The sequence below is a fragment of the Telmatherina bonti genome (genome assembly GCF_933228915.1).
Source record: "Telmatherina bonti genome assembly, chromosome: 3".
NCBI classification, from domain to species: domain Eukaryota; kingdom Metazoa; phylum Chordata; class Actinopteri; order Atheriniformes; family Telmatherinidae; genus Telmatherina; species Telmatherina bonti.
The window spans coordinates 19,632,190-19,704,278 of NC_136621.1; the positions used below are offsets into that span (position 1 = coordinate 19,632,190).

Below are 72,089 nucleotides of genomic sequence, written 5' to 3' on the forward strand. Positions count from 1 at the left end.
TGCATTGTCCAGCAGTACTAAATACCTAATAAGGATCACGATACTATATCTTTTATTAACCTCATGTTGATTCAACACGTTGAAGTGGCTTCAAAATCCCCCCAAAAAATCAATATCAGTACTTTCAACATTCATCCTCTGTGTCTTCTCTCTAGACTTCTTGTCAAATGTATGTTGATCTAAAATTGTGCATATACTGAAAAATGTACATTTGTAAGCTCCATTTAAAAATGGTTCCATTTGGACTTTCATTTTCTCTAAATCCTTCCTGAGTGAGTGTGAATGGCTGTTTGTCTCTCTGTGTTGGTCCTGCAATGGACCGGTGAGCTGTCCAGGGTGTACTCTTCCTCTCAGCCCATCACCATCAGCTGTTAATCTTCTTGTTGAGGTTTTTGCAGAAAGACCAAACGATGCATTAAAAGTAATACACTGTTTAGAGAATCAAAAGCAAGTCCATTTCTTCTTAAAAATCTTTGTCCCAAACAACAAACAGAGAATTAAACTCCTACCAGTGTGTCTTCTCTCTCCTGTGGAATATCTTTGCATCTCTTGGCCTGCTTGAAGAATTATAGCTCTAATAACTTTCATTTGAGGCCCCTGAAGCATCAGTAAAATGTTTACTACAAGAAAGCAGAGCGGTTCTTAGGAGAAGCCGTGCGTTCGTTACACAGCCTTTGACTCAATTCAGTGTGTATAAATATATCCATTTCATTATAGGAGGCCAGTCAAATATTTGTTTCAGCGGTTTTCCCCCCATATAATGTAAATTGTTGCAAGCTGTTGTATTTGGAAAATGTTTTCTCATAATGCTTTTCTGCCTTCACATAAATCACAACTAAATGTTGCATTCAAATGACTACAGACAGGCAATTTATTCTTGGCTTCCCTCATCCTCCTCCAGAGAGGCTTGCGGCAAGTGGTTCGCTTCACTTTTTAATAGCGACTGTCATTATTTGTTGACAGTTGTTCATCATCCTCCCCAAATTTATTGTGCTTCCCTGAAAGTATTTCTTTGTTTTCTCAACAGTTATGACCATTGTCACATGAAGTGAGGGGTGGAAACTGGCAAGAATTAGGCCACTGAGTGGCAAAGAGCACATGACGTGACATCTTGTGTTTTAAAGTGAGGTTAGAGGGGATTCTTATAATAGCATTGTACTGCTGGGACTCATGCTCCATAGATAAGCTCATAAATATCAATAAGCTTTAAAAGAATTTACTGTCTCAATCTTGGTTTCCATATTGAAAGTCAGAAAAGACAGTGATAGATTAATTATCTTTATAAAGGGCAGTACCCAATCATCATCTACAGACAGCTTAAGATGATCCTCTGATGAAACTGTAGATGGTATTAATAGAAAGCAGTGCTGTGTTTTCTGCTGTGGGTAGGCTCCACAAGCTCTCTTCTTTGACAATATTAGTGGTCATGAATCACCCCCCTGAGGGATTCCAGGTGATCAGCAGTGCTAATCAAAGTTATTCCTGCAATTATCTTTGTATGTAGCAGAAATGCAGCCAGTAGTGTCCTTGTGTGCCTCCTTAACTGGGTTTATCAAAGCTGTTGTCACACTGTTGCAGTGGGCTTTCTAGCTGGAAGTAACAAAAGAGCACAATAAAGTCCCCACAGAAATGTTAATAAGCATTAACAAATTTAGCATGCATATGTGGGTTCTCTCCAGATACTTCGGCTTCCTCCCACCGTCCAAAAATGTGTGTGTTAGGTTAATTGATAATGTGATGGACTGGTGACCTGTCCGTGGCTAACCTTCCTCTCGCCTCATTATTGCTGGGATTGGCTCCACCTCCCCTGTAACCCTTTATTGGATTAAGTATACGAAATGAATGAATGAGTATTAATCTATCCATAACTTTTTGAGTTATGTTGCAAACATAACCTCCTTGGTAGAGTTAATGAGCATATCAGGAATACCAGGTATCATCACATACACATTTTTCCCTCAGACTCTTTAAATACTTAACATTTCTGTGTTTTATTGCAGATTGAGGATGTTACATTGCTTTTTTTTCTGAGTTACCAGTGAAATATGTTAAATGAATTAATTTGGTTTTTGGGGCTTTGGCTGTGACACCATTTATGGGAAGCTAAATGCTGGACTATATCCCTAAAAACTTGTCAACTATCAGAAACTCATTGGGGGACTGAGATATTGTCTGTGGTCACAGGATTTGTAGCCACATCCCTGTCTTTTTCTTTCTTTAAAAAAAAAAAAAAAAAAATATATATATATATATATATATATATATATATATACATATATATATATATGAGAATTGATGGTGAGCTCTGATGTGAAATGAGTAATTCAATATGAACAATGTGTTCCTTTAATTAAATGATGGCATCCCAAATATGCTTTGTGTGTCAACACTGACACCAGCAGACACAGATGAAGATGCCCAGAGGGAGAGAAAGGCAGGTCAGTGCAAATTTTCTTCAAGGACTCTCAGAGACACACAAATAGATGAATATACCACAACAATAGGCGGGCTACACACACACACACACACACACACACACACACACACACACACACACACACACACACACACACACTTTCACACACAGACATAAGTGTTTTCATGTTGAATCAGTAACTGGAAGAAAAATAAATTAACTAATTTTGGTTGCTGGGATTTTTTTTTATTAATGCGCGGATTAGCATCAAGCACAAGGAATGACATAATAAATAATGTAATCTCCAGTTTGTTTATTTACAAAATACTATGAAATTATTAAGGACTTGTGAGATTTTGTGTTTAAGAAAAGAAAACATATATATATATATATATATATATATATATATATATATATATATATATATATATATATATATATATATACATATATATATATGTATATATATATATATATATATATATATATATATATGTATATATATATATATATATATATATATATATATATATATATATATATTTGTATATATATATATATATATATATATATATATAAATATATATATATATATATATATATATATATATATATATATATATATATATATATATATATATATATATATATATATATATATATACACTCTATAAGCAGCACTCAAACTGTATTTCTGCTACATCATGCTCTGCATTTGTCCTGCACATGTTTATTTGCTGATAAGTCATCCTGTCCTGCTTCTTAGCCAACTGAGTCAAAGATTCAACAGATCATCATTAATCACACTGTGACCTTCCTCTCAACCAGGCACATATAAAGCTCATTCATCCCTATTTGCCATGCAGCTCTGTGGGTCGATAATTGGCAAAGCAAAACACAGATTAAACCCAATTTGGAGGGTTTCAGTTTGAAGCTGAGCAGAGACAGTCAGGACCAGGCTGAACTGGAGTTCACTGCTCTCTGATCCTCTCTGCCTGTCTGGCAGCAGTAGGAGGGGACCGCAAACCCTAAATCAAACCAGTCTGTTCTTCGTTTGTGTTTGCATGTGAGAGTGGGTTTTCGCGTGTTTGTGCGTGTGTGTAAAGCATGCAGCGTTGCACTTCTCCCTGCAATGGCATCACTAATAGAAACCAACTCTCAGCATTCAAACTTCATTTGTCTCATTAACCTATTCCCTTAGAGTTTAATTGCAGGATGTCATAAAATGATTTGGTCTATGAGTAATGACAATATTTCGACTCAGTAATAGCCAGAACAAAGCAAACTTATGCTAAACTAAGCTAAGCTGGTTGTTTCTCTCCTCACCACGTCTGGGCTGCAGCTTTGGGCTATGCCGGTCGGATAATTGTTTACTGGTGAGGTTTTTGTTGAATGTGGGAAACATCCCGGCAGGATAACAAAGTAATAACTAATTTCATGGCTATTGAGTCATTTTTAAAAGAACTTCAACACAGTTCCTTCAAGTTGAAGGAACTGTGGCTAATCTGACAGCAAGTATTCAAGGTATGACCAACAAGGTAGAATCATCCCTGTCAAGTGGCTCTTAAAGTTCAACAACAAGGTGCAAAGAAACAAAAAAAAAGGTCACCTTTATGAATGCCTCTAAGAACATGTGGTTCAAAATAGAAAGAGGTATTTGTTCTGCAGAAACAGGACATACCCCCTAGGTGGCAGTATCTCTCATGAAAGTTCCTCACAGTAAGTCCATAATTCCAATTACAAAAGCCCTTTCAATTTTGCTTGCTTTTATTTGCTCTATGGGGCAAAGAAACTAGATGACAACATGGCCAGACTCTCTATAAGTTATGATCAGCTGCCCCATCTCTACCTCATGGCCTTTAAACAGCAGCTTGATAGGATCTGTGAGGCTTGCTGAGCATGTATAGTGTTACTCTCATCAAAAGGGACTGAATGGTGGTGAATGGAGGATGATGTGTGTACTCCCTCTGCTTAGTGGAGGCATTTCCAGCTGGCGCCAGGGCAGAGGAAACCCACTGAGACACACAACAACACACACAGACACAGGGGTCAGCTTGGATCCACCCTCCGCCTGCTCCACCTCCTCTGTGCCTCTTGGCCTCCGCTGCCTCCTCTTCTTCTGCTCAAACCCTCACCCCCCCACCTTCACTTCCCAGGCCTGGCCGCCTCTCATCTGCTCTTCTTCAATTCTGGCTACTTCTCTCTCAATATTCCTTCCTTTTACATCCCCCCATTCCTTTTAATTAAACTTATGAGAACTGAGGTTATAAAAGCACTGGGATGCAACGCTGCCATACCGAGTGTGAACAACAGAACATTGTGCAAGAGGAACTTTTAAGAGGCATGCTGTTGCGATTAATTGTGTGTTTTGAGCAGATATAGGCAGTCAGGGCAGGATTTGCTCACATTGAGTTTTTTGCTAATGCTAATTCTTTTACTTAATGAAAATATTGACCTTTTTCATACAGTAAAGTTGACATGTTTCTGTACCCCCACCACCTTTAATCGGACTAAATGAATGAATGTTTTTGTACTGTCACAACTGACTCAAAACCATAACATAGAATGGGAGGCAAATTCTGTAGAGATATGTAAACACATGCATGCATACATGCATGTATGTATTTATGTATGTTTGCGAATAACCCGGCTGATTCTTTCAGAAGACAGTAAGTGGAGTGAAATACGCCAGGTGCACAGTGACAGAGGAGCTTGATTTCAATAGAAATACATTTGAAAAAGTGAAGAAATTAGTTAATCAAAAAGTGAAAAATTAAAAAACGATATATATTAAAACAAAAACGTTCAACTTTGGCCTTTTTGTATTGAAATATTTTTGCTGTTCAGTGTTCAGTTGTTCACTTCAAGATTTGATTAAGATTTTAGATATCAATTGTATGTTTGTTTAAAAAAATAATTATAAGTTCTGAGTGGTTGTAAATTATCAGGAAGTGTAAGAGCCGTCTTTTCTAATGGAGTCAAACTAAAGAGCTAAATCTTTGAAATTGTTGGACTTTCTGTTGCTGTCATCAGTCGTGCTTGTATGTTTGCACGTATTTAAGCACAGTGGTTGAAAGGTTTGGGCAAAGAAACAACTAAAATTAGATTAAAATGTATGGAGTCAACTGGAACAGAGTTTCCTTCCATGAACCCCCGAGGAAGTGACTGGGGACAAACTTCAGGACCAGGTTTCCTTGACATACAACCTGGCCATGCTTACTGGGCATTTGCAACTCAAAAAGCCTGAGACACAAGGCTAAAGAGGAACCTAACATCCAGTAAGGCAGGATTTCCTCAGTACATCTTGCACTGCAGGTCATCTATGGGCTATTATCCATGTTTTAGGTATCTTTAATGGCCCTTTAGAGTTAGTAATTTCCTGCAGAGTAGCAAAACTCCTTAAGCTTGCTTTCAATAAAGCACATTTTCTTTAGTTGATGAGCCAAAATTATTCTAAGCAGGTTTTGTCTACACTATGTGGTTCTTCATACATGCAGCTACAAATTTATGTTAGGTATAATGACATGGAGGTTAGTGTAAATGATGTATCATCAATCAGCCTGCATCTGTACTTCGGTGTAATCCAAAGTATTGGAATCTATTCTTGGTATAAAAAAAACAAAACAAAAACAAACTAACGTAAAAAAAACAAGTTTGTGCATGTCTTCAGACTAATTTTGATGAAAGTTTGATTCATCAACAGGCTTGTCTCACTTGATCTGACCAGTTTACAGTTACTGACGACACATGGCTATGAACAGATGGTTTACCAGACAAGCATTTTTTTGTGTACTCTTTTCCAAATTCTGCCTCTGCATCACTGAGTGGTTTAAACTACAAGCATCTTTAAGGTTACCTGCAGCTGCTTTGTTGCTTAGTAATGTATTTTCTTGATAAACATAAGAGTGACCTCAACATTTTCATTTTGCTGTGATATTTCCAGATGTAACAGTATTTAATTTTTGCAATGGTAAATCTTATCTTTGAACTTGATCTAAAATTTTCACTTGTGGCTGTTTGATCAGTTCTGGCACTGTAATTCCCCTACTACTGTCCCTCTTTCACTGTATTTTTCATTTCAGACAGCAGACTGAGATACTGTACAAAGAAAAGACAAAAACACTGTTTACATCACCATAAAAGCCTCCTGCTCTCCAGAATTTGAGTGAGATCAGGTCTCAGAGGAATGTGATTCTGGTGGCATTCTAACAGCTAAATGGCTCTTGGCATAATGCGCTCCACTGAGGGGAGAGGAGGGGACTCTGGGGAAGAAGTGGGGCTTTTGGGGGAAGGACTCTGAACGTCAAACGGTCAGGACAAATAAAAAGCCAACCTGCCATTTTACTGCTTGGATCTGTTGATGCTATAAAGCAGGAAAATGGGCTTGCTGGCCTTTACGTGACTACTTGGCTGATTTTATATGATTTTCCTCCGGCCTTGAATGTAAGACTTTTTGGCACAACTTTCGATGTCCTGACCAAGCATGAGCTCTGTAAATCCCTTAATAAATATTTTTTAGCACTTTATTTAATTCCATGCCGTGGGCCAACAACATCTAAAGCATGTCACTCAGTAACACTGGGGAGGGAAAAAAAGCTTTATGGCAAAACTGGGTGTAATGTAGATTTAATTAACAGGCTAAGCATGGGCTCACACACATACACACATGCGCAAAAAACAAAACACACTCACACATTAAGACATGCATTAACTTTAGCTCACATTGCTTTAAGTTAATGATTTCATTGTGATGCACACACTCAAACTTCAAGCCACACATCCCTGGATTTGAAGGGATGGTGTGAAAATATGTGAGTGCAAATGAGATGCAGACAGGCTCGCAGCAGTGAACCCAGAAAACGGAGAGAAGCAGAGGATGTGGCTTAGCTTTGAATTGCTAAACTACAGTTTGGGAGATGGAAGGAGTCATACTTTAAATTCTATGCATACTGAGCATCTTCGAGCAACAGACCGTAAAAGGAGAGGCACATTTTTCTTCAATTTTTACTCTTTTTTTTTATGTAAAAAAAAAAAAGTTCTATTATAACACATTCATTGAGTTATTTTTCCTGTTTAGGTAAAAGAGTTGGAATTTGGTGTGAAAACAGTCCTTAATTTAGAGAAAAATAGTACAGCACAGTAAGGAGAGTTCATGACAGACAGTTCATATGTCAACATTTATCTTTAGTATGTTAAATTAAAGACATTTTTCTGTGTTTTGGGACATTTTTTGATGGAGAATTCACAGTATGAGGCTAAACTAAAAATGGAATTTGTAATAATCTTATTTCTAAACAGAAGGTAAACAAAGGTAAATGCTAAGTCCATCTGATCTAGAAAGTTTTAGGGAAAGAGCAAGGAAAATTTCCACTTATAAAGGATATGCAGAATTTCATTGCAAGACATATGACAGTATTTATATGGTTAAGTTTGAAAGACTTTGGGAGTTACCTTAATCAAAAATATCACTAGTATCCATGATTATGTAGAAAAGTTAAAGTGTCTAAATGTTACTCAATGTTGACTTTCAGCATTTTGACTTCTGTCTATTCTCAGTATCATAACAGAGACTGTTTTTAGATGCCTACTAGTCATTTTGGTTTACACATCCTGTTATACTACCAACTAAAATCATAATAAATTGAAAGAAAACGTACAACTACAGCTATCATAAAATGATTATGCAGCTGAATGCACCTGAAGAGGCTAAAACAAGTTTGCCTTGTAAAAAGAAAGAAAAAAAGTAGGACAAGCTCAGTTGTATTTAAATGATCCCCTACATTTTTGCACTTGTAAATGTTTGTTAGATGCACAAAAACTTAACTTTCCAAGTTAGTAAACCCTCATCAGCAAACCTGAGCTTGTCCTTTTGTTGAAGTTTTTTTTTTCATGAAAAAGTCTAAAGGTAAAATAGTAACAATCAAAAGGGGTCATATTTAGCAGGGAATCTGATCTAGGCTCACCAGCTTTTTGTACTTAAAGGATCTCACACAAAATCAATGCAACTCAATTCAGAAACTTTCTTGGGCTGGAAAAGTGCAGCCACTTGTACTTTGCAGGAATCTGTGTCATGGAGAGATGGTGGTGATGTGGACCCAGATGTAGGTTAGCGAGACAGGAGGCAGAGGAAATGCTTCAATAGTCTTTAACAAACCAAGGAACACAGGGAAAGACTACAGACAACAAACTGGCAAATAGCAACTGAAACTAAAGGGTCTGAATACAGGGAAAAAAAACTAGACACAGGTGAAATGAATCAGTAAATCAGGCCAGGTACGCTAATGAACAGGAAACAAAATGGGCTACAACATACACATTATGCTTCACACACTTAAAAAAAAGCAGTAAAGAATAAAAGACACACAAAAAATCCAAACCATGACTATCTGAACAAATCTTAATGTAATGTATCAGGTTCAATAGTCCAGTCAAACACATTGATTTGTCGTATACATATTCCTTTCCAGTATGATTCTATTTCTTTAAAGGTGCTTTTTTTATGGTGTTTTTCTGGCTCCATGTCCCTACTTCTTTTCTGCATTTTGACTATTTTTGAACATCTTTTCCAAACTAAACCAAAGCTAACCAACTAATAATGGTGCTAGATAACAGAAGCGCATTTCACAAGTGTGAATTATTTTAAATAATAAAGGTTTAAAACAACTGATGAAGATTTTTTGTGAAATCCAACAATTAAAGTTTCAGTTATTGATTAATTCGGGCCATTAGAGTGGTGACTATAAAGGGCTGGGCTGCTTGGGAAAAAACAAATCAAGTCTTCAGTCCTTTGTCTGTGAAGGTTCAAATTAAACCAAATCATGGTAGCCACACAGGCTGAGTCAAGTCATTTAGACAAGGTTTAGTTTCTTGACAACATTTTGCTCTTATCCAGAAAAACCTCTTCACTTTTATATCAAAAGATTTCTGTGAAACTGCAGATTTTTTTTTAGAGTTTACAACCATAAGAACTACAGAAAATGAGCACAAACCATACCTCCAGTGAGTCACAACTCGACGGCTATTGTTTCTAAAACGTCTGTGGCTTAATGAACTACTTGTGCAAAGTCTTCCACTATTTCTGTTAGAACTGAAAAAGCTCTTCTTAAAAAGCAAAATATCTTCAAGAAACTACACCGAGTCCACTTTACAGTCCTTTATTTTTGATAAGTGACTGACATTAGGGTATGAGTTTTCCACTTTTTACAGGACTATAAACTGTTTAGCGATCCAGCTCACCCAAACCGATTTTGCACCAAAATAAGTCTGAGATAACTAAGATAAAGTCTCCAGAGCTTTTAAAAATAGGACAATAAGGGCATATTGCAAAAAAAAAAGAATATTTGCAATGTGATTTTGTCTGCTGTGCCTCTCCTCTACAAAATATTTAGGTTTGCAAAAGCAACTTTTCCATGGAGAGGTTGCTAAATAATGCACAGATAAACAAAGAAAACTGTGAACACTTTTAGGTCATACATTATAAGTACCATCTACTGCGAGATAAAAGCTGCGACTTTTTACATTCAAATACATCCATTAAAGGACCCTTTTTTTATATTCCTCTGTAATTATTATACTGTACATTTAGAAGGGCACTGTGAAAGGCAGACTGAGAAAAACAGAAACAAAGATGGAGCACGATTGATTATTGTTTACAATTAGCTTAAATACATTACACTAAGATATAGTAATACATGAAAATTCACATCAATAGTTATTGTAAATAACGCATGTTTTAATATAGCAGAGTGGGCAATAAGGAAATATACAGCAGATTCATATCAATGCCCCTGTACAAAGTGTTCATTATGTTGTGTTATAGATTTAATTAACACTGATTAAATTATCTTTCATGGTAATCAACTGTAAATGCAACATGTCAAGAAACTGAAAAAACAGACAAGCCTTTAGAAATGCACTTGTCTCTGTTTCCAACAATGTAAAACTGGAACTTGCAGGCTGCAGGTAAAATTACTTTAACTCAATAAAATGAATAGTTTAACTGTGAGCACATTTGTGATTTCAAACATTCAGCTCCAAAACTAACATCAAAGCTGACTGATGAAGATAAACTTGTTCCATTTCGTTAAAAGCTTGTTACTTTACCTTTTCGCTTTGATTTCTTGCCTTCTTTCTCTTTCACCTCCAATTTACAGAGAAAGATGTGTTTTTATAATGTGTATGCATGCACACACGGCACATGAATGCAAATGTGCATACACCCCATACATGTAAAGTGTGTACAAATTTACATGACTGAAAGTACACAGTGGATGCAGATGGCAGTCTTTAGTCATGACTGAGTAACGCTGTAAAAGTTGAGTACATTCCTGCTTCCAACCACAACACCTCTCACACACACATAAACACACATTCCTTCACTGTTGATTTGCGCTGATTTGAGTCAAAGTTTTTGAGTCAAAGTTTTGGAGTTCTGGCACAAGCAATAACTAATTGGTGGGAAAAGGAAATTCTTAAACACACACACACACACACACACACACACACACAGTGACAAAGCCATATCTAACATTCCTTTTCTTTCTTTTTTTTTTTTTGTTGCTCTTTCACCTAAATTTTCGCTACAGCCTTCACTCTTCTCCCAGCACTCCTTTCAGTGGTTTGCTGGAGTCCCCAGTCTCCTTGAGTCTGCTGATGACCGGTAACCATGGCGATGGCAGCTCTGGCCCAGTCCTCTTGACCTGGTTGAGGTGGTTGAGAGCAGCATACAGACCGGTGTTGGTGCTGCTTTGGATGCTCGGTTCCTGCTGCTCTGTGTAATACATCTCCAAAGCTGCAGGGGTGCAGTGCTTCTGCTGTTGAAGCAAAACAAAAACACCTATTTATTTTAGTTTTAGTGATTCATGAGTTGAACATTAACAACACTTCACCATTCTATGTAAACACATACACCTCAGATATATTTCTAATATTAGTTTAAAATATATTCTTCTATTTTCTGTGAGTTTTTGGATTTTTAAATCAAATCGAGTATTTCACCCATGTGCCAGCCTTTATGTGCTCTGCTTGAAAATTGCATACTAATAAGGAGATAATTCTATCTCTGCATCCACAAGGTCTGTTTGAGCACATTTTATACAGCTATGATAAAGAAAAAACTATGATCTTGGTTTAGATGTGTTGATAACAATATATCAGTCACTGACTCAGATTGTGCATCTGTAACAACAATTAAAACACAATGACACAGTGCAAATTAGAAAAAGTTTCAGGCATGCTTGGAAAAAAAAAAGCAGGGGGGAGGGGGGCACAGTGTGGTACCATGTAAGACTCCCAATTGGGGGACCTCAGGTTTTAAAATGCTAATCTAAAAAGATATTAACATAAAGAATATAAATTTCCTCTTCAGGATATATTCCTGTCAGAGGAGTATTAGTCCATTTTGTTTCAAGTGAATCTAAATCTCAAATCTGATAAGAATGTACCGTAAACAGCAGACTAGGCGAGAGGAAATGTTCTGACTTCCGAGGTCCAGCAGATGATTTGAAAGTGAAGTTAGGTAGAGGTGATGAGACTGGATATTTCTATGCTGAGCTGTGACACAGATGACTTCTGAACGTATAAACCATTCACTAAACTAATTTTCTTCCTGTTGTGTGTTTGTTGCATCAGAAACTATCTAAACTCCTTTGTTAAAGTAGTTTATGCCTCTGTTTTTTCCCCAACAGTTTCTATTCAACACATTTCTCACAATTCACTAAATGTCAATTCCAGGCAGCAGAATTTGAGTAATGATTTTGCTGTTCAGTTGTTAATAAACCAAAAATAAATGCGGTTCCAGTAGGTAATCTAGGATCTAAACACCGACACTGAGAAAAAAAACATAGATCAAGGTATACCTCGAGGTTTTACCTCAAGACTCCAAAAGTATGAAAAAATCTTGAGGACAGTGAAGTTTTTTTATGTTTTAAACTTGATTACTGGAAAAACTTGAGATATACTAATGACATAATGACATGTGGTAACGCACTCCATAGAAGATATTTTTGAACAAGATGTAGGGTACCGAATCACATTTTATCTCTGTATCCCAGAATCAGTCCCGCCAACTCCATTTAGACCACACATGAGAAAAAAACATCTTTACATTTGCTTGCTATTGAATGGACTGGAGGATCATATGAGATAGTATTAGTTAATGCTCTTAAAGCACAGTAGCCGCTCTTTATCCTCTTCCTATGTCTGCGACAACACATTTACACAAAAAAAATCTACAAAAAACTTCAAAAGCATTGCTAAAAGGTCCTCTCCTCCCCCCTTCCCAGTCCTTGCTTTCCCCCCCTCACTGTTAAGCCTTTAATCACAGTTTAGTCATGCTGAGCCCTAATTAAAGACCCCTCCAATTCACAGGCAGGCATCCCAAACTCTGCCAGGCCGAAAAGCAGGATCCGTCAAACACCCCCACCCCCCCACAACCCCCTTTCCTCATGTCTATCGCGCACCTTAAGTTTTCTTCTGAAAGAGAGGCCTTTTAACTAATATGCGTGGCAGTGCTGGCTCGGTACACGATGCCTCCAAGGTGTCGCTGGGAGATAATGAGTTTGGGTTTCCAGTCCCACTTTTAAAGGAATCCCCCTGAAGTGGCTGTTGTGAGGGTGTGACGAGAAACAGATGGGTTACATCGTAGACTGTGCAAGTGCTCTTTGAGCAGGGGCTACATTTCAGTGAGGATAAGTTTTTAATTTACTATACTGAACCGTTGAACTTCTTCTATTAACCCTTTTTTTGTTCTTTATTAAGTTCAAGTACTACATCTTCCTCCGAGATATTTAAAACTCCTCCATTTTCCTTATTTACTCTGATCCATATCTATGTATTTATGTAAGTAATTGTTGGGTCACAACTCTTATTCATGTGTTGTTGACTCTTGTTTCCCCTTGTTACTGTATGGCTGAAAGCCAGCATGTGATGTAAATTTTTGACTATTATGTTAAAGGCTTGGATCAAAGCTAGGCTAACATTACACAATGAGATAGAATTGATCTGTTCAGGATTAATGAGATTTTTGTTGCGCTGGGATACGTTTTAAGAAAAACTAAACTGATAGGACCCCAGCTGTACGTGAACTGGGACATGCATTGACATGAGGGCATAATGGGGTGAGGGGAGAGGGTTGTGTAAACTGAAACGTTCCACTTCATGATTGTCTTGTGTCAAGTGTTAGTCTTTAGTATATTGTCTTTGTAATATGTATTATATACAGTGTTGTATTTTATGTTTGTAAAATTATGTGTGAAATACTGTTATGTTTGCGTTTTATGTTATGTTGGTCCCCCTTGCAAACAAGATGTTACATTTCAAGGGGTTTTCTAGAAATAAATTTCCTTATTGCTTTATGCTTGTGATAAGTTGTGTAAACCACATATTCATTGCTGTGTATGCTTTAACTTATCCATGTTTGTGTGTCTGCATTTATGTTTCCTACCTTCAGGACGAAACCTGCTGGGCAGATAAGCTGGTCGTACCACATGGCTTTGTACATGAGCAAAAGAAGCAGGCTGGTCAAGAACGCCAAAGTGATGAGGATAAGACTTGTAATCTGGACAACAAAGGCAACATGCACACACACCCACCCACCCACACACACACAACACACACATATAAATACAAGCTTCAGTAACAAGTCACTGAAAGGATAATGGAGCCATTATGTTTATTATATAAACATATCCTATAAATATAAGGAAATCAGCTTTTGGTTGGTTAGACTCTCAGGCATCCGGGCATATTCGAGTTTCTGGTTTCAAAATGTACCTTAATTTTAAAAAGTCATTGTTTCAAAAATCGCTCATTTTTCACTGTTACATGCAACATTTTTTTTAATGATGTGTTGAAGGCAAAAAGTGCAGGAATATGTTTAATTTAATGGAATATCCTGATCTTTCAGAATATTTAGGTAGTCAGCTGACCTCATTCTTTGGGCACATATTGGGTACGGTTACATGTTTTTATTTTAATTTGGAATTAAATAATTAGGAATTAACGTTTTCTCTTACGAGTTTACATGAAGATAATAATTCGGAATGAAAGTTTACATGACACTCGTCCTCAGATAATTTCTCTTTAGAGCGGCGGGTTGGGAAGGGTTCTGATTGGACAGAGGGTGCACGTGATGTATGACATATACCGGGAACAAACAAAGTTAGCTCCCTGCTTCTCGTCTTTTCAGTCATAACTTGTAAAAACTACATAATAAGTACTAGTTTCACCACTATTTTTATAATAATTTTAAAGTACCAGCTCAATACTTCACAATACTACTTCACTTTTTGCAGCAACTGAGAAGGAGAAGAAAGACAGACGACCAAACACGGGAGGCAAAACAAGGCGTGTCATCAGGATAGGACAAGGTAACGAGCATGCGCAGAATGACCGGAATTAACTTTGAGCGGAATTAAGGTTTGCATGACAGTTTAATTATTTAGACTGGAATTAAAATGCTAATAAACCAGCCACTAACATCGGAATTAAGTTTGATCCGAATAGAAATTAGAATTAGGAATTAAGTGTTTACATGGTCATTTTTCATCAGTTTAAAGCGGTATTAACTTTTATTCTGAATTAAACAGGAATTAAAACTCTCATGCAAACGCACAAAATGCTGCTGAACCTAGACCTGACCAGCTGCAGCCACCTCACATCAAAGCACTGCTCTCACAAGATTGCACAGCAGGTACTAAGCATGATAGGAGAATCACTTCATCTGCTTCTCTTCTTATCCTGATGCTCCCATCATTGTGGAACAGAGTAAATCTGGACACATCAGACCACAAGACCTTCTTTCCTTGCCCCAGAGTTCATCTTTATCCTCCCTAGCAAATTGAAGCCCCTTTGTCCGGTTAGCCTCACTGATTATTGGTTTTCTTATGGCCACACAGCTGTTCTGTCCCAATCCCTTGAGTTCCATTCACATTGTGCATGTGGAAGAGCTCTTACTTTCACTCTTTTCATCCATGAAAAGTGTCATAATTTTGTGGATTATTACAAGACTTTAAAACATGGATACTTTTTTCTAAAATCTTCTGCTGTAGTAAGCGGTACTAGCGTTTTTTGTTTAGGTTTTTTTTTTTTTGCATTTTTTTTGGTTTTGTTTTATTTGTGCTAAAGGCATGTCTCAGTGAAGTAGCCAGGATGTAGCCTGATCTTTGATGACTGGTGTGTGGACAGCTGTAATTTCGTGGAAAAGCATGCAGAGGCATTTTGTATGTGCGATGAAGTGTACAAATATGGTCTTTCATCCAATAAAGGATTAAATATAGTCCTGAATTATGTAGTTGTTTTTCTTTTATTTGATTTTACCAAAAGTTTAAGCAATCACTGACTACCATCGAGTGGGATTTTTTTGTGAACACACTTCCTTTTCAAAGAAGATGATTCCCCACTATCCTTCTAGTTTTTAATAATGTGTTTGACAGTTCCTGACCAAACTGTAGTAGTTTCTGCAGTCTCCATGGATGTTTTTCTCTGCTTGAAGCATACCAATGATTTAACTCTTCCTATACTGACTAACATATTTTCTAAAACCAACCGGTCTTTGTTTTTTCTATAGAGTTAGTACACCATCAGCATCACCATTGTGTCTCATACCTACTCTTAATGCATCCTAATCTTCTAACCCTGGTGCCCAGACCATGTTCAGAGGAGATCAGAGTTATCATTGTTACCAGTAAGAATTTGTGCACATTTCTCCTGATATATGTTGTTATACCTTGGCTCTATCTGTGACATCCCTGTAGAAGTTGATATTCAGCTTGTTTATGTTGGGAACATACAGCTTGTTCTTCTTCTGCTGTTGAAGTTGATACTGAGTTGATGTCTTCACGATGACCTGCAAAAAGGGGAGTGTACTGTCAAAGTTACCTTTGTAAAAAAAAATAACTCAAATATATCTATTACTGCTTGGTGCTTTAGAATTTAGTGGGCATGAAAAATACTCATTTGCATCTTTAAAAGTATTTTAATCAACTCGATTTCATTCCCTTAACGGTATGTTGGGATACTATAATGTGGTTTTATGTTAATGCTTCACCACCCAATCAATGAATTGTATTGTAGATGTATTAAATAAAACATCTGGGATTTTATATATATATACATATACATATATATATATATATATATATATATATATATATATATATATATATATATATATATATGTATATACATATATATATATATATATATATATGTATATATATATTTATATATATATATATATATATATATATATATATATATATATATATATATATATATATATATATATATATATATATATATATATATATATATTCTGAAGGCTTTATTCATGCATTTTGGATTCACGCAGATGTTTTTTTTGTGTTGGTTGATTCCAAAGTTTTAACCTATGATGATGAGAAAAGAAAGATAACTATAGCAGGCTCAGTGCTGAAGCTCATGAGAAGACAATAAGTGCACCCACATGAATTTTATCAGTGTTTGTCACACATGTTTTCCAGTGAGTCATAATCTGTTGGAAATGTCTTTAGTAATGTAATGAATGTTTTTGTGGTGGCCAACTTGGAAGCACAATGCTTTCGAGAAAAAAAGAAAGCACCCAATGTGTGGCAGCACATACTTACCTGGTCTGCGAATGGCTGCTTGAGCTGGTTGACCTCCAGGGGTGTAATGAGGGGGATGTTATCAAAGCCATCATCTGCAGATGGTTGCTTCCCCAGTTTATCAGACAGATTATTGCCCAGCTTCACCATAGCTGCTCAGTTGCTTGAAAATACCTAAAATGATGTCAAGATTAGGTACAGACAGTTCAGGTCACACTGACTCAGATTGTGCGTTCTGTGACAAAATGAGATAATGCAGCTCAAATATCCTGTCAGGCCATATACTGTAAGAGGGTAAAAAAAAAAGATAATACTGTGATAAATAAGACACATGTTAGTCATGCTGTCAGTGATGTTACAGATAACATAGACTGGGTCATTGGATTGTTATTGAATTTATCAGACATTTTAGTTCCACCACAAGATTCCTAAAATCCAAATGAGAGAAAAAAAACCATCTTGTCATTGTGAGTACACTGCCATGATGACATAGGCAATGCAGCAGCTGCTGCTTGTAAACTTAAACAGAGGGAAAAAAGAAAAATGATTGTAATAAAACTAATTTCTTGGTTGGAAGTTATAGGCATTACACAATTATAATAGCATGCATGCATTTACGGCAAAAATGTTATTGTGATAAAGGAAAACTTAGAAAATAACAATAACTATCAGCCTAACACATCTTTCTGTTTTCTTTTTCTCTTTTTTTGGTCTAATTATGTTTCTACTTTTTGCAAATTATCTACACTAAACATAATATGAGATTTTAATTTTCAAACTCAAAGAACTGTACTCGTGTATTATCAACACAATACGGTTATTTGATTCTTTTAATATCACTCTCATTAAAAATGTCACACTGCCCCCATTGGGAGATCATTTCTTGATATGCAGCATAATGTGAAACTATAACATCTAATGTCTGTAAATGTTTGCTGTTCACTCTGTAACCATTCAGGAGAGCAGCTTGACTGTTTACATCTGATTCTTGCTTTTATATTAAGTCTAGCTAAGCTGCTATGGGAGCATTTCTATTGCTGTTTTTCGACTGCAGAAGCTCTGGACAGGTCATTAAGGTGGAACAAAGGTTTACAGAAGAGGTGGCACCTGTTTAGGTAATTCTGATTATTTTGTTTCTATAAAAGTGTAAGATTAACAGGACTGGAGAGCAATGTTACAGAGCAATAATTGAAAAATCGTTTTAACTATATCAGTTCTACACATTGAAAAACTTAAACTTATTAATCTGCAAGTTAAACATCCATCAAACAATGAAGTTTTGTTATTTCAGCCTACATGGCAAAATGTATGGATAAAGAAAATGCAGTAAGTTCTGCCTCTTCTTCGCTTTAACAGCTTGTTTTTTTTTTAAATGTTTTTTTAATTAAAAACAAGCAGACTTGCACCTATATTTGTTTCAGTGTACCTGGAAATATGCAAAGAGGAATAAATAAATTATTATCTTTTCAAAAGGCCTCTCAAAGATGCACTAAAGCAGGGATCAGCAACTCTGGTCTCAGTGTCCTGATATTGGATGTTTCTCTGCTCCAACACATCTGATTAAAAAAAAAAAAAAATAAAATAAAAAAAAAAAAAAATAAAAAAAAAAAAAATAATAATAATATATATATATATATATATATATATATATATATATATATATATATATATATATATATATATATATATATATATATATATATATATATATATAATTGGTTCTCCAACACCTTGTTAAGTTCTGTATAAGTCTGCTTATGACTTATTCGTTGTGTTGTGTTGCAGCAGTAAAACATCCAATATCTGTATGACACCAGTTGTTGATCCCTGCACTAGTGGGAGTCTATGTGGTCAGAAAAACATACCTGACCATCAAGATGTTACCGACTAATATGGAGACTTACTTGAGCTCAGCATTTACAGTTTTTTGTAGATGTATTTAGCTAGCAAATGCTGAATTTGACTGAAAACTGTGGAAAGAAGTCCACATGTTTCAACATGTTAGGCAAAATACAACATCGGCATAGTTTTCTAAACAGAAAAATAATTACTAACCTGCATTAAGCTGTCACTACTAACCAGTTTCCTGGCCCTATATCACTTCTATTTTCCTAAACTAAACTCTTTTCCTTTTAGCTTTTAGGATTGGCTTTTAGGATTTGCTTTCACAATCGTGTGGTTGGTGTATCAGACACCAAAGCAAACAAACCTCGTGAAATTCCTGGAGTTGCCTGCATATAAAAAATGATGCCAAGTTGGCACCCATAGTAAGAACTGACAGTAAAATCTCCAGACTAAGTGTCGGTATAAGACAAGATGGAAGTAAAAATGTGTTGCTGGGGGGATTTACAATCAAGTCATGAAATACAGGGTTTTTCAAACGACGCAATGATACACTGCTGGTTCAGTTATATTTTGATAGTTTACACAAATCAAACCATTAAGAAGTCAATGATTCATATGATAAGCTTTAATAACATGTTCCTGAATAATTCAGTGAGCTTATGATAATCATAGTCATGTAGCATGAAGACATATTTAGATAACACAACCATCTCTCTCCCTGTTTTTAAGCCAACAATCTAGAATAAACATGTTTCATAACTGTGTGTGAATCATGTTATTTATCTCAGCCCCATCTCTTCCTCCAATCCCTCTATCTTCAGTATTAAGCACTAATATCTAAATATAATTCACTGAATACATCCATGCTCTAATGGAGACTTGGTTTCCTCTCCTCCATCCAATGATCATCTAAATTATTGAGGGAAAAGGTAAGGAGCCACTTATCTCATTCACACAGTGGAACACAACACCTTCTCCCAGCCAAGGGCCCCACTGGCCCACCAATGCCAGTGACTCACAGTGATGATACAAACACCAGGAGGCAATTTTATATTGCTCGAGAAATGTACACCAGAAATGTGTATATGATGAGAGAGGTTGCAGGAACATTTGCTTAAGCCTTGGACACAAATGGAGAATAAATAATGAGATAGAAAAGGAAATTATGTTGTCAGCATCTGGAAAACACAGAAGGTGTTTTGGTAAATCTGTTGGCAAAAATTGTAGATAGTTTCTGATGAGTGGGTGGTGAAAGTGGTCATCTGTGCTGACCACCATTTTTGATCCCCACAGTTGGAGTGAAGTGTGGGCATGATGAATCATCCCAAATGTGTGATTAACAAATGAGCTGGGTGCTGCTGTCAAACACTCAGTGTTCCCACACTCTGGCAGAAAACAAGTCCAGCAAATTACATCGATTGATCACAGCTTCTATTATTATATTATATATTATATATTATATATATAATACATTATATATTACCAGTTATTACTGGTAATCATTTTGGGTTTTGAATTCTCGCTTAAATCCAACCTAGAAAAAATGAGATAGAGAAATTTCTGTAGGAGATTGGATGCTGTGCTGTGAATAGGTAAGAGCAGTGTTTGCCACCTCCTGTTAAGTTCTTCAAGGTTCACCAGTCATGTATATCTGAACTTGCAGCACTTAAGGCTGCTGCGACAGGATGTAGAGGCTGTGTAACCAGAGCAGACACAGGAAAAAAAAATGGCTGGAAAATGTACATTTGATAGCCCTTTAATGACGTAAGCTTAAATTGTTTCACTTGATAAACTTACGTGACCTTTGCACTCACTTTTCAATATGATTAAAGTAATAGACTTAACTCGTATAAAGCATAAGGTCATTCAAAAGGTATATATATTTTTTTATTATTGTTGTGTCCTCATATAAATTAAATAACCACATAACTGAAGCTGTTACAGAGACAAGACTGTGAATTGCTCGATTGAAGGTTTGCATGTCCATTCATTCGCTGAAGCGGACTAGAAGCTGCACTAAATCACTAATAAACCGCCTTGAATAATGCTGCGCCTCATTCCGCAGTGGAAGCGGCTTCCATCGATTTTTCACGTGTGTCGCTCGCATAACCTGCTCCTCTCCTCACTAACAATGCTGCATAAAGGGGGTAATAAAAACTTACTGTGTTTTTGCGGGATCTCCGGTCGATTGCGGACGGGAGCTGATGTGTCGGATGCTGTGACGGGACTCGATGTGAGCTCCGGTTGCCGTGGTGATGTGGGGTTCAGAGCAGGACTGCGCATGTAATGCAGCCTGAAGCGGCTCTGACAGAAACTGGCAGCTCGGCTTGATTGTGTGTTTCTGCGTGGCTCACAGAAACCGAAGCTGCTTGGGAAACCTCGTCTGTGTGACATAATGATCATATCGTCATTTGTCATCATCAAAGCGAAAGAGCGCGGCCTACGCGGTCTGCTGTATCTGTCAGCAGGAACACAAAGTCTCCACGGAGGTTTGTACTGTTTATGCTGAACTGGCGGTCATATTTTATCGTGGATCTACACCAGAATGGAAAAGTTATGAGCACATTTTTATTCTTCTAGCAAACTCATTGCTTTGAGTTGGGCTATTCATATAGGAATAAAAGCATTTCATAGCCATGGCGGATTACACAGATATAAATCGTAAAAGCCTAATAATGTGCAGTATTTTGTGATAAACTATGATAAAGACACGGTTTTTATGGTAAAACCATGTCCATATGAACATTTTCTACAGCCTAATAAAAAAGGAGAAACATGTAGCTAAAGAGAAAACATGCATACAAACGTTTTAATTTGTAATTCAAATTTACAAGTTTAAATAAAATTATTTGCAGTGTCTTCACTGACCAGTTTCATTGTATTCTAATGATTACGATAAATGAATAAAAAAATACGTGCAAGACACTTTAAGTGTTGAGATTTGCCACGCTTTCCTGTTCTGCTTTAAGATCTGGGGACACTAATTGCTTGAGATTTTCAAAAAGAAGGTTGTTATTCTTTTTTAGTTCCAGATTTGAGATACTCAACAAACATTTAATGTTATTTCACTCTTCTCTTCATTATGCAGCACATTTTTCATTGGAAAGAAACCTGAATTGCAGGATGGTCAGTCAGCCACATAAACTGCTTTTTCTAAAGCATGCTGTTGAAAAATCATGCAAAACAAGGTTTAGCAGTTACCTACTAATTGCAGCCCCACATTGATATTACACTGCCTAAATGGTAGCATATGTTTCTACAAAGTTCTGGCGATTCACCTCAATATCAGTCACTGATGTTCAAGTCACTCACTGGGACATTCATTGCATGACTACTTGTGGGTTTGGAAGTGACAAACATCCATTCTGTCTTTAGTCTTAATATATAGACTTTTCTGCAGCGTTCCTGAATCTTGTAACTGTATCCCGCACTGTGACAGATAAAAGACAAACTTTTTTGCAATCTTGAACTGTGCAATACTTTTTGTACTTAACAAATAGACCCAAGTGACAGAGCTTGCTTCCTTGCTTTAAAGGACTAAGCCTCTTGTGGATGATCCTTCAACTTCTAACATCCTCACTTATCACCAAATTATTTGCTGACTGCAAAATCTCCCATATTCATTCTATAAACTTTTCAGATTTTCTTTGCCCCTTTTCAAACTTTTTGGAAAGTGTTGTTGGCATAAAATATTTTACCTTCTTTATTTTCTTGGATATACTGAAGTTTGTCTGTGAAGTGACTGAAATGATCTCTTTAGACTTATGTCTGGTTTATATAAACCAATTGAATCAATAGATGAAAGAACAATGTTTTTGTAGAATTTTGTCACTGATGTTTACTTTCTCATATCTTTTTGCACACATTCAGTGCTATTAATTCATCCAAGTTTTTCATAACTTCAAAAAAATGTTTTAGGACATGATGACTGGTGCATGTGCTACATTTCAGCTTCCTTTGACGTACTAAAACATATTTCCTGACCTGGATGACCTGATGAGACTTCAAAAACATATTTAAACATTTCTACATTTTGTGGTTATGACAGCTTGTTAGTTTAGTTTTTAGAGTTGTTGTTGTCGTTTTATGCTTGATGTAAAACTGTCTCGCTGTCAGGAAGGAAAATTTAAGTTTATGAAATGATCATTTTCTTTACATTTTTTTTATTTTGATCTTTTGGGGGGCCGGGATTTCATTTTTCTATCAGAACACAGATGTGTCATTCTCAGTGTGTGAGAGGGAGACTACCAACCTTTGCTGGTTTTGTTGTCAGAGAAGAGACAGAGTCTAAGCGAATCTAATATAATTAATTTAAGAATCAACTGGCCCTCAGAATGTGAAAGGGTGAAAGGAATTATGTGCAAAAATAAATGTGTTCATGTTCATACATACATATATATATATATATACATAAATACATACATATATATATATATATATATATATATATATATATATATATATATGTATATATATATAAACTGTAAGAAACAAAATAACTAATTACTTTGTTGATATTTGAAATTATAGACACATTTATAATGATGGTGAAGTGTTTTATATGGCACTAATCAGTGGAAACGGTTAGAGGAAAAAGAACAGATGTCAGTGTTTACTATAAATAATACAAGCAAAGGACTTTCTTGTGTTACCACAACTCATTATTTCTGTGACATGAGGACTTGATTTGTTGCTCCATCTCAATTTAGGTTGGTGTGAAAACAAATGACTTTGAGTCTCAGACAGTTATTAGAATGAAAACATAGCATTTCCTTGTAAATACAAAATGTTTGCAGCTTCTAATGCATCTAATGTATTTATTTATTTTTATGAAACTGTATACTGCTCACAGCTACATCAGCTGGAAAACAGGAAAATAGACAATAAACTAAGTGAAACATTCTTGTTTTTAACTAGTGTGAGCTGATTTTTAAAAGGTTGCACCAGAATAAAGCCCAGTTCTTCACGGTAGCTCTGTCTGACAGTTTATGTCTGCCTTTCACTGACTAAAACCTCACCTACGCAAGCATCAGCATCTCCCCACAGTCATTTAACTTGTCCTTTGTCTCTATAAAAAGAGCATCTTTCTATTCATGATATATTTTGTCTCCACTGCAAAGACCAACATCGAACATTCATCGAACATTAAAACAGCCGACACCCAAATGAAAAGAAAACCAGCCTTGTCTTTTCTTTATTTAGACTGTCATTCATACATGCGTCTTTGTTTCTATGGGAACCCAAATTATGAAAAGAAAAAATCATTCATAAACAATTAGCACCTGAACGTGAATAGCTTTTATACTCTTATGTGTGTTCAATCTTCTACCAGAAACAATATTATTTGATATGATGAGTAACTCAAAAGTCAATTAGAGAATTCTTTTGTTGGTTATTTTTCTAGATGTAAAACATGTTTAAATATCTTCATATTGAAAACCTTCTATATTTAATTAAAACATGTTAAAGGCTGTCATGCTTCTCGGACTGATCATTAAAGACAATAAACTGCTAAAAGAAAAACATGAAATTATAAATTCAAGAGAAGCTAAAACACACAGAGAGCATAAACCAACTAAGCACACACATAAAGAACTTAAGTGTAAAATTCAGAAACACACGTGTCAACTAACTGAGGAACATTGAAATCTCAAGACGTGTTTTTTTATGATGATGAGTCGAGCGCGAGGAGACGCTTTACCAACAGCACCCTCTACTGGTTCATTACTCACATGACCACCTGAGCAGAAGGAAGGATACATTACACACGTATGTCATGGGATATGTCATTTTTGAAGTAAGCAGGTATGTGCTGTTATACATAATTACATATCAGTGATCTGTATAGATTTTTATCAACGCCTCTAAGTTCTGCATAATTTAACTGTGTAATGATTAACATACATTGTCATGATTTCTTTTGTGTAAATCATTGGGTCTTTGAATTTATTCAATATGGCTGAGAAATAACACTAAAAATGACTGATTGGTTGATTTTAAATTTACCGGTAACTATATCATAGGAACAAACCCTAAAGTTAATTTTAAAAAAATAATGGGAAAAATAATTAATAATTAACATGGTGGAGATTCTAGGTTGTCACATAATAGGTAACTATTATTTTATTCATTTGTTCTTTAGTTTTTAATCCATCAATCCATTTTCTTAACCACATAGACCAATAAAGGGTCACTGGGAAGCTGGAGCCTATCCCAGCAATCATTGGGTGAGAGGCAGGGTTCATCTTGGACAGGTTGCCAGTCTATCACAGGGCCAACACAGACAGACAAACAACCATTCACAAACACACTTACTTCTAGGGACAATTTAGAGTAGCCAATTAACCTAACATGCATGTCTTTGGACAGTGGGAAGACGTCGGAGTAACTGGAGAGAACCCCCACACACACAGGAACATGTGAACTTCACACAGAAAGGGCACTGTTCTAACTTCCCCCTTGCTCAGGTCTAAACCAGCAGAATTCTTGCTGTGAGGCCAGAGTACTCATACTATGCCACCGTGCAGATCTTATTTATTTATTTATTGTCCTAATGATAACTGTGAAGTAGAAATAAATAAAAAGATAAACATGTAACTACTTACCAGTGTGCAAAACTGTTTGAGCAATACTGACTAAAAAGGAAATGGATACATTATTTGTAAATTAAAGGGCTATAAACTACCATAAGATGCAAACAAGTCACTTTCCACTCAATAAGACTGATGGGGAGAAGGTGAGAATATTGGTGCTAGCAACTAAATGGTTTGGAATCAGATTAACATGTTAAAGTTAAAGTCAAAATAGATTTTTATGAACAGACAAGAACAGTTAATGAAACATTTAGAAGTTTATGTATCACAGCTATCATGTTGTCATTAAACTCAAAGCTCTTTGTGGTGATTATTTAAATTCAAAATTAGTATTTAATCGTAGAAAAAAGAAAGTAATATATACAGCACAAAAAGATTTTTAATAAAAACTGATTGATGACAAATATAATTCTGTTGTTTCTCAGGTGATGAAACACTGACCATGTTATTTGTGCTGCAATCAAAGGCACTTGTTTACATCATGTTATTGTGTCTGATAACACCTTCAACCACAAGTGAATTCCTGTCAAAGGTGTTAAGAAAACACTTTCACAACACGTGATGCAATCATATTCCACATGAATATACTTGTATCAAAAAGTATACATACATGAAAACATATTACATTGTAAAGAAAAAAAAAAAGATAACTTGCTCATGTCCTACACAATTCTCAACGTACACTACCAGTCAAGAGGTTGAACACACTTTCCCATTAAATCTAATTAGAAAATTAGTCCAAACTTTTGACTGGTACTGATTATGAAATAAAAAAATAAAAAAAATAAATAAATTAAAAAAAAATAAATAAATAAAAAAATAATAATAATAACAAACAAACATGTTTTGGTGGAAATATGAAAGTTCATCACAAATTTGAAGCATATGCATGACAGTGGGACAAATGTTAGACAAATTTAAAAAAACAACAACTTAGATATACTGTTATATCCAAGTTGTTACACAAGCCAGTCTTAGCAAATATTAGTGAGCATAATTTGCTTTTGTTTCACTACCAGTATTTTTTTTAGAAACTGAGCAAACCGGATCAGAAATATCCACGCAAAAGAAACAAAGTGATAGGCACAACTGGACTCAGGTATCAACACACTTAATCAACTTTGTGTCAAAAAGTTCAAATAACAATTAGATGTGTTTTGTTGTGGTGTTTGTGTGTGTGTGTGTCCAGCAGAAAGACTTCTCATTCTTTTTGCTAGTTGAAGCTTTTAAATTTGCAGGACATTTTTCTGAAATAACTTTTAGCCTGATTAAATGAACCAACCGCTCCTTGTCAAGATCTGCATGATGACCCATTAGCTTGAATCAAGTAGGTTAAAGCAGAGAAACATCTATAAGCTGCAGGTCAATGTCTCCTAAAGCTGGAGTTGAAGAGCGTTGTTGTATGAACCACAGCATGATGAAACCCTCCTCGTGTTTTTACCATGTTTAGCAGGTTTGTTTCATCAGCAAAAAAAAGAACTGATCCTCTGCAACCTTGAAAATCAGTGCTTGAGTTTTCTCTGTACATCACCTTATACCAGAAGACTGTGGCTCATCAGTAAGAGTTTTGTACCAAGCTCTGAAAGCATCTGAAAATATTTATGGCTTCAGTGCTTTCCATAACACTTTTAAAATGTGAATTTTCAAAATCCTGTTGCATCCTATAGAATTGTGTTTGGGTTTTGGTAATTCTGATGCTCCAAAATGGCATGCTGAATGCCAACACAAAGAAGAAATTGGAAACAGTATGTCTTTATTATGCAGCTAGTCATTCATTAGTTCAGGTCATGAACCTTTACGAGAGAATTCCTTTTTGTTTGAGGAGCTTGATTAAGTTCATTAAAAGTGTTGTGCTTTGGTTAGCCTCCTTTCTGTGCTTATTTCACTAAATCAAAATGTTCTTTTTATATTAATAATATTCAATGAATTTGGAGATTTTATTTAAAAGTAATTTTCTTATTAATTTGTTTATGTGAGACTGCGACTGCTATACAGAAAGTAATTGTATTTATTAAGAATTTTATTTGATTGACACAAATTTTTTATTGTCTTTGTTGACAAACTTTTTTGCAGAGTGCAAGAAAGAGGTGTATTTTTTCTTGCATTTAGAGCATAGAGGTGGAACTCCGGTCCTCGAGGGCTACAACCCTGCATGTTTTTAAGGTTTCCCTGCGCCAACACACCTGGCTCAAATAATGAGCCATTGTGCAAAACTTCATAGGCTGTTGGAGCCAATGAATTTGAGTTGGGTGTATTGAAATAGATAAACACTGAAAACCTGCAAAACCTGTAGGACAGTGGTTCACAATGACCGAATTTAAACATCCCTAATTTAGAGTATAAACAAATGTGAAATGTGATAGCTGTAAAACCCACACACAAAATTTAGAGTGAAAAAGAAACAAACAAAAGCAGAAAAGTTTATAACATATACAGTACAAGTAACATTGTTATGAAAGAGTCAACAATCAGCAACTTAGTGACAAGTGAGGGTGTCAGGGTTGGGTATAAACATGAATTTTCAACCCAAATAAAGGTAATATATTGGCTCACTATAAATTCTGTTAAATAATTCCCATCCCTGTTAGCTCTCTTCAGCCAGCAAGAAAATTTTACAATGAATCTTGTTTAGTCCCTTTCTCTCTTTTAATCTTCTAACGTTTCTTCACTGAATCAGTGATGTTGCACGTTCAAAATAGCCAGTTCCTTATTTTACTGTGAAGTGAAACTCTGCTGGAACGTCACATCATGTCCCGGATGTAAAAGCTGTATAGTTTGTTTTCTCAGCCTCGGGATAGCAGACCTTGGATAGCAGGGACTCCAGAAATAAGCATGATAGATGTCACTGAACAAGTCTGGGACGCAGAGTTTCAAGGTCAGAAAGTTACGTCTTTAACATATACATTATATAACACTGGGAAAAGATTCTCCATACCTCTACCCACTCCACCTGCAGCATTGCATGAGACATTGCTGTGCTATGTTCAATATAAAAACATGGACCTGGGAATATCTTGGGAAAATCATTGTCACTCCATACAGTTAGTTACTGATCAGAAATTTCACCTGAAACTGTTTTCGCACAAAGACAGAACCATATACCAAGTCTGTGCTGGAAGTTTCTAAATATCAAACAGTCTGTTTTTGTTATTGTATAAGGGTGCAAAGGGATTCTCTGGAATGGATGGGACAGAGAGGTTATAAACTGTTATAGATTTATTATGAGTCATCATCTCACAAAAACCACAGGAAGCAGAGCTTTCACACTGGAATTAAAAGTCATCATAATGTCTAAATAGTTTGCTACAGGAAGAATATAACAGTGTAATGCTGTTGAGTTAGCCTGCAAAAAGCCTAACTATGAATATACATCTTCACACAAATGAATTTAGTAGTAAAAGAGAGGAGGTGCTAAATGTGATAAAGGAGAAAGGAAAACAAAGAAAGGGTGAGGAGAGAAAAGTAGGAGGAACAGATTTGACAGACAGCTCCAGCTGAGAAATGAGCTTAAAAGGGATGATGGGGAATAGAAAGCCGTACAGTCTGGACTGAGTAGCTCAGTCTGTCTTCATCCTTGGAAAATGAACAGTCTGGACAAAGCTGGACTGTGCTTTCCTCAGTTTAACTTGTCTTGCGCAGGTTTGATGCGCCCTCGGTCTGAGACTGTACTCCTTTATGCATTATTCTCTTCCATCTCTGTGCTCACAGTTACTCTCAACCTGCTGGTAATCATCTCAATTTCTTACTTCAGACAGCTCCACACCCCCACCAATGTGCTCCTGCTCTCTCTAGCCATTTCGGACCTCCTTGTGGGGCTGCTGGTGATGCCGGTGGAGACGATGCGATTCATAGAACCATGCTGGCTGCTGGGTGATATCATTTGTGCTCTGTCATATATTATTGGCTTCACTCTCACTTCAGCCTCAGTGGGGAACATGGTGCTCATATCTATTGATCGCTATGTAGCCATTTGTTTTCCTCTGCAGTACCCCACCATAATCACTTACAGCAGAGCAGAGGTGTCAGTGAGCCTATGCTGGACCTGCTCCCTCCTCTACAACGGGCTCATCTTAAAGGACCATCTCAAGCAGCCAGACCGGTACAACTCCTGCTATGGAGAGTGTTTAGTGGTAATTACCGTCATCTCTGGAACTATTGACCTTGTTTTCACCTTTATTGTACCATGCACAGTCATTCTCATTCTGTACATTAGAGTATTTGTTGTGGCAGTGTCTCAGGCCCGTGTTGTGCAGCCTCATTTTATAGCTGCTGCAGCCAGTACAGTAAAATGCACTGCAAAGAAATCAGAGAAAAAAGCAGCCAGGACTCTTGGCATTGTGATATTAGTGTTTTTGTTGACCTTTTGTCCATATTACTATCCATCTCTAGCTGGGCAGGACATCTCAAACAGTGCTTCATCGTGGGCTATTGTTTCCTGGCTGCTGTATTTCAACTCTTGTTTGAACCCACTAATATATGCTTTTTTCTACCCCTGGTTTAGAAGAGCTATCTCTTTTATTGTTACCCTGAAGATCCTAGATGGAGACTCCTCTAACGCTAACATACTTTAACATCATAAAACACATTTAATTTGGTTATTTTAAATTCTGCTGTGGCAGGAAGTAATAAAGCAGCTGGATTTATATACATCTGTTAGAGTATTGTTTCATTTGCATCACACAGCACGTTCACAGGTCTATCTGGAATATATGTTTGTTTGCTCAGCTTATTAACTGACAACCTGATAACAATTTAAACATCTCATAAAAAGAGATAATGACAATTTGATGGCTTTAACCTCTTTATGATGAGAAATTACTCAACTATTTATTAATGTTCAATAGTGATTTTTGTCCTTTTTTGGTCTGAGCACATTACAAATGTATTCCTTGTTTTTATTAAAATGCTTATAACAAAATTAGTTTAAAAGAACCGCCTTGGTTTTGTTTTACCAATAAGTAAGAATACACATGAATGAAGATAAACAAGTTTATTTGAATTAAAACATTTAAAACATGCATATTAAAATGTGGTTCCTTACAAATTTGTGTTAAATATAATGAACTTTGTTGAAAAAAGGCTGACATAAGGTCTCATCTCTTCGACTTTGGGTGTGGCTGCCTGACCTCTGGAAAGAAAAATTATTAAAAATTAACATTAAGTAATGTTAGCAAACTGTTACATCAGATCTTAAATATCTACAGTCCACAGTACCAGCAGCATGATGTTATATTAAATCATGTGCTTTTATATTTACAATCTACTTTTTAATAAAACAATATCTACAATCACTTACATGATGTCTCATTTCACCTGTATCAGGTGCACAAACACAATTTTACCAAGGAAGTGTAATTACCGGGAATTTCATGTGGCCAAAAATCATCACAAGAAGGACAACGTGGTTCCGTTCTTCCTTTAAAGAATCTGGCCACACATGGGTTGTGTATTTTTATGCCGCATGTTGGGTTCTCACAAATTTGGCACTGAAAAACAAAACAGAGGAATTCAGATAAAATGATAAATAATCTATTTCCCAGCGTTACATTCAACAAAATGTCACTTAAAACTGTAAAATATTAAACGTAGCAGAAAAAAGCACTTCAGCATTAACATTTTAACGTGAACACACAGCACAGAATTTTTTTAAATTATTATTTCTGTAAATTCCCAGTTGCAAAAAATGTTTTATTTAACACAGAAAGACTTTTATAATCTTCAAGCTATTAATTCATCTGATTCAAATAGTTTTCAGCTTTAAAGTAGAAAAAAGTATTTTTATTTCAGTGAATTCAACAAAAAACAAAGGTTTACCTGAAAAGCAACATTATGACAGATTTGGCACACTTTGACCTGGTCTTGATACATTGTGCGAATATATGGCTCCATCTCAATGATACATCGGGTGGACAGAGTGTAGTCCCCTTGTTTCTGTGTTCATAAAATGTGATTGATTAGAAACTGGACACATAAATGTAGGGGGAGCAAGAAGTAGCCACAAAAACAAAACCGACTGCTTTCATCTTGTGAACTGGCTTGTGAAAGTTACTGATTGTGCTTTGAAACATTGATAAAAAATGTGAAATCATCCTAGTGTTGAGCTGTCTGACATCTTTTCCATGATTTAATCAGCAAAGTGTACATTAAAAAGCCTAAAACATTTACATGACTTAAGTCATGTTATTTCAATGAATAATTCAAATACTCAAAATTTTTAGGGATTTATCAACTTTTACGTTCTAAATACCCATAACAATACCAAAGGCAACCGAGTATCAACCAGAGGTGAGTATTAAATTAACTCCATCAACAGACGCTTTGTACTTTGCACTGTGATATTTGTTTAAATTTGTTTTGTAAATGGGACCTTTTTTATAATATTGGAATCACAATTTTGTAGCAAAAGTATGGGACGTCAAGTCATGTGGGAAGTCTGTATTCATCTATCCTCCTCCTGTGATAAAGGAATATATTATATATATATATATATATATATATATATATATATATATATATATATATGTATATATATATATATATAAACAGGGGAGAGCCGTTACTAAACTAAAGAGCTACTGAGTGTGAACAACAAAAAGTGCAAAATGGACACAAAATGTTCAATCGTGGTCTAGTAGCTATAATACATTACCTTCATAAACAATGTTTTATATTTCATCTTCAGTTTCCTGCATGTAACCGACAGTAACCGACCATTTTAATACATTTAAATATCTGATTAAGTGGATTTGACAAGTAGATTCAAACTTCCACTTGGACTCAGGCAGCAGTTTTCTTCCACGATGCTTCTCTCTCCTCACCAGCAGCAACAACATTACCTTCTGTATGAAATAGTTCTTTGTATTACATATATACTTAACAAGAACCTCTCCCTGCAACTGGGTAAACTACACTGGCCTGCGGTGATATTGTGAAGACATTATTTTACCTCACACAGCCATTTGTCTTGGACGAGTCGGTTCAGTAGGTGCTCCGTTTCACTCTTCTTCAGCTTTTTGCTGGAAATGGTGTCGGTGCTGTTCAGAATTTCAGTGGAAGAGGCCTTGCCATTCTCAGAGCTCACAATTAGGTCCATCTAATGAAATATTACGCCAGAGTTAGAGATTTTTTTATAAAGCATTTGTATGGTAAACTAAATGTAAACATAAACATATTTCTAAGCCTTAATAACTAGTAGAAGAATGGAGCGAGGCAAACTGCATGGTCATGTGGTGCAGCTACAAAAACATGCAACAACAATGTTTCTTTAAATGTGGAGACGACAAAAGAGATTGTTGTGGACTTAAGGAGAGAACACACCCACCAGGCTCTTCTCTTCTAACAACGCTGCTGTGAAGAGGGTGAGTTTTTGGGTGTGCATGTTACAGAGGATCTCTACTGGACTGACAACACGCATCAACGGCCAAAAGAGCCCAGCAGGGACTACTTCCTTCGCAAGCCCAGAAGAGCCAGAACCCCGATCCACATCCTAAAAGGAGCATGTTGACCTCCTCCATCACTGTTTAGTTCGGCGCCTGCACGGCATCCTGCCGCAAAATTCTCCAGCCCATTATGAGAGCAGCTGAGAGGGTAATCGGTGAGTTGGAGCATTCAACTCAATCTGTTGGTTTCCTTATATTGGCTATTATGAATTGGCTTTCACTATTTTTTTTTTTTTTTCCTGTCTGTAAAGCGTCTTGAGATGGCATTGCCATGATTTGACGCTACATAAATAAAGTTGAATTGAATTGAATAAGAAGAAGATGAAGAGGAAGATGATCAGCACTTACTGTTTTCCTAAACAGCTCAAGCTCATTGTCAGCATAATCTGAAGACATCCTGGTGACATCTGTTTCAGCCGTGTTCACCTGGATAGGGTTAGAGAGCAACTATCACTAATAATGTTGAGTTCTGCAAAGATCCCCAAACACACTGACCACAAGTCTTTGCTCTCCAAAACAGTCAATAATAAAGGAACAGGCCTGACACCCCAGACTTATTTGGTACAAAGCCCACTAACCAGGGCGTAAAACTGCTGACCGTTGTCCTCAGACATCCCTTTTCTGATCTGCATAAACAATGGCTGCAGCTTGGAGTTGATGGTATCAATGAAGTCATCTAGTTTGTCTGGAGCATGTTGTGCTGTAAGAAAAACAAAGAGACAAAAGGAAAACTGTTTGATATTCCAAACTATACTGTAGGCCTTGGCATATTTTTCTACACTTAAAATATTATAATCTTTACAAAGTCTGGTAAATCCAAGTGGTTGCATGACAACTATAAATTAATACCAGATGAATTACAGTCATGAAAAGGCAGGCAGAAGGATACATTTAATGTCTCTTATTTCTTATCTTTTATAACATGTTTAAACAATCACCAGAATGTAATCATTATTGTGATTTTGGTTAATCTGATTTGTTTGCAGTAATGTGGGAGGTCATATATAATCCAAAAGCAAACAAAACAGTAGATATTGAGATTTTAAGACTTTTAGCTGGAAGGGTAATGCTAGATAATCCTGGAATTCAAGGATCTGGACTGACAGTGGACATTTTCACATGTTAATGTTTTCACATGTTAATGTAGTGCTCCGGTACTTTATTAGTAGTAACTGAGCACTCCAGTAGAAATAAGCTGCTCCATCAGTAACTGGTTATATGCAGAAAAAAAAATCACTCACAGTTGTGTGTTTCACAACAATACTGATAGAGTGCCCTTGCTCCTTGCTCATCAGTGATGCCAGTGGTCATCATGGTCTGTAGAAACCTTCGGTGACTGTCTCCCATCTGTCGTGACATGTTTCTGGACATAAAATGGTAATAATGTAACTTTAGCTGACTATAAGGAGAAGTGATGCTTAATAGTGGTCACTTTAGACTTTTATTCAAATAGAGAAAACTAACAAAACTCTTTCAGAAGAAAAATGAAGATTAACAAAAATTCGAGCAAGAAATTTCAGCCATCTCAGGAGCTCATCATCAGAAATGGCAAAAGGTTGACGATGTGATCTCAGTACATTATAGCTCATATGTAGTTTGTACTGTGCAGTTGTCAGTAGGACATAAACTCAACATATTCAGATTTCCTGCTAAACTTCTGGTTGTCTATCTTTTGTCTTTGCTTAACTTCAGTATTATTGAGTTTTAGACTATTAGCGTAACAAGATTACTACCATACCATAACACTTTAATTATGAAAAACAATAGCATAACAATGGCAATGCTGACCAAAGTGCTGCACAGATAAATATAGAATTAAAGGAAGACAGGGCAATGGTGAAATACAACCAAAAACACAATTTAAAAAACTGTAATTAAAGTAATAAGCAAGTCCGAGAACAAATCACAATAATATATCAAAAGTCTTTACACCAGTGTGGCCTTCGGTGGTTTTATTATGGTAACATGTAGATTAGCATATTTATCGATAATTATTAACCCCCTTGCAGAACTCTAAACACTAAATGTAGAGATAACATTACCCTTACAACAAGCCATGATGATGAAAGCATCATCCTGTGTAGATGATTCGCAGACAGGGAGATAAAAGTGCAGTCTGACTTTCACTTATTAACATCACGATCAAGCCGAAAATATTGGAATAGTCTCCGAAAGAGTCTGTCTCTTTTAAGTCTCCTTAATCTCACGATCAAATTCACACCTAAGTCCAATATAGATATTTGGAGATATATCAACAGAAACTCAAATTACATTAATAATATCCGAAGCAAGCGTCACTATATGTATTGATTTATTATATTTATTGAATTTCCCTCTGGGGATTAATAAAGTATTTTTCATTTCATAAAGCAATTCTGGAGATGTTTATTTTTGAGTCACGTTACTGTAGCAACAGGTTGTTCGTCATTTATTTGACCGACACCTATCAACAGTAAAATATTTTCACCATCACGACAGCAAGCCCGTGAAATCCGTAAATCCTAAAATACAAACTTCTTTATATGATTTTATTTTTTAGTTCGCTCTGTTTAAGAGATGTGATGAGACATTAAAGCAGGTTGCAGCTACAGTTCTGGAGCAACACAATCCTGCAGGACAGTCACTCTCGAGGACCGACTGTAGACATTCAAGAATTAAAGTTATTCGTCTGTTTTGCTGTCAAAACGTAGACAATTAAAAAGGGACGTCCTTGCATCACTCATCTGTTTAAGTTGGCTGTGGATTTGCAATCCATGCATCGAAATTCTTCTAAGTTGGGTGAAAGTACCTGCTTTCTTCTTCGCTGCAGCGGGCCTTCCGGATGTTATTTTTCTTCTTCGTCGCTCGAAAATTTTGCAGTTGTTGGTGTATACAGTGACATACTGCCGCCTCCTGCTTTGGAGACTCCAACACATTAAGTGGTGATGGAAATATATTAAAGTACTGTATTTCTAGACATTTGAACTTTACTTGAGAATTAAACAATAATCCCTACTAGGTCTAATTTTTTTAGGTAAATATAACTTGAGATGAACAACATCACTCAGTACATATTTTACCATACTGAGAAATATGTGCTTTTGTGTACCATGAACAACTTTCTCGACTTCCAAGACTTACAGGCCTGAGTTAGTTTGAAACTGGCTTGTTTGAAAGAGTTAGTAAGAGAACATTTTTACTCTTTTAAGTGTTCATGACAACATATTACATTAGCAAAATAACACTTTAGCAAACCACAAAACTTTTAGGACTAAGTCCCATGTATAGAAACTGGTTTGTCCATGGTACACAACAGCAAAATTGGTGCAGAAAAATTTCAAGCACATTGGTGAGGGGTGGTGATCGGGCTTGTTGTTACAGCCACAGCTGTTTTTGTAAACCAAAGCATTCTAGATTTGAATGTGGCATCAACAAGACAGTGATTTCACATCACATCTGTCCAATTTCAACATCCTCACTTCTTTTCCTTGTAACTCAGAAATCATTCATAGCAAAGAATACCCTAAAAGCTGTTTAAACATCCTCAAATTGCCCTGAAGAAACATTTGGACAGACAGAGAAGCCATAATCATCAGTCTATCCTTCACAGCAAGTATTTTTGAGTGCCAGCTTCTAAACAAGGGTATGCCTGTTAATCACATGCTTCACATTAAATGGAAATATCCTTAGTCACCAAAAGATATACTCTCAACATGAATTAGTTAAGTTGAATTAAGAGACAATACAACTGTCTTTGTATGACATACTTGTTGGTATTAGTTTAAAATGTCTTGTAAGAATGGCAGTCTCTCCTTTTGGTAAGTACCTCATTTTCTCTGGTAGGCTAGACACAGATGCAAATAAAAGAAACAAGTACAGGGCTGGACTAATTGAAATAAAGTGTGTGCAGCTTATTTTTCTGAAATTCCCAGTGTGAAATTTGAATCCAGTTACATGATAATCCACTCAAGGGAACTATCTTGAAAGCTTTACAGCTGTGAATAGTCTTTCCTGTATGACTGACTTTAAATTGCTTGGACATAGTTTTGTTATCTGCATTAGCTGCACCTGGATGTTACTTAGCTCTGTTCATTTCTATTGAGGCTGTTTGAGTGAACATGTGTCCACATAGCAACTTCTGCATTTTGACTGCTTTACAATATGATGCAACATGATTCTTTGTTCACTTGAAGCTATATTTTTCCAGCCTGACAAGTTCCACATTATAAGGTTATTCTTTTATAATGTCTGGAAATTTAAAACCTTAGCACTAGAACCTTTTCACGTATCTGAGTTTTATTGCCTTAACTTTATGAATTACTAAATGCTGCATTACCATCACACAGAAGAACGAGACATATTCTCAATGTTTTATTTCTCTAACAAATTAAATAAGAACATATGATACAAGGTGTATGAGCCTTTGATTATAATATTACCCATTATTAACATTTAAATACAGTATCTGATGTAATCTAGCTTTACCACAGCCTTTTACCTAATATTTCTCAACATTATTACATTTCCTTTGAGGCATTTTGTCACTATCTCAAGTTCAAAATGTGTCAAAAAAATAACTGAGCCATCAGCACTGAGCATATCAGGACAAAGTGGTGATCAGTGTGTTTGCATACTCAAACAGATTTAATATACCGTGACTTAGGTTCACGTTCATGCATATTCTGCTTTGACTTGAATTCTTAAGCACTCCCCAATAAACAGCTGGAAATGTCTTAAAACATAAATTCAAGACACACAACTGCTGTAGGTACTTCATTTGATATTTGGCTTACTTTTGTTTTAAAACCATTTTTAAATAGATAGAGGGTACATTTTCAAGGTTATCAAGGATACTTTCTTTAAGGCCAACTCAAATTATTGACATTTATACGCACACACACTGATACACACATTGCATTCAGGATTGCCCAAAGTGTAAAACCCAATAGCTCTATTAAGAGTTAACCACTTTTAAAAAAAGGTCTCTTGTCAGCACTGCCTCGCCTTTGCTTTACTGTTAAATCCTAAATTTGTTTTGTTAAATAGAAACTGGGTTTGTTTTGGACATATGAAATTATGACATTTTTATTCATATAAAGCACGTGAAAGTCAAGAAAAACCTTTCCAATGTAAACAGGATGATTAAAGTGCCGTCGCTGCACAACATCTCTGTGAAATCGAAATGGAGGCCTTTGAGGCATCGTAAAGCAAAAACTGGACAATGCTCTCAGAGGTGGACAGTACAAACACCAACATCAGCTTTTCACAATATTTCTATTCCACTGCATTGACAAATGTATAATTAGGAATAGTGTGCCAAGTGCTTTTCCAAGCTATATTCACATCAAACAGATTGATCAAGTGCAGGTGTTTTCACTTATCTAAGTGACAAATCTGAGAAGGAAACAAAACTCTTTGTCATCACTGTCAAATCAAATCTGGCCAAACAAACCGCAAAGAAAACTAACCACGTGATCAATTCTTTGTGATGTAATGGGATCATACAGACATGTATTGTTCATTCTGCCAGTTCCGGTCTCCTGCGATGACTTAACTTGAGTTGGTCTTCCATATTTTAGCCCAGCACTGCAATCATCATCTTCCTATTTCTCTGAAGCATCAACTTGGTGTGCTTTCAATTCCAGTAAAGTCTTATTTTTCCCCATTTGGCAGCAACTGAGTAAGATACTGTGGACAAAAGATAAAATGGAAAACACTGAATGAGAACATGCCAAACCAGTTTATATGAATGACAATAAGGAAACATCAAAGCTCTACCTACTGCTAAAGTGTCAGCAGAGAATCAAGAGTTTCACAATCAGTAAGCCAAAAACTACAAGGTGACAATGTGTGATTTTCTGAGTAATTGTTTCTCTGTTTATTAGTGTGTGTCTCCTACCTCTTGTTCTAGTGACCTGTCGGGAACTGCCCATGTGCATTTATAGACTGTTGCAACTTCTCCTCTTTGGCCCTTCTGCTGTGGCAAAGCTGCAGAATACACACACAAAATGCAATCTTTCCTTTTCAAATATCATTTAATTTAAAACATTCAGTCCAAACACAAAGTATAACTATAATGTTTACACAAATTATGAACTCCTCACTGTTCTTTTCTCCATGAAGCTGTTCAGGAACTCGTCAATGTCAGTACGTCCCTCCAAAAAGTTTTCAGCTGTCTCCTCTGACTCCTCCTCAGCCTGGTGGGCTGCAACTTTTAACCGAGCCTGTAGAGTACTTACACTACAACTCTGGAAAGGAGTTAAAATGAACAAAAGTAAGAAAAGTAATATAGATTTTCAGTCAATTGTTGTTCAAATATGCTGAACTCTTCAACATTACTTCCATCACATTATTTAAAAATTTGGCTAATTATCAATATGGCGCTGTAGTGGGGTAATATTTTGCAAATCTGCAGTATAAATAGGAACTTAAAACTTTTTTCCTTTTTTCCATCTCAGTTAAGTGGAATGGAGAACATGTTCAAATCAAAACACAAAAAAGAAAACATGCAAGAACCTAGAGAGGTACTATCAAGCATTTCTACTTGTTTTCTAATATTTTTGGAAGATCTAGCACTGTTGTCTGTTTGATAACATCAAACATGTGGACTACTGGACAGGAAAAGCAAGCTGACAGACAGTGGGTCAGGTAGGAGGCAGTACGAGTCCTTTGTCGTGAAACTGTCAAGGTAGGTTTACGACACTTTAGCAAAAGCATTGCTGGCCTATTTATTCAATAAATGCATTAACTCTTGATCTGAATGCATAATTTATGATTATCAGCTTTTTGTGATCTGCCTTTTCACAGGACAATTTGACACCATTTTAAAGATGATATGTATTGATTGGGTAACAAACTGCATATAAAAAGCCTCTTTCTGCCTTCCACAGGTAGTTATGCACTACCTGTGGCATATGCAGAAATGACATAAATCTCCCATTCAAAGCACAAAGCAAACACGGTTGAATAATAAAATAAGAAAAAAGGAAATAAAGTTTTCCAAAAATGTGTTTTCAATTTAACAAGCATGTGATGAGTGAAGCCTTTTACCTCACTGAGTTCATGCTGTCTCTGCATCTTTGTCTCAAAATTCGATTTCATCTGAGTCAGCTTTTCATACTATCCACACAATAGACAAAAACACGCATCATAAGCAGCAAGTCCATGGTGTAAATGTGCTTCTTGTGCTTCTTGTGCATGAAAGAAAACATGATGGAAGAACTCGCCTTGTTGAGCATCTCTTGTCTTTTTCCTTCCAACTGTGGCTCCATCTGAAGGTTTTTTTCTGCAGGTAAAAAGAAGATTTACTGTTTTTTATGTTGCTATTATGAAGCTGCATCCAATTAAAGCAGCTCCATCAAGGTGTTCTGTTAACACAAGAAAATAACTTACTCGCCATCTCCACTATACTGGTGACCAGCTCTTCTTTATCGCTGGTGACCTGTTTGAGTTGTGGCAAACTCACAAAGAACTCCAGTAACACATCCTCATTCTCTGACATCTCTGACAACTGGGTCAGACTTGGGTGGGATGAAACATAAGTTGGATACACAGGCAGATGGATATCAGTGGATCAGACAGCAAGAAAACCAATATGGCAGAATGTGGGTTTAAAATCATATTTCAACTGTCTCTTAGAAATAAAAGCCAATAAATGGAGAAAACTTTACTTCATGTCACAGAGCTCAGGAAAAGACTCAGGAATCTCAGGCATCTTGTACATATGTCCGTTTAATCCAGCCTGAAAGAGCAGAAATAACCACCTTAAACTCATCCATTTACACTTGAAGTGGAACACTGTAAAACTCCTAGTCATATTTCCTGAAACTGCCACCGTCTCCTGGCAGCAATCTAACATGGAAAATAAAAGTTTCTGAGATTTAAAATCTCATGTACATGGGTGCTATATTACTCATACAAGACAGAAAATGTGAGATAAAAACATGACTCTTTTAAGTACTTCTAAAGCAGTACCTTCACTGAAAATCAGCACATGCATCTGGATATTAAGTCATCATTAATGTATGCTAGAGCAGGTAGATACTGTTGACTAGTATACAATACAAGTCTAAACTGGTGTCAAACAGTTATAGGTCTGAACATTAACAAGCACAACTGACCCAGCAGAGAAACATACCTGTTATACTTATTCTATTTTTTTCCAAATCCACATTCTGATTTCTGGTTCAGGGTGTCTGTAACCGTGACTCTTAATTTTTCATTATTAGTTCATTTCCTCCCCCATAAACATATGAAATAACCCATATGGTGTAATTTCAGTTTTTTTTTTTGTATATATGTATATATATATATATATATATATATATATATATATATATATATATTATCATGTGATTAAAATGCGATTAAATTAGCCCCTAATAATTAGATACATTTTTTTTAAAACCAACTCCACCACAAATATATACATCTGCTATCAATTATTTATACGTTAGTTATTAATGTACCTGGGAATCTCCAGTTGGTACAGGTAGTGGCAGGTCAGTTATTAGTCCATATTGAACTGGTGCTCTGGGGGGTCCATGAGCAATATCAACTCCTGGGTGGGCCATGGTGGCTGGTGATGGAGCTGGACCAGGACCAGGAGGTGGTGTCTGACTGGGACCCACATGGCGAGGACCATAGTGAAAAGCTTGGGTGGGGTAAGGAGCGATTCCTGATGGCTTGTACATACTGTTGCAGCAAGTTTTGGGTAGAAAAAAAAACAGGAGCTATTATGTCAAATACATCTCAAAGCAATTTATCTTTATGTAAGTAAGCCTTACAAAGAGCAAAACCACATTTTAAGAATATCACACTGTGTTTTGTAGGGATAACAGATACAATTCTCCAACATATTTGGAAAAAAAAGAAGGTTGCAAATAGGCTAGACTTAATAAAAAAAAAAAAAAAAAAATTCTTTTTTTTTTTTATTGAATGCACAAAATGCCTTACTATGGAAAGCCGGCAGAGCCAGTTGACATCAACGCAGGAGGGCTTTTCCAGAACTCATCCAGTAGACTTTGGATGACCTTGCCAAGATCTGAGTGCATCCCAAACTTTAAGATAGACAGCAACAATAAATGGGTATTTGTACAAAAGTTTTTAATAAACCATAGAAAGTTAATTAAAATTTCAATAGAAGGAATATGGGCTATATATATATTGATTTTGGAGTTATCAATAGGTGTGCAGTGTGCTGAGAGAAATCTGGAGAAAGCATTTCCCTGGTCTACTAGATTACAGGTCACTTATGTAACAGTTTGTGCTCAGATTGAGTCACAGCAATTTAAACTTTTGGCGCTTATTCATTCAACAGACTTACAATCAATCCTAAAACTGTAGTATTGTAAATATTATCATACACTGTATTCCTCGATCCAGATTATGAACTCCATGTTTCATACTGGAAATTGAAATGCAGAGTTTTAAATCAAAGTGAAAAACTTACATTTGTGATGAGGGGGCTCGTGATCATGGTACCGTTATTGCTATCAACTAAATGATGACCAACAGGGGGGTAGACACTAACCACCGGCTTCTCCTGAGGGAACTGAGGAGGCAGCAAACTGGAAGGATGAGGAGAAAAAAAAAATTAGGGAAAAATGGTGGTGGGGCATTATTTGTCACATGTAATTATGTTACAACCAAGGACTTTATAAAAGTGTACTCACATGTTAACACTAATGGTGGAGCTATTGATTGTAAATGGTATTCTGTACTCCACATCTTTCTGGATCTCTGCAAGACTGTGGACAAACAGGAGAAAGGAGATATCAGCATTCATCTTGAACCAGCACATTAAGACAAAATACAGCATTCAATGAACCAGAGATTACATAAACTGCATTTATCCATCTGATTTGTAGCAAATTCACACAAAAAATACTTAATGTATTTTTGCCTTTTTTTTTCCTTCTTTGTTTTCTGAGAACAGGTCTTGGTCTAAATTAGATTCCATTAAACTTTGGGTGTGATCTGGATAGATTTGTAGACACAGGAATTTTTTTTAAAAAGATTCTTCACATGGTTTGAAATTACCTGCTTGTTGGAGGTCTGCGCTCTCAGAGTCAGTTTAATTCTACAATTAATTCATTGTAGAGATCCCCTCAATATTGTCATTTCTATAAAGAAATATATCTATTATTTCTTTGTTGTTATATTATGTTAGATTAAAAAAAGATATAATTAAATTAAACTTCTGACTTAAGAACAGTGTTTGGTGTTTACAACTAGTAAATAAAAATTGCAATATATTGTCTTGATTATAGTATCCTGACATTTCGCAATATATCATATTCTTGGCCTGTATTGTGATACATATTGCCAGCTTCTTGCCAACACACACCTGTATGCAGGATGTGATCATAGCAAAATCTAGATTATTTGTTTGATTATTTGCCTTTCTTGACACAGCCCTCTGTATTCATCCAGGCTTATATTTATTTATATATATATATATATATATATATATATATATATATATATATATATATATGTATAGCCTCGGATGAATACATAGGGCTGTGTCAAGAAAGGCATTCAGCCCATGCCAAATCAAATATCCAAATCAGTTCAATGTCTTCCACATCAGATCAGTCAAGGTCCGGGTTAACAAAGACTGCATACAACTACCACTAACAGGGTTCCAGTGGAAACTGGGCTACTGTAGGTCTAAAAAAGATATGAGCAAAGTGTGTCCATAGTCAGGGAGTGAAAGAGAAAGCTTTATATATTTGATAAGTAAGTCCTTCAGTGGTTAATTGTACACATACAGCAATATTCTGATTGACTTTAGTCTTAAATACATTACAGGTGAGACAATTAACATTAAACTTTACTCATTACAAAGTACATACTGATGTTTATGAAGTGAAATGTTAACAAGTGCAACTTTTGTCAAAGGTGAGCTTTATTCTTTGCTAGTAATAAATTACAAACACTGATACTACACCTAAAGTAATATTTCGTTCGGGTTTCGTTTCATATCTACCGGAGTGGGAAAATAAACAACTGTCATTGAGGTGCCATAACTCCAAGTAAACACAGGGTAATACTTTAATCTCCGCTAGTAATAAGCTCATCCTAAAACTACACGCGTGACAAACATAGGAATGATCACAGGATGCGGTCAGCCAGCAACAACTTGCGTAATCGGCACAAATAGAACCTGAAAGTGTAACTAAGGGATTTTATTAGCTTTGAAGTTAGATCGATACTCCAGCGAATCACTTTGACTGATTTACTTATCATAGCTTTTTTAAAGATTACGTTTGTGGTGTCACAAAGCATGACGATGGGTTCAGGTAAAACCAGTAAGGACAAATGTGAAGCCTGACAATTAAGTTTCATGCTGAGTTTTAGAGCCGGGCTTTGGGTGGGAGAGCGTCCATCATGTTTACCTGGGGTGAGCCGCCTTGAGTGACTCGATCTGCCGCTGTCTTTGTTGTTGTAGACTGTTCAGAGGAGGGAGAGGTCCGGAGCCTTTGGACAGGGGGAAAAACCAGTTCATTCTCTCTGTGAGAAACAGCGGGCTGAACTTGGTGACAAAGTATGAAGCCGAACTTAGGATAAATTGGTTAAAAAGTGAGCATGAGTAGCAAACTGTGATATGTGGCGCTAACCCCTGTTAGCTCGTTATCTAAAGACTCGGTTTGCTATTCATACCAGGCGAACTACATTACAAAGTCGGAGGGCATATCTTCTTTAGTCGGGTAAAAGCCAAGTTTTGTTTTATCTCAGAGAGCTGTTATGCTATTCAGACCAGTCATTGCCACAACTTATACAAATAATAGTAGCTAAAGGCAGACAACTACCTAGCTAATAACAGCTTGGTCAACTTATTTACGTAAAACGTCACATGGCAACTTACGTAAAACGCAACTTCCTGCTTCTGTCAGTATTTCAAAATAAAAATATGTATCGCTTTTAAACATTTCTTCTTTTTTTTAATATAACAAATCCCAAACAGTCATGTAAAATGTTTTATTAAAGTTTTTAAACATATATATTTTCAATACATTGTTGTACTGAACTTTTATTTGTTCCTGCGAACATTAGAATATTTGAAATGATCAATGTTGAACTAATAAATGACAGCTTGCCTACATAAGTGTTTCTTTTTTTAAGAGTTGAAGAAGAAATAAAAGGTATAAATTTCCACATACATGTCAGACCTGTGCAGAGTTTGACATTAAACTGCACAAAAATGCTCATTCCTCTCTGATTTGAGTCAGGTGTGTTGCAGCAGGGAAACTCCTAACACTTGCAGACTGCAGCTGACGGGGACCGGAGCTGCCCACCCGTCATTTAATATTTTACTATGTAAAAAAGTTTATGTTGCTCTTTGCATGAAAAAAAAAATTATTAATAAAATTTTATTTTATTTGATTACAGTACTTTGTTTAGTACATCTTGGATTTTCTAGTGATATGTCATGTGACTGGTTTACATACTGAGAAGTTCTCTTTTTGGGCAATCAAAATGACCAGCATACAAACTGTCACATGTTAAGAGGAGAGGTAAGAAAAATAATCTTTATTAACTCTGTAAAGGCTGAGGTCAACATATTTAGCACCACTAGTTTGTCTGTCTGTTAGCAACATGACTCTAGAGAGGCAGATGAAGTGATGCACCCATCATGCGCCTACTGTGCAAGGCTGTGAGGGCAGTGCGACTATCTGGGATTAATGCAGTTGGTCAGGTCTTGTTTAAGCAGTTATGTGCCCAAAGAGTAAAGTTGGCAGATTACCTGAATACACTGAATTGCCATGTTTTAACATCAATAGATTTGTGTTTTTTTTCCTGATGGCATTGCAAGAGTTTATCAGACTCATATTGTGAAAGAGTCATTCAAGGATCATAAGACATCCTATTTACACATGGATTGGCCACTACTGAGTCCAGACCTGAACCCTGTTGAGAATATTTAGGATGTATTGGAGAAGACCTTGTACAGTGGTTGCATTTCCCATCATCAATACAAGATCTTTTGAAAAATTAATGCAACACTGACTGGAAATAAATCTTGTGACATTGAAGAAGCTGGTTGAAACAACGACACAGCCAACATGTACCATAATTAAAGTTAAAGGTAGTACAATAAAACATTATTGTGATTTTTTTTTTATTTGGTTGTAACTTTTCTTTATTAAAACATCATAATACATTGCAATATCTGGTTGTGACTTTCTCCAGAACTCTGTGCCCTAAAGACCCCTGAGCAATTTGCATAGTACAATTGAGGGGAGGAGCTGGAGCGAGCTGAAGAAGAATTCTACACTAACAGTTTGTAATTGAAGTTTGCAATAGGGCTATTTTATATACCATATGTAAATTTCTAGGGTATCTTCAATACATCACCTATTCCTATTTTAATCCATTGTTAAAGCACTGAGTGAATGCATTATTTCCGCTGTTAGGTATGAAATCTGTGTCGTCATCAAAGAAAAATGAAAGTGTGAGACATTGAGAAGTAGTAAAATTGCCTCACTTTTAAATGTATATTCACATCTGTGATTTCCTTTCAAACAGCACTTGTGTGCTGATGGAAATCTTCACAAAATCCCCTAAAAAGTAGACCAACCAGAAGTTTATGTTAAGGTAAGATCAAACTATTTTGCTTTACACATTTTTGCGCACCCACTCTGATCATATTCCCTCCCTCATTACTCCACGAGGAAGCAACGAACGGTCATCAATGATAAAAGGCATATGAACTGAATCATTACCTCCTACCGGCTTCGCGCTCAGGAAGGAATATCACGACTCATCATCGTGGTTAGCGAGACCATACAACTTAGAAACACATTTCTCAAGTTAGGAACTATAGAAATGATCCCTGAAAGTATAGTCTTAGCTCCCACAGCGTCAGAAACACAGAGTCATTCACGACAACACCAACCTCTGTGATGGTGCATTTCTTCTGCTCAGCATATATAAAATGACCATTTCCTGGAAATTATACGACCTATAAAAACATCGGCAATGACGCTTTCTGTTAGGGCGACTTTAAAAACACTTTTTTAAATCTCAAAATGTATTTTCACATAACCCAGGATCCTTTGCGGCTACTATAACCGACAGTAAGCTGTTTAAATACTTTCTTGGTCGTTTAAAAACGTTCACATGACATCTGGTGGATTAACCCAAATAGCATCAATGGAAAATAAAGACAAGCGTTATATTTAGACAACAGAATTTGTATTAATTTGAAGTTTCCACACACATACGAAACAACACATTACGTCGTTGTTAATGATCCGGAGCGCAAACTGACAAAGATGCAACGTTCCGCTTATTTCTACCAACAACTATTTTCAGGACTTTCACAGTCACCGAATAATTTATTCTGACTGCTGACTGAAAATCGAGTCTGTAGACATGTAAAAATCCCAAACACATAATACTGAAAGGAAGTCATAATATTTTGCTTCAGCACAAGTCAAGACCTTGTACAGTTTTTGCGGATCCCCAGTAATTAGTACTTATAAATATTAGTACAGTAAAGTTAGAAATATATTCACAAATATGGCTTTTCCGAATTATAACTCATTAACGAAACATTACTACTATAAAACCAACACAACACCGTAATAATAGCAATGTAGACTGCTCGCTACAATAGCATTTTCCTCAAAACGAGACGTCTTCCGAGCTACGACACTTGCATTGGAAGTTGTATATTGAAGTTATATGGAAACAAAGTTAACTATTTATCTTTTTTTTTTTTTTTTTATCAAAGTAAAAGTTATATGATCCAGATGAGATGGTATATTTGTATTGTGAGTTTGGTGGCACAACAAGTCATGTTGTTTTTACTAATTTTGAAATTACTTAATTTTTTTAAAGCCAAAAAATAAATTTAAGCATATTTACCAAAATAAGAACTATATCACGAATAAAACGAGATGGTTTTGTCGTACTTTGAAATTTGGTGACACTACAGCATGTCAAATTGCAGTTATTGAATATTTTCTTGTGATATTTTTTCGGTTTTGCAATTTGCAAACGGTCCCCGAGCAGTCGCGCAGTGGCACGGCGGCAGGCTCTGCATAGTCCAATGCGAGTCTCGTTACTGGGAGGGCGGCTCTTTTTGAGCAAAATGCGATTATAGCTCGCAGTCTACATTGCTATGATTACGGTGTTGTGTCGGTTTTCTACAAGTAATGTTCCGTTAATGAGTTATTGTTTGGGAAAAGCTGAATCTGTACATTTCAAACTTTACCAAAGTGTGACACACGAGGGCAACATTTCACTACTTATCATATTTAAACTTGTGGGGAAAAAAAGAAAAAAAAAAAAGAAAAATGCTGCAGACCGGGTACCACGATACAATACCGAAAAAGTTTGTTTTAAATATGTGTTTATTTTGTAAATGTATATAAAAATCCAACTAGTATTATTCTCGGTTAACATTTTACTATTGGGAACAATTTGATTAAGTTAACATTAAAGTCTGATAACCAACATTCTTACAACTTTCTCCTATACGTAACCATTTTTAATCTGTTTGTGTGAATGTAACAAAACATTTAGAAATACTCCAGAAAAGATGCATTAAAATACAAGAACAATATTTATTTTTTGTTTCCATCGCACTTCTGTAAATTAGCTAATAACATCTGCTAATCTCCGAATGTTGTTTATTTTTTAAACCTACACATAGCAAAGAACACAAATGAAATTAAATGAAAAAGTTAATACTTACAAGTATAACAGGTGTGGGACCACTGTTTCAATTTCCGTTTTTACAAGTTAAAGTATCAACTAGAAAAAGCACATTTATGGTGCTCAACAATTTTGTTGCGCATGCCCAGTGGAAACCACAGACTGCTTGTCATAGAAACTTTATTCATGCTAAATTGTTTCACACACTCTCTCTCTCTCTTTCTCTGTATATATGGATGATATAAATCACATACAGTGCAAGCAAAGGGATCATTGTAAAATTTAGCTTTTTTTGTAATCAAAAAGCAAAATTCTGAATTAATCGGTGGAGAAATCTGGTTTTCTACACAAGTTTTCCAATGAGCAATTGAATAGTTAGAAGGCACCCATTTCTCAAACACGCAGCTAAGAATCCAAAACAAACCAATCAACCCATTAAGGATTCAGTTGGAGTAAAGTATTGTTTTTCATGTTCACTGGTGTCAAATCCAGGTCAATCCAGGTCAAATCCTAAATGCTTTCGTAACAGTACAGCAATACTGCACTATCAATTGCAGCAATAGTTCATTACAGTGCCCAAAACCCAAGTGGGTACATGGTAACAAACTAAAACTGTGAGGGGGAAAAACCCCAGTAATCATTTAGTTCTATGACTACAGTATTGTGCAGTGTTTATTTGACATCTTTGTTACATCTTTGTTTTATCTCCAACAATATTAAGATGTTATATAGTAAAACATCAAAGACATACAATTCAGTTTAATTAAAACAAAACAATAACAGTATATTTTTTTATATGTTGCTGTGCTTATCCAGCATAATCAAAGTTCAGCTCTCATTTGGAGCATCTTTGCTTTAATACACTATAAATCACACATGGGATGCTGAGGATCAAAACAAGACATATAACAACAGTAACTGTAACAGTAAGGATTTGATTTATAATCAGCAGGAAAGGCATCGGATCTGATACCAATTTGGATGATATTTCTTGGTTTGACAGTTGAGATGATTAGCTCTTTGAAACACAATGCTGCTAACTGAGTCTGCTGACAAATAAAACTCAGCTCAACCTGATTAGTTCTGTACTCTACAGCTTCTCCTTGAGTGTCTTCCATAACTGGTGTACTTGTCTTCTGGCCTCAGCACGTACACAGCTGGAGAAGGAGGTGTGATGTTGGGCCTTCACCTGGTGAACACATAACCGAGGCAGTTCAGTTCAATAAATCTGTTCCTTTAATATTTAAACAGGAAATAACAATATTATATTGCACTGGACTATTTTGTTTTGTAGAGGCTGCCAGGAACTTGTCTGACTCTCTTAACTAGGAACAGAGTCTACACTTTCAACATGCTACATGTAAAAGTGACAGGTAAAAGAGGTCAAAGGGCACTTTTATACCACTTTCCATATAGAAAGAATATGTTGAAATTATAAATTAAAGATTAAACCAAGTCCAGTTGAAAATACATGTTGGAAAAAAAGACACTCATTGGTTTATTGTTGTAGGGATACTTATCTGCTTGCAAGCTCCTTCTTCAGACAGGATCTAAAGGAGGTGGCTCGCTCCATCGCTTTATACCCCTGAGATGTCCATGATGGGCATCATGACAGAAGAAAAACAAGGAAGCAGGAGGGGAAAAAAGACAAAAAGGGAGGAGAAAATTAAGAGACAGAATGAGTTAGTGTGAGGAGATTAATGTAAATTGAGAAGAAAATATTGGTCTATAAAGAAATTCAGTTTGCAGCCAAAGTAAAGAGTGAGAAGGACCTGGAAATACTGTTAAAAGGCAGAGACTGTTAAGCAAAGAAAACATCTAATAAAGCCTATAGATGTAAATAAAGAATACTCTGTAAGGATTACTGATGTGATATTTTGCAGCATATCAGGCAAAATCTGAACCTGTAGCCACATTTAATTTGCTTCAATTACTTTTGCTACTCTGTGGAAAGAAGAGTTCTGAAATGTGGCATCAAAATTCACCAGTGGAGGGCAGTGTGGCATTTTGTAGAGCACACCATGACGCCAGTCAGGGTGATCTTGTGATTTTGGTTTACAACTTTCTTTATTTGAGCGAATCATTGAAGCATTTTTTTCCCTTGGAAACTATCATTCACCATGACAAAGTAAGTAAGTAAGTTTATTTATAAAGAGTGGTTTATATTGTAAAAATCATCCAACTTAAACAAGTTTAACATTCTCTTGAACTTTCAATCTTTTGTCAGAACATATTTTTATTTTATTGACTGTAAGCTGAAAGCACAGATTTCCCTTGCTACTGTGTAGATTTGGAAGATGTTGAGTACTGCACCTCTGAATTTATTTCTCTTGTTTAATCCAATGATGACCAAATAATTTATTTACCTGAACAACTTGAGCCCATTTGAAGTGGCAGAGGAGAAAGAACAAATTAGCTGCTTTAAAGCCATTTTAGAAAAGAATGTAAACAACATTATCAAATGCGGTGTGGTTTTATTTTTAAATTATGACTCCAAAAAGCTATTGAAGAGATTGATGTTAGGTTGTTTTGCTGCTTTCTACATGAATCAATTTTACTGTTGTTGAAAGTTTATCCATATTAATAGTTTTATTTGATTCTTATTATACATTTTATTTGATTTTTTATTTGATCCTGATCTCAAATCTGTTAACAATGCTAAACCAAAGATACCAAACTCCAGTCCTAGAACTGACTGTTTAATGTAGGCTTGCTAGTGCGGACTTCACCTCTGACCTTTGTGAAGAGATGTATGTTCTTCAAAAGAAAATCAATAAAATCTCACTCTTTCTTCATTTCCTTGTAACTGTGGCTGCGATTGAACCTTTTTTAAAAGACACAAAAGCACTTTTTCTTTATTAACTGATAGTTCCTCACCCTGGCTCCCCTGTGTAGCCGGTCCTTCATGATGCCGATGAACTCCTTGTACGACAGCTGATCATCATGATCAACATCAAAGATTTTGAAGATCGTGTTAACGAGATGACGCGTTAGCTTGAGCCCTGTGGCCACATAAACTGCTCTTGCAAACTCATCTAATAGGAGAGAAGGCAGAAACTATTTTTATTATTCCGACTGCCAACTGAACATAAAACTAGAAGATAAAAACAAAAAAAACCTTCAGCGCTTGACACTGTTCTGACCCAATTTTACTACCTTGTCCAATGGAACGAGAAGCAAAGTTGTACATCTGCATGGCAATGGCAAAGTCCTCAAGGTTGTTGAGAAACTGGAAGAAGGATCTGAACTCATCAAAGGTGATTCCCTGAAACATAAAGAGAAGCCATATGTGAACCAGTCCAAAAGATGACAGAAGGGAAACGTACGGAAGAATATGTCATCCTCTGGAAAGATGCTTTAAAATGTAAATAATGACCATTTCAGGCTGTTGCAGACTGTGTGCAGACATTCCTTGAGGGAAATGTTTCCTGTTTTTTTGCAAAATGAGAAAACTCATGCCATTAATTCATTAACCAATAAATTTAATCAGACATTCCTATTAATGGTAAAGTCGTTAATGACAGATCTGCATGCACAATATGATAAAAACTTAAATGATTAAACTGCCTGCAAATTTTAATAATGTGAGAGTAGAATCAGATGCCATGCGTTTGTACATTGCAGATATGACAACAAAAAAAAAAGCCAGACCTGAGAGTTATTTTCTCTGTAAGATGCTGTGCATTCAGTAAAACAATTACTAAAATCCACATGAGCACAGTTAAAGCTTGTAAAGGCTGCATGATGTACCACATGCTTTCTGCTGTGAAAAGTTAAAACCTGGAACAGATAGTTTAATAAGTAATCCAAATAAAGCACCCAAAAATTGAAGCAAGTAAAGATATGCAGTACAATGGATTTCCAGGAGCAAATGCAGAAATAAACAAAGAAGATAGATGGTAAATTCATCGAAAAATAAAGAAAGGGGAAAAACTGACAGATTGTAACTGCAGGTTATGTATTTTATGAGGCAGACACAAACCTCCTGCTTCTTCCACAGCATGAAAAGAGAGGAGGGACAGAAATAGAGTTGGGTTTCATACAAACATGAGGATGACATGCCAAAGTAAAGCCATCTTGCTAAAATATCTACACAGACAGAGTTTTACAGTTTCACAGATACTGTATATGCATAAACGAGCGTTCTCATGCAGCTGTGAGAGCATTCGAATGTTAGATTTTTTTGTGAGGTCAAGTGAAGCAACGGAGCGCTCGAGTGTGGAAAGCCACAACAACCCCAGGAAGATCGGTGGGAAATTATAGGTGCTACAGATTGCTGGAAGGCAGAAGCACCCACAAAGGAGAGAAAATACACTGATGGTGCAAACAGCAGGATTATATCTAATAATATAGAAATAATACTAATCTGCTGAAATGCCCTCTTAGCCATGTAAAAATGTGATTGCACAAATGTGCTGTACCTTTTCATCAGGAATAGAGTGGCGTACATTCTCCAGGTACGCACTGATGTTCTCCACATTAGTGAAACGCAGCAGGATTTTGGCAAAGTCTTCCTCGCTGATGGTGGTCATTCCTTTGGAATAAGTGAGAAATTCAATTTCTAACACCTCTGTCTGGAGGTTATCCATAAACCTGAGAAGAGAAAAGTAGAAGAAGGTGATGAAGAAAAAAAAGACTTACTGTGAGATTAATACTGTGCTGTTAACAAATTTGAAGTACCTGTAGAAGTCATCAAAAGTAAGTTCTGCTTTTCCTTTCTTTCCAAAGAAATGGACCAACAGTGTGGTGTCAATTGTGATGTTCTCATCTGATCGCTATAAAAGATGGGGAGGGGGGTATAAGGAAGATGATTGATGATTAATCGAAAGAGACTGAATGGGGGAGAAGCAGTTGGCATGATTTATCCATCACTGATCCAACATGGTCACCACCAGGCCAGGCTAGCAGGAAGCAGCGTTCTGCTAAACAAGTGCGTAACATGCATCAGAACAGCGACAGGAAAATGTCAACAAAAGTTATCATTTCAAACATTCAACAGCCAGCATGACATCAAATGAACCACTCTAGGCTGCAAAATTATGTTAAGTATCAGTTTCAGTAAGATTAAGTTAGTACAGAAGACACTATGGGACACTATGGGTACAAGAGAGAAAGTTTTCTCTCTATTTTGGTTCTGACAATTAACATCACTTTCTCTTTTGTTATATAATGTAGGGCATGCAGTCTAGATTGGTCAGGAGTCTTGCTGCAGCAGCATTAAACAGACTCATGAACACAAGACGGGTGCTTAGATAGCAGCCCAAATAAAGATAGAGAGACACAATGAAAAACACAGTCATGCCTACATCCACTGAGTCAGCAGGAATGTACAAATGGAAAAGGTCAACACGCTAAACAACTAAAGTATGTCAAACAGACTTGTGGAAGAGTGATACCAACATGTAACAGAGAGCTGGGAAGACACACACACACACAAAGACACATTAAGGCCACAATATCCCATGCAATTCTCTGCAAATGCCACAAAAACACACCTGAACATAAAATCACATCAGAAATAGCAACATTGTCTACAAAATCCACAAAAGCACAGATGCAGAAAATCTTTGAGCTGGTTCCACCTTTTTCCGTCAACTGTCACCTTTGCTGCTTTGATGGTGTTTTCCTCTTTTTGTCCTCTTACCCCTCAAGTGTTTGGAGTGTGTGTTCACTTTAGCAGTCCTGATCATCTGAAACCCATCTAATAGCCATCAGGCTGTTAGTCCTGTTTGCTCGCTTTGTAATCTTCTTAATCCCTTTCAACAACATGGTGACACGGGTAAGTTTAGCCTAAATTCATTGTTTGTTGATACCAGATAATGTCTGTAAAGCTCAGAAAAAGGTGATTGAGCTTTTTAGTATCAGGACAAAAAGAGAGGACTTCAAAAGTCCATCTTCTTTTTTTTAATTTCTTGCTGCCCACCATGCCCCACCCAGCCAACCCCAGTGCCAAATCCTTGGCCATGCTGATAAGTATGCAGACATCAGATTGACTGAAATCTCATGTCATTTTAAGGAGGAAGAGCATTTAAGCAACTTTCATCATCATCATGAATATCATCATCACCACGATGCCATTCGTGGTTCTACCTCAAGAGTATAATCCTAAAATCCAATGTGGGACGAGAGGAAAATGTCAAACAAGATGGCACAGGTTTACAAACCCCCCAAAAAAGTAGTACTTGTTATGCTTGTTTGGTATGACAAAGTGTGTAATCATACAGTCAGAAATGATGGAATATTTATGACTTTTGTGATGAAAATTAATCTAATAACATGGATGAGGATCTCCTCTACTAAATGGTTGAACAAAATGCAATATCAGGGTATTTATATGAAAATGCTATTGTTCTTTCTAACTCCCATCAGGGCACAGAATAGGTTGCAAAAATGGGTTTTAGCTATCTGTGGAGCTTGATGACTTGTTTCAGCGCCATTTTCTCAGCCTCACTTACTGGAAAGTGTTTTTCTTAAGCCCCAGATTACGGACAAACATCATAAAAAACTTTTCCTCTTTTATCTTTAAACTGACGCATTACTGATGTCTTTATGACACACGAGTTACTTAGACAACTAGACAGTATCCAGGTGGTGTGGATAGGTGATGTTTTCTAAATTTGGAGGGATCAAATAATATTTTATGGGGTAGGGTTTAGGGCAAGCTGATGTCACCATCAGGCTCTAATGATACATTTAATGGCAACAGGCCACTCAGAATTTCTCATGTCTGACTTGGAAAACTCATAGAAAATGAATGTCACAAGCAATTGGATTTCATTTCTAAAACTACACCTTTTAAACCCCGCTTTGTAATTTCCAGTCAATGTAGCTCAGTTAAATTAACTGCATGACTAATTTTGGTTGTTGGCCGAAACAAAACGCTGGAGGCATTTAATTTTTTATTTATTTTTTTTTTTCGATCAAACAGAGGTAAAACATAACATGTTTAAGTTACGACTTCCCACTTCTGGAGTAAATTAAACGCACCATTACACTTGATTTACAAACCCACAAATTATGTCATCAAGTAAAGAACATGTTGCAGTAGACATGTGCACTTACTAATTTAACTAAGAACGGTAGATAAATATTAATCAGAACTGCTTCTTTTGCACATACTAAACCAAATAAAAAAAAGAGGTTTGATTTAATTATGCCATGATTTAACAAGTGGCACTGTTCTCCCTAGTACTATTTTTTTTTCTTTTAGACATAGCTTTATCATAACAAGTTTATCATTCCTGGAAGTGTGGCAGCAGCAATGTGAGCTCATCATGCCTGCAACAACGTAATGGTTACCACGCCCATGAGGCACGAGCCAACACCTGGTGCATGCATGTGTCTATTTGTGCATCCATGTGTGTTTGCGAGCTTCGGTTGTCTTTGATCATGAAGCTGAGGGTAAAAACAGTAATTATTGATGTAAACGCTAAACGTTCTTCCTCACCCTCCCTATCTGTGAGTAATGTTTCAGAGGAAGAGCTCATCGTCAGCCTTTAGTCAAGTCAGTCGGTCTGTCAGTCAGTCACACCTTCCAGGCGTAAAAACATCCAACCTTCCTTCCCCCTCTCACAACCTGTTCATTTTTCCACATGCACTCATGTTGCCCACCCTCACTTTTCCCCCCTTATCACCTTTTTGTTTTCTTCTCCTGCTCTGATTACTCTGATTTCCTTTCTCCTAATACTACCCGTCAGTACCTCCTTCACCTGACAAACAGAAGTGATTTGCGCTTTTTTTTTAACCCTTCCTCCCTCCCTCTCTGCCTTGTCAGTCAGTCCCTCCTTCTCCAGACAAAAGCAAAGAGGTATAATGGTGACTAATCTGTTGAGTAAACACATCTTTCTCTAAATACAACCTACTTCTTTCTTTTCCCTCTAAATTTACTTCCCAAACCTCTTTTCTTCTTGCTCACTTTGTTCCTCTGTCTGCTGACCTATATCATCTTCTTTTGGCCTCTGTCACCTGTTCATTGACTCCGATGATATCTCTTCTTATTTTTCTTGAGGCACAGTTTTTTTGTTTATTAGTTAACAGTCTTATACATTTTAAATCGATTTTTTAACCTTTTAGTTTCTTCTAGTCGTAAACCATTTGTAATTCTTCTCAATTTTGATTTTGCTCTTAATTTTTCCTGAGACCCTGTTCCCCACTGTCTGTTTTGTCTGTTCTGTCCAGCTGGATAGATGAAAGAGCGCTTAGTGTAAATACAAGGTCGGCCCCATTATGCTGCACTATCATTACCTCAACCTTAGCTTCCGCTGCCACCACAGCACACAGCCTGTCATTAGCCTGCTAACATGTTAGCACTGTTAGCTGTTGATAATCACTACAAGACTTCTTTTTCAATATTTGTTGTAAAAATATTATTTAGGTTTCAAAGAGCAACATGTCAAATGTGTTTCAAGTTTTGGACTGTTTGTTTCTGTTGATTAAAAAAAACAACTATGCAAAGAAATCATCAGCTCAACACTTTGGTCCAGAGGGACAGCTTTAGGCTAGCATTATCTTTTTGGCTAACATGTCTCAGCAATTTTCATGATTTAAAAAAATCTTCTTTACTTCTCATGAAATTGACTACAACCTATATATATTATATAATATTCTTGTTTTATGTCATCTAAGATGAACAAAAATGAGAAAAAAAAGACTTTAAAGGTTGGTCTTTAAGGGAAAAAAAACTCAGGAGGATAACATATATATATATATATATATATATATATATATATATATATATATATATATATATATATATATATATATATATATATATATATATATATATATATATATATATATATATTTACACACACATGCCATTATTTAGCCCACACCTACCAGCAACAGCATGGTAAAGTTAAACAGTCAACTCAACAGTCAAGCTTAACATTGCAACAAGTTGCAATTGCAATGTCAGTTCTTGCTAATAGACAAAGGGCTGCTCAGCATATATGACTAATTTGGGAGATATTGAGAATTTTGACTAAGAATTTTGGCAAGAAAAAAAACATCTGGACTTCAGTTCAAACCTCCTAGATTTTTTTTTTAATTTGCGTGATAGGCGATATTTTATTACAACATGAAAAATGAAACATTAATTTGTTTTTGAATGAGGAAACTGCACATACAGCAGATCATATAAATGTCTAATTTACAAAATGTGATGAAGTTTTACTTAATGCTGAGCTGAGACATTGAGATATTCTACTGTTACACTTTGAAAGACAGTGATAATGTTGAACTCTTAAATAAGACATGTTGGTAACTTTATTCTTCCAGTTCATATAAGTAATTTTATTCTTGTTTCAGAAGGCATCTAAGAAATTGGCGTAACCCCTGGTTAAGAGTAACAACTGCACACACACTGTGTGTAGACAGATTACATACGCTTATAACTGTTCTACATTGCTATAATGTTTACTTTTACAATTTAATGAATTGGAGTGAAACTGAAAGATAATTTTGGTTATCATGTGGTTCGAGGGGCTGACGAGGGTGACACATATATTGTTTTTAGGAGTGCACAACTTTGCTCTTCAAAACTATTTCTAAGCTCTATAAAACAGGACGCTTCAGTGAGGACTGTGAGGAGGCGATATATTACTTCTGAAGTGGCTGCAAATTTTATTAATATTTTATCTGGAACTCCTGCTCAGATTTTTCCTGCATCATGTGATTTTATCGTCGACCATTTTAACAACAAATTAAAGTTGGTAATTAACTCAGCAGCTCCAGTTAAAACAAAAATATTAAGAACTAAATTCAGAACACCATGGAGAAATGAGGAAATAAAAGAGTTAAAGAGAAGCTGCAGGAGAGCAGAGAGGAAATGGAGGAAAACAAAACTAACAATCCATCAGGATATTTTAAAGGAACAACTTAAAATTTATAATAACAAAATCAAACTAGAAAGAACACTATTTTTCAAACCTCATCACAGATAACAAAAATAATCAAAAATTTCTTTTTAAAACCACTGATATTTTAATGAACAATGATATTTAGTAACAAGTTCTCCATGCAGCCATGCAGCCATGAGACGCTGCATGTGAGGACTTTGCAGACCACTTCAGAAGTAAGATCAATGCTATTAGATCCAATCTTTTATCTCAGCATAATGTTGATCTTAATCGATCTGAAGCATTGTTTTTATCTGAGGAAACACTGGAGAGTTTTGTTCTGGTTGATTCACAGATGCTTGGTCGAGTTTTCTCCCAGCTAAATCCAAAAACCTGCCTTTTAGACCCAATTCCTACATCGCTTTTAAAAACTTTTTATGGTTTCTTTGAGTGTGAGCTTTTAGACATAGTAAACTACTCTCTTCAGATGGGTGTCTTCCCCTCTGCTTTTAAAACGGCGGTGGTAAGGCCCCTTCTGAAGAAGAGTGGCTTAGATCCAAACATGGTTGATAATTACCGACCTGTAACCAACTTACCGTTTTTAAGTAAAATAATAGAAAAAGTTGTTTTTACTCATTACACGAGTTTTTGAATAAACACAATATTTTAGAAAAATATCAATCTGGTTTTAGGACTAACCACAGTACGGAGACGGCCCTGTTAGTGACCTTAGATCTAGCCTGGACTCATTTCTTTAGAAACTTTCTGTACTTGTTCTACTGGATCTTTGTGCCGCATTCGATACAGTAGATCATCAGATTTTTTTAAACAGACTCAGAAGTCTGGTGGGCCTCTCAGGGATTGGTAAGTGATTTCATTCCTACCTCTCGGATTGACAATTTTTTGTAAGTATGGATACATGCTCCTCACGAACCTATGAAATAAAATGTGGGGTTCCCCAAGGATCAATTTTAGGCCCGTTACTTTTTAACCTGTATATGTTACCACTTGGGTACGTCATCAGGAGACACGGCGTTGATTTTCACAGCTATGCCGATGATACACAGCTTTACATCGCCGTGTCCCCTGATAACATTAAGAGCCACTTAATGTTCTTTTAAACTGTATTTCAGATATAAAGTCATGGATGGCAGCAAACCTTTTACAGCTCAACCAGGACAAAACTGAAGTTTTAATTATCAGTCCTGAAGGGACCGATAATTAAGAGAGAGATCCTTTTATCAAAATTACAAGATTTTAATCCCTCCCAGTGTGTGAGAAATTTGGGTGTTCTTCTTGACTCTGAGCTGGATTTTATTCCACACATAAAAATGTAACAAAAACAGGTTTTTATCATCTAAAAAATATTGCCAGAGTCTGCCCATTTCTCGCTCTTGCCAGCACAGTGTTGTGGTTCCTGCTCTGACCTGTGCTGCAGTGGGTGTGCCTGTTTCCCTGGCAATCAAGTCCACACCAGGTTCTCATCGGGTAATCAGCAGCAGCAGCAAGATAAAAGGCCAGCTCAGTTCACCAGTCATCGCCTGATTGTTGTGTCATCTGTGGTAACAGCTCTCGGCCATTGCAGCATTTCAGCTTAAGAATTTAAACTGCTTGTTTCACAACTGTCTGTTCTGTCACCAGTGCATGATTCTTGCCTGCCCGCCAACCTGCCTGCCTGCCCGTCAACCAGCCTGCCTGCCTGCCAACCTGCCTGCCTGGCCACCTACCATTCTACCCAGGAGAACAATAAACCTGTCCTAGTATCCACATCCAATCTGCACTTGGGTCCTTGTTTGTCCTACACTACAATACACAGAGGTGCTGATGCATGCTTTTATTTCCAGTAGATTAGATTACTGTCACACCCTTTTCTCTGGTCTTCCTAAAAAGTCTCTTTCCAGCCTACAATTACTACAGAATTCAGCAGCACGAGTTCTGACGAGGACCAGAGGGCAGGAACACGTTACACCAGTTTTAAAATCGTTGCATTGGCTTCCTGCGCACTTCAGGATTGATTTTAAGATTCTTTTACTTGTTTATAAATGTCTTAATGGTCTTGGGCCTTCTTATTTATCTGACCTTCTTTTTAATTATGAGCCTTTGCGGACCCTGAGATCAACTGGTACTGGCCTTTTAATGGTTCCTAAAGTCAGAACTAAGACTTAAGGTGAGACCTCTTTCCATTGTTATAGTCCCCGACTGTGGAACAGCCTGCCAGAGAGCCTCAGGGCCGCGGAGACTTGATGTTTTTAAGAAGAGGCTCAAGACACACCTTTTCAGCTTAGCATTTAACTGAATTTTATTTTACTTTATTTACTTATCGTAATTTACTTCATTTATTAATTCATTTATTTTTAAATTGTTTTATTAGATTTCTTATTTTTAATACATTATTGTGAAGTCCTTCTATGTATATATGTATCTTTTCTTTTATTATTGCTCTTATTTCTTACTGCTTCTTAAGGTTATTCATCTTGTGGTTTTAACTCCAGTGTTTTCTTTATGGGGATCCAGCATGCTGGGGGCCCTGCCTGTTTGGTCTGGGGGCTGTTGTCATGACGACCGCTGCTGTTTGGGTGGCGCGGGGTCCAGCACTGCAGCTTCACGTCTGCAGGGTGGCCCCTTTGCTGCCTGGGAGTTGTGCAGTTCCTGTGGCAGCGGCCCCTATGAGCATGCGGGGGACTGGCTCCTGGTGTGGATGGATCCCTAGGTATTGTTTCCTCACATCAGCACCAAGTCAGAATTTTTATCACTTACTTAATGTTTTTAGTTGTTTTATTAACCAGAATTCAGTTAAAAAGACAATATTCAGGGAATTATGTTTTTCGGGGAATGTGGGTGGGTGTGTGTAGGTGGGTGTGGGGGGGTTCTTTGCTCTATGTCCTTGTGTGAGTGTGTGGAAAGAGCTTGTGTCTATTATTTTTAAATGCCTTTTTATCCACCGTTTGTTTTAATCCTTATGACTTGATTTTATCCTGTAAAGCACTTTGTGTTGCCCGTGGCATGAAAAGTGCTCAAGAAATAGTTTGATTTGATGTGATTTGATTTGAAAAATGACAAATTTTGAGTGATTCAATGTGAGGATGCAGAGTTATAATATTAAATGCTGTATGTCCTCTTCACAACAAGTTTCACTACCGTAGCAGTGTTTTTCTATGAGACTAAACATGTCCAGTGTAAAAATGATAATGATCTGACAACAAGCCTCCGACACTTGTCACAACAATGAACATACACACACAAAGCAGTAGGATGAGACCAGATGGCAGAAAACCAATTGGAAAGAGAACAGGTTAGATGGAAGCAGATGCTATAATATCTGTACTTTATAATACAGAAAATCTATCAGAGCTGTCACAAAAATACACCAGACCAAAATAAAAAGAAAACTCCAAAATATCAACCAATGTGGACAAATATTAAGAAAAGAATGTACAGTACCTATTAGTTATCAATTACTATTACACATCAGTAAAAGTGAACACGACAAAATGTGGATGGAGATCATATTCAGATATTTGGAGGAAGCTCATATTATTTAATTGGAACTAACGTGTGAAAGAGGTAAAGTCAAATTTAGCAACAAATAAAAAGCATTTAAGGTACATCTAATGTGTATATTGATATTACCAGAATTATTTTTTCTGTCATTATGTTTGAAACATTTTAAAGAAAATTATTTTGGTAAATTTGAACTTTGCAAATTTTGCACAATATGATTAACGCCTTTGTATGTTAGGTAAAGCTTTCATCTTGAAGGTAAACTTCATTGGAGATATACTGGTTAAGTTCAATGTGGAGAAAATATAACTTAACTAGAAATAACTAAAGGCAGAAAAAGAAGGATGGAATAGGGATGGAGGAATGAGGGGACAGTTGGTTCTGTGTACCTCAGCCAGGTCAGAAAAGAGGACTTGACTGGCGCTTCGCCGCAAAACGTCCCAGTAACTCCGTGCCACAAACTCCTTACTGCCTTTTTTAAGTACCTGTAGGAGTGTTCAAGCAGGGCCAGGGTCAGTTCATCTCTAATCAGTCATTTTTGTTACTTGCAAACACATTAACCATGTTGTATTTTCTAAAGTCATATGAAATGTAGAAATATGTATGGATATTTGTTTATGGAATCGTAGACAAAAACATTCATGTGTAAAAACTACTGTATATTTTTGCATCGCTCTCATAACATCTGGCTCATTTTTCTCACTGGCATGAGAAACTTGATTATTTCTGTTGATTTAATAAGGAAACCAATAGGACAGGAAGTGTTGTCCAACATCCAAATCTAATGCATGGTAACCACCCAATCACTCCAATATCTGTTTGTAATCTTTAATTAATCCATAAATAATCCTTAATCTAAACACCTTCCACAAAAACATTTAAGTATTTAAGGGGACAAGGACTGATTTAAAACAATTTACCTCCTAGGTTAACAAACTAATCTGGTTTTCTTCAAAAAAAAAAACAAAAAAAAAACAACAAAAACACCACAGGCTATTGATGAGGGATCGACAATCAGACTAATACACTGCTTGGCCAAAACAAAAAGTCATCCTGAATGTTTGTGATTCACAATCACGTAATCGTCAGATGAAATGAAGTCAAATCAAAATAATTGTAGAACACAGTGATATGATGAATGAAAGAAAGAACACTTCCCCAGACACAATGCAATGGGAACTAAAAAGATTGGCACTATACAGCTGTAGCCATAAAAACTAATCGGTGAAGCTAACTACAGAATAGGGCTTTATTTTGATAGGGAGCATAAAGATTGAACTCTGGTGCAATAAAAGACCATGTGGTCAAATGAGTCCAGCTTTCCCCTATTCCAGAGCAATGAGAGTATCACAACTCTGCTAAGGTTGAAACCTTGTATTTGGCGGTGGTTTGTCTGTCTGTCTGACTGTTGATGTAGTTGGTCAAGTCTCGGTTAGGCAACATTATGTGTCCAGAGAATGAGGACAACTGACTTTTCCGAAGGCTATTCCACCATAGGTTTATTCATCTCTGATGGCATGGGCATATTCCGAGATGAGAAAGCCAGGATTCATCGGGCTTAATTTGTGGTTCAGGAAGCATGAAACATCATTTTCACACACAAATTGGCCACCATGAAGTCCATATCTGAAAGCTATTGAGAATCTCTGGGATGTGCAGGAGAAGGCTTTGCACAGTGATCGAACTCTCCCATCATTAATACAAGATCTTGGTGAAAAATCATTGCAACACTGGATGAAAATGCATTTTGTGACACTGCAGAAGCTTTTTGAAACATCACCAAAGCAAATATGCCATAATTAAAGCTAAAGGTGGTTTTAACAAAATGTGACCTTTTTGCTTTGGTGGCAACATTTTTTTTGGCCAAGCAGTGTGTAGTTGACTACAATTACTTTGTCCTTATGCTGGGTCAGTATTAAACAAAGGGGAGTCTTTGAATAAAATCTGAATGAAAATTGATCAGATGCAGTGATTCTCTTCAACAAATCCGCAAGTTCTTCACTGTAAAGAAATAATTACCCAAATAAAGCAGTATGGTTATACAAGCTCTTACTAGTGAAAATAAAAAAAAAAACAACAAGAAATGAGCTACGTCTGTTAGATGGTATTCTGGTGAAATAAAAGCAAAGCACACTGCTGAGCTCTGACCACCCACCTTGCCTTCTCTCTCTGGGGAGAATGCAGAGGCAGCCATTTTAACATGACCCTGCACCGCTTTTAACTTCACAGTGACAATGCCGCTATCCATCACAATGGTGACAGGACAGGGTGTGTGCGTGTACGTGCACATGTGTGTGTGTTTAAAAGAAAGGAACAGAGTACAAGCAGAAGCAAACAGAGCGAAGCGAAACTCAGTCCAGAACAAGACATTTGGTTGGTTCAGTAAATGGACTGCACACATCTCAGCATGTTCAGCCTGTCAGAAATATTTGTTTGTACATAAGACAGACAGAAATATATGATGGTTAAATCTCAGGTAAATGAAGAACTTTTACAATTTAATTTAAAAAGAAAATTAGCAAGGCTTTTCTTGTAATTATGCTGATTTAATGTCAGCCAGTTATGTCTGTGTTGTGAAAGTGATCTGGTTTTCCTTAAACATGAATTAATCAAGAATGTCTTCAAATATGAAAACAGAAAAAGCTAACTATTGATAACATAAGGACTCAGACACATGTCAACTGACTCATCAACAGAGGCTCATTTGAACAAACATCCCCCTAACAGGAGCAGACACATGTTACCAAACAAACATAAGTCTTAAATGGTCTGAACTGGACAGAGTCTGATTGTGTTTGGAGCTTCAGAGCATTTCAGGTCATTCTAAATCACATCAGTCTCTTTTTGCAAGTTAATCTCTTCTGACCCCTTAAATCTATAACTATTTCTCTGCCATTCTTTTGTCCATTCTCCCTGCAGCCTCCACCATCCCTCAATAAATCAATCAGCTGAACTGACAGATGGACACCCATCTCAAATCTTTCTCTGTCACTCTGTCTTCACATACATCCTTTCAAGGACTCAACAGAGTATATTTTTTACTGATGGCAGAGTATCAGGTGGACTGGGTTAGGGTTAACGCTTTTTCAATGACCTGGTCAATGACTACAAGAATTCACAGATCTAAAACAGATCAAGAAATTATAGATATATCAAAACTATTTTAATTTAAGGTAAGGATTACTTCTCTTTAAAAAAAAACAAAAAAAAAAAAAAAAAAAACGTTTTACTTGAATAACTGGTATTAATCATCTGCCGAATTACTTGGAGAGCCTTGCTGCTTGAGAATGACCATATTCTATGAACCTGCCCATCACACTATCCTGTATCTCCTTGAAAATTTTTTGTTGCATGAAAAATACATAAATTTGATGGATGACAAGTTTTTTTAATGATTTAATTAATTATTAATCTATTTCCTCCAGTGGTTTATCACTAATAAACACAGTTTGAATAAAAATCCAGTTCAAGAGCAACTTTACTGTGACTGTAAAAGAGGCAAGTCCTTTAAAAACCTTGTTATTATCCTTTAAATCTCTTTTTTCCAGAATAATGGCAAAATGATTTGGCAGTCCTCTAAAGTCTGGTTCTTCCAGCAGATACTCCTGTGAGAGTAGGAATTGCTGCAAACTCATTCAGGGTAATAGAATGACAGCTCATGTTGACCATCCTGACAGCTAGAAAATCACAGTGTTTTCTGCAATGGGACAAACTATTCTATGTATTAATAAGTCTGACATGAAAAGTCTTTCGTGTGGTGCTTTCATACAAACATAAAAGCTACAAAAGACACCTGAGCGAGGAAACTCAAGTTTCTCAGACTTCGTTAACTTGTAAACTTTAAAGGTCCTGTGGGCTGATTGTCTGGAATATGTGAGGCTTATAACAGATAGTCGAGTGTTTTACAAACAGATAGTGAAATTATACCTGTCAGCCAGCTCTTCACAAGAAAGAAAATACTGGTATGTGCAACACATATCCTAAGAAAATGTTTATTTGATTGAGAAATGGTTTAACATTATGCAATATTATAATGTTAGATTACTCCCATTTGTGTTTGCTGTCCTGATACACATCACAGCTGAACTGTTAAGCATTAAGACACCAAGCTGACAGACAAAGCCAGTTCCCTGTTTGGTTGTACATCCTATTTATTGCTCTTTCTAAAGAGCAGGAAAGCAGACCAAGGTGTTATGGTTTTGGATACATACGCTGTTCATGGGAGCAATCTGATATCCATACAGCTGCATACTCTAACACACAGAGAGAGACATTAGGAAGAGAAAGAAAAGGACAGAGCATGCAGTCAGAGAGGAGAAGGAAAAGGAGGAGAGAGGGTAAAAGACATGTTAGTACATGCAAGGAAAGAGGATGTGTCATTTCCTACACATCTGCAATTACATTTTAGAATGCACACTTTGCAAAATCGCACTTCACCGAGAGGATGCAGGGGAAGGAAACAGAAGCTTTCTCTCATCCAGATGTACACATGTAACTGTAACTGCTAGTAGCATCTCTGAACTGAATAAGAGTAACATTTGTTCAGCTCTTGCCGTTTTATTATTCTATATAATGCCATTTTATTATTCTATATGATTCAACTACAAGATAATACAAGGCCTTAATGATGTCATTTGATAAAAACATTACAAATCTATGTATGCAAAATAGAAAAATTTCAATTGATCCAAAGCACCACTTTGATAAAACAGCATAACAATATCTAAGATAACCTGACTTTGTTCTATAGTTAACTTGTTGGTGGTTATAGGTTTAAATGTAGGCTAAATTGATTATTATATTAAGGCCATACTTTGGCAGTCATCAAGATGCTGTATGATATAAGTGACAGAGCAAAAGTGGCCAGTTGTTTCTAAAATATAATCACAGAGGAGCGTAGAAAGACACATTTTAAAAAGCGCATCAAATATAACAAGGACAATGTAGGGAAAACTGTCACATTGATGGCAACAAAAGAGTTACCACATCGGCAAAAACTGTTTTAATGAGACACAGCATGCACTCAAAATCAGTCATTTTGTTGACTTTCATGCCTGTTGAGCTACAAATACAACATAGTCATTTGTAACACATCCACATGTACAGTGGAACACAACACTTCTCTGTCAGTGACTATTAAAGAAAATGTTGTGTAGAGGATGTACTAAAATGCTGTTTGGGAAGTCACGTTACAATAGGAAATCATTTTTGCTGTTTTAGCCACCTCAATAAAACCAGAAAGTTTTGGATATCTGTATATCAAGTTTACCCCATCAGTCAAAGCAGTATTATCAAAATCTACATCTATACAGATATGGTTCTTTCATTATTGGTTGTATTAAGGTGATAAGCCATAAATGAAAACCAAAATAAACCTTTTATCCTCGGTAACCAGATTTCTTACCAACTGTGCTGACTTTTCAGCATCTCCTTTCCTTCCTTTTTTCTCATTTTTCTTCCTGAAGATCTCCTGAAGCTGAAATGACAGATAGGACGAAGCTCTCACTGAAAAATCAAAGCGCTGTTCGAAGTCTAACGCTCTCATGTGCAAACATTCTCTGAGTTCATAAAGTCATTCATATGAAGTCATTCATGCAGGTGGTCTTTCTGTGAAGTATTTTGAGTATCAGTCCTCTGGCAACACCATTTAAAGTGTTGGTTTTTTAGTTGGACTCATTGATTTATGTTCACAGATATTAAAAAGCAGATCAATGCTGAATCCAGCGTGACAGAAAACTGCAGCTGCACTGCAGTCAGTATCGGGCATGTGGGTGTTGTTTAGTCTTTAGTGGTTTGTTTTCAGTGCAATGGACAAGTGAAAATTTCAGCTATTTCAAACTTCATACATGTAAGTGTTTATTTTTTTTTCTGAGGTTTTTTTTAAATAAATATTCCCCTTATCTAATTATTACTGTCACTTGTTTGGAGAACAAGCAGAAAAATTAATGTCTATTTCCAAAGAGTCAATGTGGGAATTTCTTTCTGTTCAACACCTGCCTGCTCCCACAGGATTTAAAATCATTACAACTCCCTCCTGCTGAAAGTGCCATCCCACTCCCACCCACCTCCACACAGATTCTGATCCCTTCCTGCCTGCAGCAGTGTTTTCAGTTGGAAATCTGTCCTTCCCATCCAGCAGAGAGAGTAATTCATACAATGCCCTCTAAAAATGCTACAATTATACCACTTGGCTGTTTACAACATGAACTAAAGGGGGGGGGGGGGGGGGGGGGGGGGGGGCAATCTGCTTCTTCAGATGGTTTACATGTAAGTAAAAAGCTTCCCCTTAAAGCACGACAGGGATCCTAACTATGTTTATCAGATGTAATAATCTAATTTAATCTTTTTTTTTTTTATCTTTTGTCCCATTACAATCACAGATGATCCTCTCACACATCTTAAAATATCAAATATCCTAAATAGCATGTTGTTCTTGTGATAGGCGCAGTGTATTTTTAATATTAATATGTAAATTCAGATGGCTCTTCTCTCAGTATAAGCAACTCACCACCAGGAACTCCCTCTTGTCCACCATCTGGTTGCCGTCTGCATCAAACATATTGAAAGCAATCTTAAAGCCAGCATGAGGCTCTGCAGAACAGATAGGAGAACACATTGGGTGTGAGTGTGTGTTTATGTTTATTGAAGGTAATTTTAAAGCCATAAATAGCAAGAGAAGAGGTGGCACACAGCTTAGATATGAGGGAAAAGGAGTGAGACAATAAGTCCATGTAGACTGTAAGCTTCAGTTAAAATCTAGATTTTTATCTTGTGTTCTTGTTGGTGATCAGACAGTTGTTTATCTTAAAATTAGATAAAGTTATGATTCATACCTGTTTATCTTCAACATATCACAAAAATCACAGCATGTAAAAGAATTGTGTTATACTGAACTGTCCTTCAATATCACTTGATTATCAGATTAAAGAATAATCAACAAACCAGAATTGCACAAATTGTTTTACTATGTAAGGAGCTTGTCTGCATTTGTCATTTTTTTTCATAATTTTTTCTTTACCATCCCCTGAAACCTCTGATTTGTCTTTATTTTTGGCTAATTTAACACCTTTTTTCAATGATCATACACTTGAATAATATTAAGTATGTTCTTTCCATGTATCATAAGAGCTCTTACCAGTCAGGGAAAGGACAAAGAACTTCAGAGGGTGTTCTGGTGAGTTTGGTAACGGGTCGTTAGCAACAGATCATTTGGGCCCTGTAGGTTTTTGGGTTGGGTCTTTGTGAATTGGGTTTGCTTCCCACAGATCACATCACACTGGCTTCTGGGGAGTTTAGAGGTGAACACCTTGGGCTCTCTGACATCTTCTTGTTTTTGAGGGGCCCTATACTGTCCTGCTGGGGGAGGCTGCCACTGTTAGGGAATGCTGTTGCCATATAGGGGGGTTGACTGGTTTAGAAAAATGTTTAGGTAGGTGGCAAGTGTCAATGTTAGATCCAAGTGAATGCCAGGATAAAGCTTTTTCAGGCAGAACATTGCATTGTAATATGATGAACAGCATGCCCTCCTCCAAACTTCATCAATGGGACTGCACTTTCACTTTTGGTGCCCTAGCCGAGCTTATGCAAAAAAATAAAAAATAAAAAAATAAAAATACTGGCCCACATCTGAGCTGAACACATTAATCTTGTTCTACACACCCTAATTTGCTTCAGGAATTCATCAGTAAAATATACTTCAATGCCCAAAATTGTGCTATGAAATTAAGGTGCTAAAACCAATTCAGTGTGCATGAGATGAGACTAAATAAGCATAAAAAAAAGACACATAAACACTATAAACTTAAATGTATTTTCTTTAACTTATTGTTTAATACAGATAGTGTAACCTCCTATGTAGTTCATGTTTTATCAGTTTAATTTCATTTGTTAATATACATACACTTTGCATATCAAGCCTGCAACTCCAAAACTTATTGGGATGGTAAAGTTTTTAACTTTGATGTTGCCAGTTCTTCTCACAACACTTTGAAGATATTGTTGCATTTAGGACACCAAGCAATAGTTACTAATGGCATTTATTAAGTTATTTGTTCCTTTTTTGACATACCATCTAATTTACCCATATATATATATATGAACAAATTATTTCAAACATGTAGAGGCTGAATAAAATGAGCATGTGCAAAGACTGAATTGACTCACTTGTCAGGATGCAAAGCAGGAACAGGTACTCTGTGTAAGAGATGATGCCTGGAGGTGGGAAAAAAAGTGTTTACAGATGTTCAAAGCCCACGGGCCTCTTGAGCCTTACATAGTCAAACACACTAACACACATAATCCTCCCTTTCATGAAGATAGCATCTTAAAATTTGTCTTCGCTGGGATGAGCTGCCAATGACCATTTGACCACACACTGTCTTTTCTTCCTCACCAGAAGTGTCCAGAGTAAAGACACAGGTTAGTGTGTGTGTGTGTGTGTGTGTGTGTGTGTAAGTCTGTGTTTGGATAAGCAAGTGAAAAATGTTTTAGGAGGTCATCCTTTCTTGCCTCTGGCACATTTAGAATGGCTCTCACTCCAGTTTGGCTCTCTTTACTGAATTTTTCAGTTTCTGTCTGATTGCTCAGATAGTTCAGGGTGACTCGCTTGAGTGTTACGGAGGACTGCTTTCCCATTGGTGTGTATGTGTGCATGAGTGTGTGTGAAGGTGAACATGACACCACTTTGAGCCACTGTGAGTCCAGTGTTTTGGTGATGCTTGGCTGCTTTGTGTTGGGGAGCTGGTTTGGAACTTAATTCTCTTTTACCAATGTAGCTTGAGCACCACAAAGATCAGAAAATACACTCTAAAGCTACTCAAGTTTCTTCTTAGAGTCTGTGTGTTTACACTCCCATGCTTTTAGTGACACACTAATTAATCTAGGGTGGTTAAATGTTAATCTCCTGACAGCATTTATTTTGGAGAACACAAAAAAAAGTTGTTACATGACTCAAGATTTCTTTATTTTATTTACTCTAAAACCATTATGCTGTGGGGTTTTACTTTTTTATTTATTTATTCATTTTGTCTGACTAAAAGTGCACCAATCAATGTCATCTATGGTATCAACATTAGGGTACAGACAAGAGTTCAAGGAGACATTGAGAAAAAAGAACAATCATTTCTCATAAAAGAAACAGCTAAAATTGCTGCTTTATTAAAAGTCCCACAGAGCTTATCTTCCCACTCTTGTTTAGTTACTTAAAAGACTTTAAAAACTTTAAAAGTTCAGTGTCAAATGAGTTACGACAGCAAACTGTCTGTGATCTTTTAAAGATATACCAAACTGCACAAAGCAGTGGAAACCTACTGTTCTCAGGTCTGAAAGTGGAGCCTATTTAAAAGTACCAAAGGGTTTGCATCAGTGTTTTGCATCAGTGTTTGGCAAACTTTGCATGGTTATGTTATAGCATTTTGTTGCCACTTGAGGGCAAGCTCACACATACGTGGAACAATCTTAGATGTGGGTTTCTCTTTGTTCAGCTTGAGAACTGTTGTTGGTCAATTAGTTTTGCTTGCGGTGATAATAAAAGAATTATTGTGTGTACATACACACACACACACACACATATACATATATGTATGTGTATATATATATATATATATATATATATATATATATATATATGTACATATATATATATATATATACATATATATATATATATATATATGTACATATATATATATATATATATATATATGTACATATATATATATATATATATATATATATATATATATATATATATATATATATATATATGTACATATATATATATATATATATATATATATATATATATATATATATATATATATATATATATATATATATATATATATATATATATATATATATATATATATATAGTTTGGAAATAAAAAAAAAATCCAGTGTGACTACTGTCTGTGCTTGCTCCCATTGTTTCTTTGCACATTAGGTTGCAGGGCACTGCTCACTATGTGTCTTAGCCATGGTTTAAGTCACATAAATCTTCTACTCTGTGCAGAGCGAGATCAAAAAAATGTATGTTTGTGTTACTTTAAACGAGTCATAAGTTACACAGGATTAACCTCCTCTAATGGCAAGAAGAGGTCAGTACCTGTGGTTGCAAAAAGAAGACTCACAGTGAAGAAAACTATGAGGAACTGATCTCTTTCTCACTAATTATAATTAAGTAGGCATATTTCTCACTAATTATA

At 36.2% G+C, this 72,089-nt stretch overlaps 5 protein-coding genes across 6 annotated transcripts in view; 1 reads left to right on the forward strand and 4 right to left on the reverse strand.

The window, feature by feature from the left end:
• Window positions 1–11,004: 11,004 nt before the first annotated feature.
• On the reverse strand, window positions 11,005–17,169 carry caly (calcyon neuron-specific vesicular protein; the record flags this gene model as incomplete). Its single annotated transcript, XM_079262852.1, has 4 exons — window positions 11,005–11,229; window positions 13,860–13,973; window positions 16,143–16,262; window positions 17,041–17,169. 4 exons carry the CDS (start codon window positions 17,167–17,169, stop codon window positions 11,005–11,007), a joined length of 588 nt encoding a protein of 195 aa, XP_079118978.1.
• An 11,869-nt stretch (window positions 17,170–29,038) lies between these two features.
• LOC306773128 (trace amine-associated receptor 13c-like) lies at window positions 29,039–30,028 on the forward strand (the record flags this gene model as incomplete). The annotated part of the gene is made up of 1 exon (XM_079262864.1): window positions 29,039–30,028. The coding sequence occupies one exon, from the start codon at window positions 29,039–29,041 to the stop codon at window positions 30,026–30,028; it is 990 nt and encodes a 329-aa protein (XP_079118990.1).
• A 419-nt stretch (window positions 30,029–30,447) lies between these two features.
• nsmce1 (NSE1 homolog, SMC5-SMC6 complex component) lies at window positions 30,448–35,722 on the reverse strand (the record flags this gene model as incomplete). Of its 2 annotated transcripts, XM_079238253.1 has the most annotated exons (8): window positions 30,448–30,585; window positions 30,817–30,943; window positions 31,272–31,388; window positions 32,404–32,550; window positions 33,245–33,322; window positions 33,475–33,596; window positions 34,138–34,259; window positions 35,685–35,722. In XM_079238253.1, 7 exons carry the CDS (start codon window positions 34,253–34,255, stop codon window positions 30,551–30,553), a joined length of 744 nt encoding a protein of 247 aa, XP_079094379.1. In that variant the 3' UTR covers window positions 30,448–30,550. The 2 variants fall into 2 exon arrangements, with proteins under 2 accessions (XP_079094379.1, XP_079094378.1); XM_079238252.1 differs by lacking the exon at window positions 35,685–35,722 and having other exon boundaries at window positions 34,138–34,267.
• Window positions 35,723–37,291: 1,569 nt separating this feature from the next.
• vps37a (VPS37A subunit of ESCRT-I) lies at window positions 37,292–44,701 on the reverse strand. The gene is made up of 12 exons (XM_079265035.1): window positions 44,278–44,701; window positions 42,550–42,624; window positions 42,327–42,444; window positions 41,831–41,934; window positions 41,344–41,569; window positions 40,546–40,616; window positions 40,268–40,395; window positions 40,102–40,160; window positions 39,926–39,994; window positions 38,980–39,123; window positions 38,775–38,863; window positions 37,292–38,563 (listed from the first exon to the last, which is right to left on the reverse strand). The coding sequence occupies exons 1-11, from the start codon at window positions 44,385–44,387 to the stop codon at window positions 38,783–38,785; spliced, it is 1,185 nt and encodes a 394-aa protein (XP_079121161.1). The 5' UTR covers window positions 44,388–44,701; the 3' UTR covers window positions 37,292–38,563; window positions 38,775–38,782.
• A 5,359-nt stretch (window positions 44,702–50,060) lies between these two features.
• Window positions 50,061–72,089, reverse strand: part of micu3a (mitochondrial calcium uptake family, member 3a) — a gene marked incomplete at both ends in the record, with an annotated part of 33,780 nt that continues 11,751 nt past the window's right edge. Inside the window, 10 exons of the mRNA XM_079264462.1 lie at window positions 50,061–50,129; window positions 51,422–51,579; window positions 51,701–51,809; window positions 52,966–53,137; window positions 53,225–53,319; window positions 62,274–62,369; window positions 66,096–66,137; window positions 67,289–67,360; window positions 68,393–68,475; window positions 70,048–70,095. Of these exons, the coding sequence (XP_079120588.1) occupies window positions 50,061–50,129; window positions 51,422–51,579; window positions 51,701–51,809; window positions 52,966–53,137; window positions 53,225–53,319; window positions 62,274–62,369; window positions 66,096–66,137; window positions 67,289–67,360; window positions 68,393–68,475; window positions 70,048–70,095 (944 nt within the window). The remainder of the gene's footprint in view (window positions 50,130–51,421; window positions 51,580–51,700; window positions 51,810–52,965; window positions 53,138–53,224; window positions 53,320–62,273; window positions 62,370–66,095; window positions 66,138–67,288; window positions 67,361–68,392; window positions 68,476–70,047; window positions 70,096–72,089) is intronic.

Coding starts and splice junctions, on each gene's coding strand:
- vps37a (XM_079265035.1), bottom strand. CDS start 44,387: ATGAACTGGTTTTTCCCCCTGTCCAAAGGCTCCGGACCTCTCCCTCCT. Junction 41,570..41,830: donor GGCTCTGCCGGCTTTCCATA/GTAAGGCATTTT, acceptor TTGCTGCAACAG/TATGTACAAGCCATCAGGAA. Junction 40,396..40,545: donor CCTGAGCTCTGTGACATGAA/GTAAAGTTTTCT, acceptor ATCCCACCCAAG/TCTGACCCAGTTGTCAGAGA.